The sequence below is a fragment of the Suricata suricatta genome, chromosome 3, assembly GCF_006229205.1.
Source record: "Suricata suricatta isolate VVHF042 chromosome 3, meerkat_22Aug2017_6uvM2_HiC, whole genome shotgun sequence".
Taxonomy (NCBI): Eukaryota; Metazoa; Chordata; class Mammalia; order Carnivora; family Herpestidae; genus Suricata; species Suricata suricatta.
In genome coordinates, this window is record NC_043702.1 from 150,056,136 (window position 1) to 150,127,400 (window position 71,265).

At 42.8% G+C, this 71,265-nt stretch overlaps 1 protein-coding gene, 2 non-coding genes and 1 pseudogene across 11 annotated transcripts; 2 read left to right on the top strand and 2 right to left on the bottom strand.

Annotated features, from left to right (window-relative positions):
- The first annotated feature begins 2,969 nt into the window (after window positions 1–2,969).
- On the top strand, window positions 2,970–3,042 carry TRNAK-UUU. The gene has a single exon. It is a non-coding gene; the product is annotated as a tRNA-Lys (tRNA).
- A 282-nt stretch (window positions 3,043–3,324) lies between these two features.
- On the bottom strand, window positions 3,325–3,397 carry TRNAK-UUU. The gene has a single exon. It is a non-coding gene; the product is annotated as a tRNA-Lys (tRNA).
- Window positions 3,398–10,829: 7,432 nt separating this feature from the next.
- On the top strand, window positions 10,830–48,138 carry MDM4 (MDM4 regulator of p53). Of its 9 annotated transcripts, none has more exons than XM_029935544.1 (11): window positions 10,830–10,953; window positions 25,960–26,072; window positions 27,544–27,618; window positions 32,327–32,460; window positions 33,477–33,532; window positions 37,279–37,346; window positions 38,081–38,180; window positions 40,829–40,989; window positions 42,223–42,372; window positions 44,233–44,313; window positions 46,213–48,138. In XM_029935544.1, the coding sequence occupies exons 2-11, from the start codon at window positions 25,995–25,997 to the stop codon at window positions 46,783–46,785; spliced, it is 1,476 nt and encodes a 491-aa protein (XP_029791404.1). In that variant the 5' UTR covers window positions 10,830–10,953; window positions 25,960–25,994; the 3' UTR covers window positions 46,786–48,138. The 9 variants fall into 9 exon arrangements, with proteins under 9 accessions (XP_029791404.1, XP_029791410.1, XP_029791411.1 ...); XM_029935548.1 differs by lacking the exon at window positions 10,830–10,953 and adding an exon at window positions 11,144–11,338; XM_029935546.1 differs by lacking the exon at window positions 10,830–10,953 and adding an exon at window positions 11,144–11,283.
- LOC115288322 lies at window positions 30,113–30,486 on the bottom strand (annotated as a pseudogene).
- Window positions 48,139–71,265: the final 23,127 nt, after the last annotated feature.

The window sequence follows — 71,265 nt, forward strand, 5'->3', positions numbered from 1 at the left end:
AACATCTCTGTATCAAGCGTCTCCCTGGTACCTTGAAATGGCCTCAACTCCAAAGAGGCTATTCAATGATGATGGAAGATGGGGTCTTTGCAGAACAGCTACAACCATGGCATTGGTTTGGGAAACCTTGGGAAAGCCTCTTAAAATTAAACCTTTCCTGCTGGCCCCAAATTCCACCATCACAGGGGTGCCTGTGTGGCTCAGTTGGTTAAGCACCTGACCCTTGTTTTCAGCTCAGTCGTGAGCTCACAATGGCATGGGGCTTGCTTGGGATTCTCTCTCTCCCTCTCTCTCTCTGCCTCTCCCCTCCCCTCCCCTATAAATGTATAAACATTAAAAATTTTTTTCAACATTAGAGATGGGCTTTCTGGCTCTTCGATACAATTGTATTCAACTTCCGACTATCTGTGTGCTTTCCCTGCCACGCACCACTGCGGGACTCTCAGGATGAGGAAGAAAGAGTTTACCTGGCACATAGGTGCCCCCAAGTCCGTGTGAAAACAGTTTCCTCTTCAAGGTGTCACCAGAGGACTATGTCAGGGTCCAGGTCACAGATGGTGTCACTGAGAAGGCAAGAAGGAGAGTGAATTTCAGAGACCTTTCTTGCTCCACAACTTTTCCCAGCTCTGATACAGAGCTGACAGTGATTTTCAGACAGGTGAATCTGGTGAATGGGGGTCACAGGGAGGCGGTGGGTAAAAAGTATCCCTTTAAAAATTAGTGGGGGAAACACATGAAACTCACATAACACTGTATGCTAGGTATACTAAATTAAAAGAAAAACTTAATTAGAGAAAGATAAAATAATGAGGGAAACTGTCTAAGAAATGTGGGGGTGGGAGACTACCAATATAGAATCTGTGAGATTAGACTGCCCTCTAGTGGGAGAATTAAGTTCGACAGTCTATGTAAAGTGAGAAATGGAGCAGCTCTCCAGGAAGAGATGAATGGCACCCCCGTTTGTAATGCAACTTGGGGAAAAGCGGATTCCGTTCACGCTTCCTCAGGTGGGACATTGCAGTGTTAACAAGCCAAACTTTTGATTCGACTTTCAAACTCTGCCATTGCCTCTATGATACAATTTTTCTCCTTGGCCCGAAATAAATTTGGTCAGCTGTCTCCAATCTGCCACCTTCTGTCTCTCCTCCATTCCAGCCACACGAATCTATTCCCCATTCTTCACATCCAGTTTATACTCCCCACTTTCCTTCCGGGTTCACTGTTTTCCTTCCCACTGCGTCTGGTTTACTGCTGTGGAAATAGTAGGTACTCAGCAAGCCACTTGATGGGTCAATCCTGTCCAGTCTATTGAACTTCAAACAGCTGGTTTATTATCCGGAAGGAAAGGAGAGGGTGATTAAATCTGTGTTGTGTTCTCTCGGGGCCAACATGGAATACTACGTAACAAAGCCATAGGGCAAGGAAAAACAAAACCTTCAAAGCCCCTCCATTCTTTCCTTTTTAGGGAGCCTGGACAGACACCATTTCCCTTCCTTAAAAAACATTTTAGGTATAACGTGTTTCCACATCTCATTCATAAAAACAGCAAGAAGTTTTCCTTATTTAACGCAGTGGATGCTCAAGAAATGTCTGAATGAGTAAATGACAAAGGTCTGTTGGCTCATTATAATTTACTCTGCGCACCTCTGACAGGTATTTGTTGAAATTCAACCCTGACCATGTGTTTTTCTTGCTGAATACTCAAGGGCCCTTATCCTTCTTTTATAACCACGGCCCATGCTCATCGCCTGCCACTGTGTACTTATTGCTGCATTTATTACTCTGTTAACGTGGTTTGCTGCCCTCTTTCTCCGGCTGTGAGCAGGATCTGTGTCCTACAGATCTTTGACTCCAGAGCTAGCACAGGACCTAAGTCATAATAGATGATCAATAACTATTCAATTAAATAATTCCTTCGTGTTGCATTTTGAGTCTGTTCCTCCCAATCTTATTCATTGTGGGAAAAGTAATAGTGCAGTAAAACTTCAGATTTAGAAGGTATCTTACAGGTCGTCCGATCAATTTCCCTCATTTTATAGATGTGGAAACCCTGGACTGCTCAGAATTACGCAGTTTGTTGGTCCTTGTTCTAAAAGAATCAGACAATTGTGGGAAAGAAATTCCTCCAACTGAGGTTGAGCTGTTTTGTTGTTCATTGTGCTCGGAAGCCTCAAGTTCCCAGAAACAAAAAGGAATTCCCTTATCAGTCTTTGAAATGGCATAATCCTGCACTCCCCACCCCTGTGCGTCAGGGCTGATGAAACTGACTTTGGGAAAAACGAGGCTGATCTGGAGGTTAATGTTCCTAATACTCCATGTTATTCCCACTGGTGCACACTGACAGGGCTTTAGAAAGGCCCATTTTGTGAATCTGACTTGGCAAAATCAGGGAAAGGCAAACATTCAATCAACACCTAAATTAAAAGTCTAAGCTCCTTTTCTCTCATCTTAATTTGGACCTGCCTTTCCCCCGTCACTTCTGTTTTCCTACATTAGCTCTTCTATTTGTGAATCAAATGCGTCTTTCCTTCTTTTGTGCTGAGGAACGCTTATCTAACAGCTATATCATCTGGTGAACGGAAATGTATTTTTCATTAAAGGGAAAGATACTGTCATCTGGTTCTGTAAAATAACTAGAATTAAGAGGTCTTATTGGCGAAGTGACAGATGCAAGACAGAATTGTAACAAAAAGAGGTCACAACTCTATGTCTGAAAGTTTAATGTTGCTTGCCCTTTCCCTTAAGTTGCTACCTTTTCATTTCAGAGCTTAGTGAAGACTGGCAATTGATCAAATACGAAATATGAAAGAACTTGAAGAACACGTGCCTTAAGTAAACAGAGAAGTAGAAAAATGAATGCTTATTTTTCTTTATCTTGTTAAAAAAAAGATACTTTAAGTATGGTTTACCAGAGAAGTAATTTACTGGAATTATATCAAGTAAACAGAAGAGCAGGACTTCCCAGGAGCGCCCGGATAGCTCAGTCGGTAGAGCATCAGACTTTTAATCTGAGGGTCCAGGGTTCAAGTCCCTGTTCGGGCGATCGTGACTTTTGCCCCCTCACTTCCATTACTAAATATTACCACATGAAAATCTTAGCACTAAAGGAAAGTCCTATCTCGAATTGAGTTTGTTTTTTCATTGCTTTCAGAATATGCAAGGTAAATATGTTTTCAGGAAGAAAAACCTGGCTATGCAAAATCACTCAATTTGTTGGTGAATATGGAGGTTTTTACGCGGTGGTTTCCCAGTGAGACAGTTCATGTTGTTCAGATTGTTTAAGATTGAAGGAAAGAAAAATTACGGCAAGGAGTTAAAGGTAAGCGCCCGAACAGGGACTTGAACCCTGGACCCTCAGATTAAAAGTCTGATGCTCTACCGACTGAGCTATCCGGGCTCTCACAAGGAAGTCCTCTGATTACAATGCCTTACATAAGGATAATGAACCTTGTGTAATCGATTCCTTCCACCTACCTTTTGTGAAACTGTTTTAAACCTCAGAAAGTTCAGGATTCATACGACAAAGAGAAACGGAAGACCTAAATCATGTACTTGTCACCAGCTCTATCAGCTGCTTCAGAATTGAGAGGTATTTATGTGCCCGATAACCATTATTACGTAGACTTCTTGGATTTGTAATCTCTCCGGTACCTCCAGGATTAAGAGAATGGCAAGGTACGTCACTTTTGAAGCGCTGCAGTGGCATCAGGTCTATTTTATTATTGATTGTAAGGTGGAGATCAGTTCTAAAACTGACCCGACAACAGAAAAGAAAAAAGAAAGTCTCAGGGAAGAGTATAGATATGCTCCTGGGAAGCTACTGGGTTGAACTGCGTAGTACAAAGTGGGAGAAAAGACCCTGCAGAGGGATAGTGTGATTGTCCTGTACGTCCCTTGAAGACGTCCAAGTAATTTTAAATGATGCAAACCCTGGAGGAAGTCACCAACAGTGACTCTGGGGGCAGAAGCCCTGTGAGCCAGAGATAGGAAAGCTGAACGTGCTGCGGAGAGATCTTATTGATCACGGCACTCGAGACTCTCAGCAGCATCAGTAATCTGACTACTGCCTTCTGCTATAGGGCTGGCTTTGAGAATTACCCATCAAAGGGCTTACAGTGAGACAGTAAAGAATTTCTGTTAGCTGATGTTGCTTTCCCTTAATTCCATCTGCCTAATTCTGATGCTTCAAGAGTGATTGTTCAGGCCCAGTAATTTTACTCCCCCCCGCTTTGTCCTAAAGAAATAATCAGGGATATATAAAAAGACTTGATTACAGGAGAGATCGTCATGGTATTTTAGTTGGAAAATATTGCAAGTGACAGAAATGGCTATATAAATTATCATACAGTCTTAATACATGGACTATTCTGTAGCTATTAATGATCATGTTATAGAAGAATACAACTTGGGGGAAATGCAAAATATTATTGAGTTAGGAAATATTTCAAACCAATTTTTTAAAAGGTGCGAATATGTACATTGAAAAACCGAAAGCATAAATACGTTTCTACATAAAGTCTGGGTTCCGAATCGAGGTGCACCTGTTTGAAACCTTACTGCCACTGCGTGATCTTGAGTTAGCCACTTCTCTGTGTTTCAGGACAATAGGATAATTGTGAGAATTTATAAGATAGTTTATACAAATTGTTTGGAATAGTGTCTGACAAGTAAAAAGCAATCATGAAGTCATATAAAGACTTAATGGCAAAGATGGAACAAGAACAGATTACAGAGTCTGCTCTAGCATTCAACACTATCTACACTTCGACAAGCACAACTTATTTTTAACAATTATTTTTTTTTTATCAAGGTCTAATTGACATACAACATTAGCTTCAGGTTTGCAACATAATGAGTCCATATTCATATATAATGCAAAATGTCACCACAGTGAGCCTAGTTAACATGTGTCACGACACATAGTAACACATTTTTTAATTATGAAGGCTTTCAAGAACTATTTTCTTAGCACCTTTCAAATATGCATATTTGAATGGATCAGACATATTTGAATGGATTTGAGGAAGATACAGAGAAATTTGAAAGGTGACAATATCAGGTTAATTCCAGACAAAAAGTATCACTTTATCCCCTAAGCAATGGGGGACCTATTAAAAGTTTGGCTTAGGGCACCTGGGTGGCTCAGTCAATTGAGCATCTGGCTCTTGATTTCAGCTCAGGTCATGATATCGAGGTTTATGGGTTTGAGCCCCATGTCGGGCTCTGTGTTGACAGAGCTGAACCTGTTGGGATACTCTCTCTCCCTCTCTCTCTGCCCCTCCCCTGCTCACACACTCTCTCAAATAAACAAATAAACTTAATAAAAAATTTTTTTTTAAGTTTGGCTCAGTTATGTTCCAATTTTCCACTCAAAGGAGCACACATTAGTTTCGTTTGTGCTACAATAAAAACAATAACAAGGACTACCATCAAATATTCTCTGTAAGAATCACATCGCCAGAAGTAATCATCTGCCCAGAGCTAATGGTGCAATGGTTTCTGAAATTGGCTCTGTGCAGACGGGATGCTTAGTTATCGAGTTAGGAATATCAGATTGCCTTCTCTTTCCTCAAAACCCCTTGGTTCTCCCCTACTACTTTATTGAGTAACACATGGAACTTTTTTTAGCAGCACTCAAAATCCTCCACAAGCTGGCCCTGGCCTACTTTGCTGTCAATATAATGAAAACCAAAATTGTTATTTAAAATTTCCTAGTAGCCACATTTAAAAAAAGTAAAAAGAAACAGATAAAATTAATTTTAATATCGTATTTTATTCAACCCAATATTCTAAAATATTATTATTTTGATATGTAATTAATATAAAGCCTTATTGGGGTGCCTACATGGTTCAGTCGGTTACACGTCCGACTTTGGCTCAGGTCATAATCTGACAGTTCGTGTATTCACACCCCACGTCAGCCTCTGTGCTGACAGCTCAGAATCTGGTGCCTGCTTCAGATTCTGTGTCTCCCTCTCTCTCTGCCCCTTCCCCTCTCATGTTCTGCCTCTATCTCTCTCTTAAAACTAAACATTAAAATAAAATTTAAAAATTTAAAAATATAAAACACTAATGAGATACTTTATAGTATTTTTCACTATTAAGTCTTTGAAATATGATGTGTATTTTACACTTATAGCACATCTCAATTTGGATGAGCCAAATTTCAAGCCACAGGTAGCTGGTGGGTATTAAATTAGACACTGTGGCTCAATGCCAAGCCAATCGTTTACTCAGTAACTAACACTTTGATCAAAGTCGATTCTGTTCAATTTTAAGATCATATCTCCTAATTCCTCATCTCTTTCTCTCCTCATTATTTGTGCCATATTTCTTCAAATGACTTCTCCCATTTATGCATCTTGAAATCCTATTCATTTAAAAAAATTTTCAATGTTTATTTATTTTTGAGAGAGACTGGTAGAGAGAGAGAGACACACACACAGAATCAGAAGCCAACTCCAGGCCCAGAGCCGTCAACAGAGCCTGATGTGGGGCTCAGCCCTATGAACTGTGAGATCATGACCTGAGCCAAGTCGGATGCCTAACCAGCTGAGCCACCCAGGCACTCTCCAAAGTCCTATTCATGTTTTAAGGCCCCACTCAAATGAAACCTCTTCCACAAACTTCAGTGATTGTGTTAAATAGGAAGAAAAGATTAATTCAAGAGACCTTAGACTCTCATTCAATTTTCATAGATTCAGTAACAGAGACATGTATTTATTCTTCATATTGAAAAAGTAAAGCTGGACCTCCATGTTACAACATGCACAAAAGTCAATTGCAAATGAGTTAAGGGCCTAGATGTGAAAAGGACATCTTTAGAACTTTTAGGAGAGAATATATGAGAGTATCTTTATGACCCCAAAACAGGGAAGAATCTTTAAAAAAAAAAAAAGTGAAATATAAAAAGAAAATAATGAATAAATCTGACTTCATTTAAAAAACTTCTGAAAAAAACTTCTGTTTATCAAAAGACAACATTAAAAAGGTGAAAACAAGGTATAGATTTGAAGATTGGTAATACATATAATCAAGAAGGATTAATGTCCAGATTATATAAAGAACTCCTACAAATCAAGAAGAAAAACACTAACCAATAGAAAAATGGGCAAAAGATATGGACAGGCAATTCATAGGTGAGTAACCATCATCAATAAGTACAAAAAAATGCTCAACCTTACTAATAATCATGGAAATATAAGTCAAACCACCTTGAGAAATTCTCACATCTACCCGATTGATTTTTTACTAGTCTGACAATACCAAGGATTGGCAAAGATATGGAACAACAGACTCTTATACACACTCATGAGGAATGCATATTTCTACAACCACTTTTGAGAGCACTGTGTTATGATCTGATTGCATTGACAATGTGTTTCTGACCCAATAATTCTACTCCCTGGAGTGCACAAGTATAAGAATGTTGATAGCAGCACTGTTTGTAACAGCAAATGATCAAAAACACCTTAGTATTTATCAAAGGAGGAGATGAATAAAAAATTGTGGTGCAATCATTACCGTTATAGGCTGAATTGTCCCCTCCCCCCATGAATATGTTGAAGTCCTACCCCCTGAGCACTTCAGAATGTGACTCTATTTGGAGCCAGGCTTTTTACGGAGGTGGTTAGGCTAAACTGAGGTCATGGGGTGGGCCCTAATGCGTTATGGCTGGTGTCCTTTTAAGAAGAGATTGGGGCACAGACAACTCACAGATCAAGGAGTAAGGATGAAGCAAGAAGGCAGCGATGTGCAAGCCAAGGAGCAGTATCAGAAGAATCCAAGTTGGCCAACAACTTGACCTTGTACTTCTAGCACCCAGAACTGTGAAAAAACAAATTTCTATTGTTTAAGCCATCTTGTCGGTGGTATTTTGTGAAGGCAGCTCTAGAAAAGCACACTTGCTATATAACAATTAATTCTATAATTCAATATATTACTCTACAGCACTACTCCACAATACTGAGAATTAAGTAACCATACGTGATTTAACATTGTGGAACTTCATGATGATGAGGGAAAAAATGCAAGTTGCAGTAGAATACATGGAATTTAAAAGCATAAAATTCTGAGGGAATATATACATAAATAAATCTTTAAAGTCTAAAGAAGCACATGGCAGGGGTGAATACCAAATTCAGAATAGTGGTTCCCTGTGGAGTTGAAGGAGGGAGATGGGACTGTAGAAAACTTTTTTGTAATAGGTAAAGTATCGTTCTTTAGGAAGAGTGGTGGAGGGAGCCTAGGTGGCTCAGTTGTTTGAGCGTCCAACTTTGGCTCAGGTCATGACAGCACAGAGCCTGGAGCCTGCTTTGGATTCTGTCTCCCTCTCTCTCTGCCCCTCTCCTGTTCACACTCTGTCTCTCAAAACTGAGTAAACATTAAAAAAAAAAAAAAGAAAGAAAGAAAGAAAAGCGATGGGAAAAAGGAGATTAGATTCTTCTTTATATCTTTTTGTATGTGTGAAGTAGTTCATTATAAGTTTTTAAGAAATGCTATTGATCAGTAACACTGACTTCCAATTCCTTTAGACCTACCAGGGGCTCTAAAAAAATCATCTAATTTAGCCATTTTATTTATAGACTGGGTAACTGTAGAACTGTGTACCTTTCTGGTTTCTAGAAATAACTAGACTAAACCCAGGTTTCCTGTCTCTTTATTAAATAAACAGTTTTTGAATATAGTTCTTAGAGAAGGAAGTGGGGATCACTGAGTTAGTTATGAGCTTGGGCTAATTTCATTTTCTTTTTAAGTCTATTTGGCCAGCAGAAGAAATGCTACAGTTACGGCTTATTTTCATTAGAGCAAGTCATTTGATGAAGTTTTATGAAATCCTTGGGAAAGGATAGCTAAATGTGTAGATACTGCCCACTAGTAGGTAGAATCACTTGTGGCTTAAGAACAGCATTCAAAGATGAATGATTAATCACGACTTAGCATCAACCATGGTGGGAAAAGCTGTCTTCTTAACCATGTCTTATTCAACATACTGATTAAGACTTTCAATGAAGACAAGTTAAATATGTTAATCAAAATTTTTGCAAAATGCAAAGGAAAAGAGCTAATCCTTCTCACCCTCCCAGGCATGGTTGAGCACAGCTCATCAAGCATTGCACTTACCACATTCTCTTTACCTGGACTGTCTGATTCCTCCCCTAGACGGATTCCAGGTGTTACTTGTTTTGGAATCTTCTAGGTTGGTGTTTGGCACACAGTAGATGTTCAACAAATGTTTATCTTAAACAAAATGAGTTGCATGACAGGGTCATAATTCCAAGAGTCCAGGAGACAGTAGGTAGAGACCTAAACTAACCGGACACTATTTAAAAGATACAAAACAAATTCCTGTTTGGGAATTAAAAAAAAAAAAAAAAGGCAGCACTGGGATGCCTGGGTGGCTCAGTTGGCTGGGTGTCTGAATTTGTGCATCTGACTTCGGCTCAGGTCATGTTTAGTGGGTTTGAGCCCCACATCGGGCTCTGTGCTGACAGTTCAGAGCTTGGAATCTGCTTCAGATTCTGTGTCTCCCACTCTCTCTGCTCCTCCTTAACTCTCACTCTCTCCCTTTCTCTCAAAAATAAATAAATGTAAAAAAAATTTTAAAAAGCAGCCCTAAAATTAGTTGCACAAAAAGGGAGGGGAAACAATTGAGAGTGGGTCTTCCTAAAAAGCACCTCCCCTCTAATTTTTGAGCGAGGTGGCTGCTGACTTCGAGCTCTTTCAGAGCAACTGTGAAAAAATTACTTTTTCGGCTCATTTACAGAAATCTGGATCTCCAGCTATGCCGAAGGTTACGCCAGAAATAGTGCAAGTGCAATGTGCAAATTAAGGGCGGGGACGAGACACTGCCCCATTTTATTTAGCATGGGTGTGTACCCAGTTCTGGGAGCCGCATTTTAAACCGGACAAACAGGTACTTGTTAAGAAGACTGGTGACCAGGGTGGCTTGAAGCCATGTCAAGTAAGAAATAGTTGAAGGCTGTGAAGGGATTTTTTAGCTTTCAGATAAACAAGGCACAGGGTTAGAGATGAGACATGGGAACTGTATTCAAATGACTGAACAGTATTCACACGTAAAGAATGACGCCTTGCTCTGTTCTTCCAAGTGTAGAAACGAAACTAATGGAAATGGCAAAGTAAGATACCTCAGCCCAGAAAATCCTCTAACATTTAGAATCATCCTGAAATCAATGAAATGTGGTATTTGGGAGAGATAACACCATTTTGGCACCGGCGGAGTTGGAAGTCAGCCAACCTGAGAGGTTTGTTGCAGGCGCTTTTATATTGGGACATTTGACTCGATGACCTAGTTGTCTGATCCAAAGAAGCTCCACTTTGTTCTTTGCAACTCTTTCAGCATTTATCACATACCTTGTAGTTATTCGTGTATATTCTAGTTCTATTCCCCCCCGCCCCCCCTCCCCCCATTAGGGACAACACTAACATGCGGTTTGCCCTCTCCAGCCACCACCTTTGGGGAGTAAGAAAGAATACGTCAACTTTGAAAAACGGAGGGAATGCTGTGTTTTGTAAGAGTGTAAGGCTGCCTCTGACTATGTTATTACGTTTCTGCCATCCTCGACTTTTGAGGTTCTAGGGCACATGTGTAAATACCATCAGACTCTGCGAGTTCCTCAAACTTTTTCTCTTGAAACCTCACAACTCAAGTCTTACAAGTCCTGCGACTCTCTCCCCTGACTGAGTGCTACTCTATGGTAGGGAGAACGCAGTCTTTCTACCTCTCTAGCCCTCCGGCGGAGCCTCTATGGTTCCCGGAGGCCTCACCGGAAGCCCTGGTGGGAGACGGCGCTTCAGGAGGCCGGAAGTTGCGCCCTCTCTACTCGCCGTTTCAAAATGCTGCTGAGGCCTTACGGCCTGTGACTGACGCCCCCTCCCCCCCCATCCCCACCCCGGTCTCGGCGGGGGAGCGACTCATGGAGCGGCCGTAAGGTGTGGCTCTTAGGTTTTGGCGGTCGGGACCCGGGCGGCTGGGGGCCGGGAGGCGGGGAGCGGGCGGCGGTGCGCCCAGTTTGGCGGGCCTCGGAGCCGGGGTAGCGGGCGGGTGGAGCTTGAGGCGTGGGTGGCGGCGCGGGCGGAAGAAGGGCTGGTGGGGGAAGGGTTGTGCGCTGAGGCCCCGCGGAAGGTAAAAATGGAGGTGGAGTGACGTGCTGGCTGCAATTCTGCCGGCTGGTTTACGACTCTAGAAATCGAAATTGTCAGTAGATGATGTTTAACTGGACGCAACCCTGGAGAAATGCTGAGGCCCTTTGGAGGCAAGAGGTGGGCACCGACGGAGGCGGGAAGCATGACACTAAAGGTGTCTCAAGAATGTAAGGTAGTAACTTTCAGGGGCTGCGCACCATCTGTGTCGGATGCACTTGAGTGCTTGTTTGAAGAAGGCTCGTTTTGGGGCCCCCCCGAGACCCGCCCAAGCAGAACATCCGGAGATGGGGTTCCGGAGTGTATATTTGAATCGGCGCATCTCCCAACTGAATTTTGTACAACGTGAAGTTTGAAAAACGCTGTTTTAAAGCGACACCCGGAGAAGATGCTATTGCTCTTCCCCGTCATCAGGAAAGCTCATGGGTTGGTGAGGAAGGCCCCCTCCACGCCGAACAAGTAGCTGTCACATCTCCTTGGTACCTTTTGTGTTAAGTATTACGACGTCTTGGTTTAGGTTTTGTCTCCTCCCTCCTCCCTTCTTGATACGGAAATGTAATTGCATTGAAAAGTGTCTTATTTCGCAGTATTTGGTTTTACAGCACTGGGTAGGATCACACGTTTTCGTTGTTTTTAATACAAAATAAATATGTGCCTGAAGTTTAAAAAAATGCACACAGTAACAGAAGTGTGTGCAGTTTAACTGTTCAACAGCTGTCACGGGGTCTCTCCTCAGGCTGGCTACGGTAAACTGCTTGATGTTAACATCCTTCCTGATTTTTTTTTTTTTTTACGGTACTGACAGTTTTAAATAACAGGGGGAGCATTTTGTAGGTCTTGTGTATGCACCTTAAGTTTTTAAGGTGATAGCAGGGACAGCTTCCATCAAATACACATGTACGACCTTTTAAATATTTGCATAGTATTGCATTATAGAGTTGTACAACAATTTTGTTAGCTGGTTCCTCATTGATGGAGGTTGAGGTGGTTGCTGGCAGTTGTTTGTTTTGCAAACTATGCGGGAGTATACTCTTGCTACACACTTGACCTTTGTAGGTGCCTAGCAGACTTTGTAAGAACTAAACATCTGGATAGTACAGTAGTGTTTTTTTAAAGTTGTTTTTATTACTCTCAAGTATGTTGTTGAAAGAGAATCAGACAGTAGTGTTTGGTAGAGGCCCTCAGGGCTTTAAAGAAGTAAGAATGCTTATTTCTGCCAACTTCTGACAAGAAGTTTTTAATTTAGTCTTAAAATCACAGTTGTCTTCAAAGGTAGACATTTGAAGATGAGGCGTGGGAGTCTTCTGGACTACACGCAGGGTAAAAACCAGCCTTTCATCATCATTGAGAGATGAGTGCAACTGTTCCTGGTCTCTGTGGCGTCAGTCCAGTAGCGGGCACAAATAAAAACCTAAGTGTGAGGTGGGAAGTGGCAACAGGTGCTCTGGTGTCATCTGCTTCCCTTGGGGAATCGAAAGGCCTTGACCGAGGAAGTGATTTTTGACCTAGGTAGAAGAATAGGAATTTCAAGAATAGAAAATAGATCACAGAAGAGGAGAAACGACAAGTGGCAAGGCAGTGGATTTCCAACTTTTTAAACAATGATGCCCAGTTAAAAAAAAAAAAGTTTTATATTGTGACCCAGCACACACATAGCAGGGGTAATGAATGGTTGAGCTCTGGCTCTGCAGTTAGAGTGCTTGGACTCTGAGACCATGCTTTTCATCTAGTTATTATCCCCGCTGCCTCCGTTTCCTCTTCTGAAATGAGGACAGTAATACATCTACGTAATAGGATTTCTGTATGGATTAAATAAGTTATTGCAAAAGAGTGCCCGATACAAAGGTGCTTAGCTGTGTGGTGTTGGCTTTTTTCAATAACAGAAGCAGTTTCCACAAAACAAAACTTAACCTTTGTTTTTCCTTTTACTTTCTATTCTGCTCTGTTATTAATGGAGGGGAGGGGCTAAGATCAGCTGGGGTACAACTTGTAGTTTGGAAAACTCAGTACTAAACGTATCTGGGAGGTGAGTGGTAAAAGGGCTTAACGAATTCAAGAAACTGAGTTCATCATTCATCATGGTAGGTATTGAGTGGTGGAAGTGGAAACTTGGGAGTGGAAGCCAAGGCGGAATGGAGAGAGTAAGTTGGAGACAGATCCTGTAAGCTTAATGTACTCCCCAGTGAGGGGAGTGAGTTTCTGGAAATGAAAATGCCTTGTGAGTCAGCTCTATAAACCCACGTGAGATAGTCCTTCACTCTTGAGATCCGCTGAAAAACCAGGATATTTTGGCCTGCCCTGGAGTATTCCTAGTTCTGCTGGGTTGTGGAATAAAGTGGTGAGATTGACTTCCTTTTCAATAAACACATCTCTCTTAAGGAAGAGTCCTTTTGGTTTTTTTTTATTAACTATTTTTTTTAACTTGAAACATAGTTAAGACACAACGTTGGCGTTGCTTTTAGGCGTACCGTGCAGTGATTTGACAACTCTGCGTTACGTTGTGCTCCCTACAATTGCAGCTACCATATGTCACCATACAACGCTAGTATAATACCATTGACTGTGTTCCCTATGTTGTACCCTTTATCCTGGTGACTTATTCATTCCAGAACCGGAAGCCAGTGTTACTCACGCCCCTTCACCCATTTTGTCCATCCTTCCACCACCTCCCTTCTGGCAACCATCACTTTGTTGCAGTGAGAGTTTTTTTGAGAGCAAAAAGAGAAAACTGCAAGAAGGACTTTCTTCCCTTGTTTAGAAGTAGGCAAATCATTTTCAGCTTTTTATCCTCATCCCTCAGGTTTATCATTAGCTGTAAAGAAACAAATTTACAGAGAGCCAAAGCAGTACCAGTTAGTGATGTAGATTCTTTCTTTTTTTGTAACGAGTATTTCCTAAGATCACTCGTTTTTTCAAGATGCAGGAGATAAACAATGTTTGTGATCTCTTTCCATTGGTGTATACCATTCAGTAAAGTAAAGCCTAATGTTCTAATTCAATATTTTTTCTATTCTCAACGTTTTAATGAAATATTTTTAAAAAATATTCTTGAGGGAGAGCTAGAGTGAGTGGGGGAGGGGCAGAGAGAGATGAGAATCCCAAGCAGGCTCTGAACAGCCCTATGCAAGGCTTCATCCCACAAACGGTGAGAGCATCACCAGAGCCAAAATCAAGAGGCAGATGCTTAACTGAGCTACCCAGGCGCCCCATTAATGAAATTAAAAAAAATTTTTTAATGTTTGTTTATTTTTTGAGACAGAGCACAAGCGGGGAAGGGGCAAGAGAACGGGAGACACAGGCTCCAGGTTCTAAGCTGTGAGCACAGAGCATGACGGGCTTGAGAAGTTGGATGCTTAACTGACTGAGTCACCCAGGTGTCTCCTTTAGTGAGATATTTTAATTTAATTCTGAGAGACCGAGACAACACAGGCAGGGGAGGGTCAGAGAGAGAGGAAGATACAGAATCCGAAACAGGCTCCAGGCTCTGAGCTAGCTGTCAGCACAGAGCCCGATGCGGGGCTCAAACCCGTGGGGCTCAAACCCACGAGCCGTGAGATCGTGCCCTGAGCCGAAGCCAGACATTTAACCGACTGAGCCACCCAGGTGCCCCTAATGAGATATTTTAAAGCATATCACAAATGTGTTGTTTTACCTTTAAATATTTTAGGATATATTTCTTAGTAGGTCAGGATTTGAAAAAAAAATTACCAATAATAGTTTCTTAAGTGATGTACATAATTCAAAATTTTATGATTGTTTAAGGAAAAATGGCATTTTGTAGATGATTTGTTTGCATTAGGACTTGAATGGACAAGGTCCACACTCTTATGTTAGGTTTATGTTTTTAAGTTTCTATAATGGTCTCCACATTTAACTATATCTCCCTACCTGAGATCCTGTAGAAATTTTTATGTTCTGGGTTTGGGTAATTATTTCTTTACCCTCCAGTTTTCCTACAAACAGGTAGTTAGTAGTTAGATCTAGAAGCTTGTTTCGTTGTTTTTTTGTCAGGAATACTTCATAGGTGGTAGGATGTTCTGTGTCCTTCCTATAGCTTCACATCAGGAAGTACATGATGTGTGGATGACGCTGTTCCAGAGATTTTTGTCAGTGGTCAAGGGCTCTCCGCCTTCTCCATGTGCTTTAAAGTTCCCCCTCCCCCAGTCTTTTACTTTAATGGGCTAGCATCTATTAATGATTGTTGAGGTGATGTTTAACCTGAGACTAGAAGGTCTAGGGTGAGTTAGTGTTGTCCAGAACTCACAGTGCTCCAAATGAAGGAACAAGAGGTGCAAAGGCCCGGAAGCAGGAAGTAAATGAGAAAGTAAAAAATCAGCGTGGTGAGGTGCAGGGAGCGTGGAGAAGAACATGAGGTACGAGAGGAAAGACTGGGGCAGGTTCTATATTTCCCTTAGAGCAGTAGCAAGCCAGAGAGTAGGGCCTGGCACTGCAAGATTGGGTTCGTTTGTTTAATTTTGTTTGTTTTTTAATCTTTTTTCCTGTAGCATGGAGTTTGGTTTGAAGGACGTTAGAGAGATCAGTTAAGAGTCTATTTCAGTGATGCATGCGAAAAATAACACTTTTTGTTTTGGGGAAATGGACATGGAGATGAAAAGAAGGGGTGGTCTTACAAGATTCAGAAGTTAAAATTGACCAGGTTTGATGATGTGATAACAGGAAGAAGGAGACAAAATGACTTCTAACTTTCTGGTTTGAGCAACTGAATGTCACTACTAACTGGTAACATAGTGGAAAAAGGATAAGCTTTAGACTTAGGTGAGTTATTTGACTTCTTTAAGGCTGACTTTTATCTTGTAAGGAGCAGGTAACAGTATATAACCCTGCTGTAATCAGAAGAGATTCCAAGGGGTGCCTGGGTGGCTCAATCGGTTAAGTGTCTGACTTTGGCCTAGGTCATGATCTTGCCATTCCTGCGTTGGAGCCCCATGTCAGGCTGTGCACTGATAGCTCAGAGGCTGGAGCCTGTTTAGGATTCTATGTCTTCCCCCTCCCCTCCACTTGCACTCTGTCTCTGTCTCTCTCTCAAAGATAAACTTAATAAAAACATAAAAAAAGATTCATTTCAAGTGGGAAAGGGAGAAGATCTTGCTTTGGATTCAAAGCTTGTCACCTGACTTAATTTCTCACATATGTCCTTGAACAGTGCCTTTGCCCATGTTTTCTCTCCTATTCTTTCCGCTTTCTGCCATTTAAAAATCCTTCCACTCCTGTCTCCATTCCCTCTCAGTCCTCCTCTGCCTTGCAATCAAAAGTAATATGTCCTGCTTTTAACTTCCATGACCCTTAAGCAGTGTCTTTTTACATTTTTTTAATGTTTATTTTTTGAGAGAGCAAGTGACCAGGGTAAGGGCAGAGAGAGAGGAAGGCACAGAATCTGAAGCAGGCTCCAGGCTCTGAGCTGACAGCTCCACACAGGGTTCGACATTGAGATCATGACCTGAGCTGACATTGTATGCTAAACTGACTGGGCCACCCAGGTGCCCAAAGGCAGTGTCTTTTTCTGGGCGTTTAAAGCAAAGTAAGAGGGGTGCCTGGGTGGCTTAGTCGGTTAAGCCTCCAACTTCGGCTCAGGTCAGATCTCACGTTCGTGGGTTCGAGCCCCGCGTCAGGCTCTGTGCTGACAGCTCAGAGCCTGGAGCCTGCTTCCGGTTCTGTGTCTCCTTCTCTGTCTGCCCCTCCCCCTCTCATGCTCTGTCTCTCTCTGTATCAAAAATAAATAAAACATTAAAAAAAAAAGCAAAGTAAGAAAACCTTACTGAAGTTTAAATTCTTCATACCTGTCAAGTGGTTAATTCTTGTTCCTACCAAGATGCTGAACTAGCATGACTTCTGGCTCCCTCCCAAAATCATCCCCACAGGAACTGTAATAGGAAAATGCTGTGAGAAGGAAGTGAGTGATGGGGCTGTTTTGAGCTTGTATGTGTGCCTAGGTGGGACGGTGTTTCATCTGGGACGGGAGTCAGCCGGGCGCGGCGGTAAGGGCGCAAAACCACGGGGGAAGGGCCCTGGCGGAGCACTGCTCTAGCCTGGCCCTGCCTCATTCCCTGGAGCGCCCGTTCTCTGTGTCGTGGCTCAGAGCTCTAGTCCGCCTTTCCCCAAGAGGGGATTAGGGCGTTTCAGGAGCATATACTTGTGAGAAGTTGATGAAAAACAGGAGACAACTGACCTAAGTCACTTCTCTGTCCCTTACTTTCTTAATCCTTAGGTCTCCCAAATCCTATACTAAAACTGCTTCTCCTTGGGGAACAGAAGAGTCTTTGATCTGGGTAGTGATTGTATGGGGTGGAGAGTGATTGTGGTTTCCTAGTGTTTGGGACTTTCTACTTTAGCTGTTGTTCTTCTTTTAAAGATTTTATTTTTAAGTAGTCTGTACACCCAACATGGGGTTCAAATTTATAACTCCTAGATCAAGAGCTGCGTGTTCTTCCAACTGAGGCAGCCAGGCGCCTCTAGTATTTATTTTCTACCTTACTCCAGCTTACTGCAGCTATTGTGGGTTGGAATCTGGTCTTGCCCCATATTCTTTGCCTGTCAGGGTATTTGCTGTCCTCTAGGGAAAAATTAACAAAGACAGTTGAAAAGCACAGGTATTTCATGAGAATAATGTTTAAGTTTCATTGAAACAAATAATAGAACAGATGGGCCAAGAGTTTAAAGCTAGACTGAGAATTATTCTAAAAGAAAGAGGGAAGATCATAACTTGGAACAAGGATAAGCAGGGGCTAAGAGAACCAAGTGGAAATAGAGTTGAAAAATGCAGTGGTTCAAATAACAGAATGGATACAATTAATAAATTAGGGCTCCTGATTGAGAAAATCTCCCAGAACAAAAGAAGGGAAGGACAGAAAGAAAATGTAAAAGAAAAACTAAAAGGTAAGGAAAATTGGTGTAGAGATACTCATATCTAAGTAATAGAGATTTTTTTATTGTTTTTTAATTTAATTCTTTTTTTTTACATTTTTTATGCTTTTATTTATTTATTTATTTAAAAAAATTTTTTTAATGTTTTATTTATTTTTGATACAGAGAGAGACAGGGCATGAGATGGGGAGGGGCAGAGAGAGAAGGAGACAGAACTGGAAGCAGGCTCCAGGCTCTGAGCTAGCTGTCAGAACAGAGCCTGACGCGGGGCTCAAACCCACGAACCGTGAGATCTGACCTGAGCCGAAGCCGGATGCTTAACCGACTGAGCCACTCAGGCGCCCCTAATTTAATTCTTTTAAGATTTTATTTTTTTATTAAAAAAATTTTTTTTTAATGTTTGTTAATTTTTGAGAGAGCACAAGTCCGGGGAGGGGCAGAGAGAGGGAGACAGAGAATCTGAAGCAGACTCCAGGTGCTGAGCTGTTAGCACAGAGCCCAACATAGGACTAGAACTCATGGATGATGAGATCATGACCTGAGCCAAAGTTGGACCCTTAACCGACTGAGCCACCCAGGTGCCCCTAAAGATTTTATTTTTAAGTAATATACCTAACATGGAGCTTGAACTTAACAACCTTGATATCAAGAGTTGCATGCTCCACTGACTGAGCCATCCAAACACTTCTAAATAATAGGAATCTTAAAAAAAAAAATGAAAAGGAGGGGGTATCTGGCTGGCTCAGCAGTGGAGCGTTTGACTCTAGATCTTGGGTCTCCCATCCAAGTACTAACCAGGCCCAACCCTGCTTAGCTTCCAAGATCAGACGAGATTGGGCACGTTCAGAGTGGTATGGCTGTAGACAGACTCTAGATCTTGGGGTTGTGAGTTCAAGCCTCCCATTGCATATGGAGCCTACTTAAAAAAAAAAGAAAGGGGGGAGGGAGGACATGCTTGAAGAAATAATGGGAAAATAGTTTTCTTTGAGAATTAAAAAAAAAAGATGGATGTTCTCAGAGGGAAAGTTTCCTTAGAATGCTGAAGATGAGAGATCAGGAAAATTTGCTTCTAGGATCATTGTAATAAAATTTAAAAGTGACAAAGCAAAAGAAGCCTCAGAGATAACAGATTACTACGAGGAACAAAAATGGAATTGAAACCAGTTTTGAACAGCATTACTAAATACAGGAAAACAAAAAGGCATTTGCAGAGTTTTATTTAAAAAATTTTTTTAATGCTTTATTTATTTTTGAGAGTGAGACAGCGTGAGCAGGCGAGGGTCAGAGAGAGAGACACACACAAAATCTGAAGACAGGCTCCAGGCTCTGAGCTAGCTGTCAGCACAGAGTCTGACACAGGGGCTCAAACCCACGAACTGTGAGATCATGACCTGAGCTGAAATCAGATGCTCAACCGACTGAGCCACCCAGGTGCCCCTGTTTGCAGAGTTTTAAAGAGAAACTTAGAATCTTATACCCAACCACATTCATTTCAGTAGGAGGGGAAGGACACAGATATTCTCAGGGTTCTGAGATCTCAGAAGCCTTGCCGAACAAAGACCCATATTGAACACTGTTTTGAATGAAGTACTGAGATGCAAATCTAGGAAATGTTACAAGAGACACATGAAGTAAAGGTGATTCTAGTTCCTTGATATTTATTGTAAGGGCTAAGGCCAAAACAAAAAAAAAAAAAAAGAAAAATACATCTATCCCAGAATTTAAAGTCCAGGTGATACCATGCTAAAGTTCTTATCTCACTAGCAGGGAGATGGAGAGAATTTTTAAGAAAGGTAACATATTGAAAAGAAGCATAGGAAGAGTAGAACAAACAAATGCTAAGTCAAGGTGATAGGAACAGGTCCATATATATTAATTACAGTGAATGGACTAAATTTACTAATTAAAGGTAAAAACTGACACATTGGATTGACTCACACCCCCATCCCCTGCCAGTCCAGATATATGCATTTTACAAGGTCATTTAAAAATTAAGAGAGAAAGACTGAGAAAATACAGACTTGGAAATACTAAAAGAAAACTGGCACGATCTTAACTAATGTTAGGTAAAATATACTTTAGGACAATGTCTTAATTGGGATGGAAAGTATCACTACATAATGATAATCACTATATAATGGCAATAATATGACAGTTCACCAGGAATATATACAGCAATTTAAAGCATGCATGCCTCTGATTAAAAGTCCTTAAAATAGATGATGCAAAATTGGTAGAACTGCACTGGGATAAATGGACAAATCCACCACTATAGTAGATTTCGTTACAGCTCTCTTAATTGTATGCCGAGCTGACAAATTAGTAGATACGTAAGATTGTAAAAAGTCAGCAGGCTTAACCTAACGAACATAGAGCTTTGCAAGCATATATTATAGAATTGATCACCAACTAGACCAAGTGAAAGCCTTAAAAATTTCAAAGAAGTGGGGTGCCTGGGAGGTTTAGTCGGTTTGAGTGTCCCGACTTTGGCTTAGCTTATGATCACAGAGTTTGTGAGTTTGAGCCCTGTGTCGGGCTCTGCTCTGACAGTTCAGAGCTTGGAATCTGCTTTGGATTCTGCCTCCCTTTCTCTGCCTCTCCCTTGCTTGTGCTCTGTGTCTCTCTCAAAAATAAATTAAAAATTTTTTTCAAGGAATAAGTTGTACAGAGAGGATGATATCACCCCACAGTGCTTTTAAGTGAGGAGTTAATCACAAAAACCTAAATTTGGAAAAAACACTATGCATAGGCATAGCTATAAAGCTCATGGATTTACAAAATTATGGAAATGTAAAAATATAGGTGAGTGATAATGAAAACTATATGGCAAAATGTATGGACTGAATTAAAAAATAGTGCTAGAGTGGATGGGGGAAGGAATTTTAGCCTTAAATATTCAAATGATAAGAGAAAGGGTAAGAAATCAGGAAATGACCAACAAATTTTTAAAAAGTAGAAGAGGTAATAAAAAGTATAATGTCATGAATATAAGGAAAATACATTTGTATACAGATAAAAAGAGAATGCCATCAGTTATATGCCAAAAATTTTGAAAGCTTAGACAAATGGAAGAAGAAATAACAAGCCTGAATACTTTAATATTTATTAAAATAAAATAGTGGGGGATGCCTTGGTGGCTCAGCTGATTGAGCTTCCAACTTTTGATTTCGGCTCAGGTCATGAATCCAGGGTTGTGAGATCGAGTCTCTCCTTGGGCTCTGGGGCTGAGCGTGGAGCCTGCTTAAGACTTAACTCTGCGGCCACACCGCCCCCGCCCCCCAGCGTGTGTGTGCATGCGCTCTCCCAAGCGCAGTGGTTAAAAATCTTCCCACAGAGAAAACACTGAGTTTTGTGTTTCAGAGGTGAATTCTACCAGTCTTTCAAGGACTAGAGCATCTCAATTTTGTAGAATTTTTTTCCCTGGCAATAGAAAACTAGGGACTATTCAACAATTTATTCTAGTAGACTTGCTAGCCCTGAGATCCAGCCAGACAGAAAAATGACAATGGAAAGTTGCAGACCCATTTTACTCCCTAATATATACTTTACAACCTAAACAAAATAGCAAATCAGTATCAGCACTGTACAGAAAATAATACCCCCAAACCAAGTGTGGTTTATCTCAGGTGTGTAAGGATTTATTTTGTTCTTAATTTTTTTTTAATGTTTAGTTTTCGAGAGAGAGAGAGAGAAAGAGAGAGAGTCTGAGTGCAAGCACGGGAGGGACAGAGAGGGGGAGACAGAATCTGAAGCAGGCTCCAGGCTCTTAGCTGTTAGAGCAGAGCCCAATGTGGGGCTCGAACTCATGAACTATGAGATCATGACCTGAGCTGAAGTCAGGAAGTAAACTGACTGAGCCACCCAGGCACCCTGTAAGAATTTAATATTAGAAAATCCATAAATGAGATTCAAGAGTCACCACATTAATAGATTTAAAAAATTATCATTTGGATACAGATACGGAAAGAATATTTTATAAATCACTTTTCCATGATATACTTTTACTTAATGAGGAAGGAAAGGAACTCTTCTAAACTGATAAAGAGTAGCCGTTAAAGAACAATAAACATGATATAGGGAAACATTAGAAGTACTTCCTTTAAAATCAGAGACAAAGATGTCCATTATCATTAATGTGTGTTTAACATTGTATTAACAGTCCTGAGCAGTAAAGCAAGACAGGAAATTAGGAGCACAAGAATTGGAAAGGGGGGAGTAAGATTTTATTATCTTCAGATGATATAATCATTTACGTAGAAAACAGAAGCATGTACAAATTATTAGAAATAATTATGTAAAAAGATAATTATGTAAACTTAGTGTGTAAATTTTATCCAAGTGACTGGATAAAAGATTAATGAAAGTCATTTGTATTTCTGTATATATGCAAAAACCACTAAATATAATGAAAGAGAAGACATCACAGTAGTATCAGAAAATCTGCTTTAGAAATTATTTTAACACAAATGTATTAGAGTTTTAAAGGGAAAATTATAAAATTTTACTAAATGAAAATAATAGAAAAATATATGATGTTAATGATTAGAAAACAATTTGATCTGTATATTAAAGGTAATTTCATTCAGAAGCCCAACAGGGATTTTCATGGAACTTGATAAGATGGTACTAATCACATGTACATGATTCCATATGACTTGGAAGAGTTAAGGGGCCAGGGATGCAAACTGGTGCAACCACTGTGGCATAGAGAATGGAGGTTCCTGAAAAAGTTAAAAATAGAATTACCCTATGGTCCGGTAATTTCACTACTGAGTTATTTACCCCTAAAATACAAAAACATTAATTCAAAGGGATACATGCTCCCCTATGTTTATTGCAGCATTATCTACAATTGCCAAATTATGGAGGCAGCCCAGGTGTCCATTGATAGACAACTGGATAGAGAAGATTAATATATATACACACACTATATAGGAATATTACTCAGCTATAAAGAAGGGAAATCTTGCCCTTTGTAACAACCTGGATGGAGGTAGAGAGTATAACGCTAAGTGAAATAAGTCAGATAAAGTCAAATACCATGTGATTTCACTAATGTGGAATTTATGAAACAAAACAAGCGTAGGGAAAAAGAGGCAAACTAAAGAAACAGACTTTTGTAGAGAAACTGTAAAACTGATGGTTACCAGAGTAGAGGTGGGCAAAATAGGCGAGGGAGATTAAGAGTACACTTACCATGATGAGCCCTGAGTAATGTTTAGAATTGTTGAATCACTGTATTGTACACCTGAAACTAATAGAACACTGTATATTAACTATACTGGAATTAACACTGAAAACTTAGAGGGCCAAGAATATCTGATCACTTCTAAGAAAGAACAGGGAGGGGGTGGGGTGGGGAAAAATAAAAACAGAGAGAAGACTTGATTAACTAGATAGTCAGACTCAAGATAGGAATTAAGACAATGTTAAATAAGCATTAGAAAGATTGGCCAGGGGGAATGTGAAGGATGGGGATTGATAAATGGAATAGAATAGAGAATTCATAAACATACACACATGTAAGGAAATTCTGTATATTGAGCTCTAATGGGCAAAAAATTACTGTGTAGGGACTTCAGAACTCTTGTGAGTTGAAATCTTGACTCTAGCAGATCACTAAATTGTGTTACCTTGGGCAGGTAACATCTCTGCTTCTCTTGCCTTATATGTAAAACAAAGGCAATAGTATTACATACATCATAGGATTATTTCAGTATTAAGTGGGTTAATACATATGTCTGGTATAGAGGAAGCTCTGTGTGAGTCTTTACCATTTGTTTTGATTATCTAAACAACTTAGAGAGTTAAAACAACAGCCGTTTTATTTATTTATTATGATTCTGTGGGCTGAGTTGAATAGTTCTTCACTTGTCTTGTCTGCAGCTGTAGTCAGGTGACCGCTGGTGCCAGAATGTCTTATGATATGTGGTGCTTTGGAGGGAATGGCTGGAAGTCTGGGCTCAATTGGACAACTGATCCTTCTCCACTTGGCCCTTTTGTGTGGTCTCTATTAGAGTAGTCAGAGTTTAGGGGCCTCCAAAAGCACAAGAAATGAAGCTGCCAGGCTGGAACTGGCACATTATTAAGTTTGTTGTATTCTTTTGATTAACAGCCACTGGGAGATGTGGTTCATTGGGGACCATTTTTGGAAACCATCCACTGTTACTAATTTTTTCTTTTAAGATTTTATTTTTAAGGTCGTGTAGACCCAACATGGGGCTCGAACTTAAAACCAGAAGATCAAAAGTTGGGTGCTTCTCTGAGCCAGCCAGCCAGCAGCACCCCTCCCCCCACCATCCACACTGTTTTACTGATATTTGTATCCATCATGTTGCTCTACAGTGTATCTAATTGTCAGTTTAGGCACCAGGGATTTATTAATGTACAAATAAATACAAAAACATGCTCCTTGAATGTTGTACATGATAAGCACTTAAAATGTATAGTGACAAGGACAGTAAAGAAAAATCAGGCAGGGAAGGAGATAGGGAATACTGGGTGTTGGGAGTTGCGGTTTTAAAAATGGAAGGCTTCCCTGGTAAACTGACATTTGAGCAGACGAAAGAAGGAGATTAGGAGCTAGTGGGGCAAGGGTGGAAGCAAGAAAACAGGAGGGTAGTGCAGTTGAGAGGTAGGTCATTTGGATTAGTGCAGTAATAATGAAGTGGTGAGAAATGGTTTGATTTTGGATATACTTTTAAGACACAGCTTTAGAATTTATTTATGACTGGGTGTGGCATGTGAAAGAAAAAGGAATCAAGGATGGCCTCAAGGTCATTGACCTGAGCAACTGGAAGGATAGAGTTGCCTTTTGCCGAGATGGAGAAGGCTACAGGACTGGCGGGTTTGGGGGAGATCAGGATTGGTGTTTTATGTATAAGGTTTGAAATGCTAATTAAAAGCTAACTGCTTTAAAAGTGTAAATTATGCTTCTATCCTACCTGATTTCCCATTCTGTAGCAAGGGAAGCAGATGGGGGGGTGGAATTTATATTTTATTTCAGTTAGTAAGTGTTCTCAGAAGATTGAGGAATCTTGTTGGTTTTAGCTAGACTATTTGTCCATTTTCCCAGGCCCCTTTCACCCTTTCCTTGATATTGCTTGGTACTCATAAGTGTCACTGATCGTTTATCACCTTTTTTTTATTAAAAAAGGACCTGAAGATAAACAAGTTTATTTAAAAGTTTATTTTCCCTCTTACAGCTTTTTTTTCCTTTTTTTAAGGAGAGATGGTAGAAAGTGACAATTTTAACTAAGCCTTACTCTTTTTCCTCAATTCATGCTGTTTCTTTCCGTGATATGTATCCACCTTGGCTTGGTGGTTGTGCTCTTTGGGTTTGGCACATGTTAAAAGCTGCTTTAACTGATGCTGAGTATTTTGACTCTCACTCTCTCCAGTGGTTCCTTGCCAAGACATGTTTCAACATGTTGCAAAGGTTTTTCTTGATGTGCTCTTGGAGTCTTAAATCTATCTTGGGAATTCCCCCAGCTCTACAACTGTTGTCTTCCGGGGGGCGCTCTTGAGCACTTTTCAAAGAGAGGAGGAGTTACTGAAACACTGATATCCGTTGGAGAGGTAATGATTGTAAATTTGACTTTCAGCTAAAACAGTTTACTCATTATCATCACTGTGGGGGTTGGAGCATGCCTAAACCTGTTTGTTTCAGGCTTTACCTAAGAGAAGCAGAGGTGCTTCTTACTCTTAATTAAGCTCTTCAGTTGTTTGCAGTATCTGAACTTAGAAAGTGATGGGAAGGGTATCAGGAACCTCATTATGGATATATTGCATTTGTGTAGGACGCTCTGATACATGTGTCTTTTTTTCCTTCTGCTGGCTGCTATTTTGTAAATCTTAAAAGAGAAAATTTTCTACTTTAGAAGAGATTTCTTAATGGGTTTTTTTTCCTTTTAGATTTATCAACAGTCTGCAATTTCTTCCCTGCCAAAATGACATCATTTTCCACCTCTGCCCAGTGTTCAACTTCTGACAGTGCTTGCAGGATCTCTGCAGAACAGACCAATCAGGTAAATCATATTTAGCCATTTTTAGTTTTCTTTAAACTTCTAAAAATTGAGTTGGGGCATGTAGGTGACTTTACTGACTGAAGGATTTTATGTAGAGCAGAAAGGGTTATTTTTTAAAAATGTCATCTTAGGGAAACTAGTGTGTTCAAAATTTGAATGGATTATTGATTAGGTAAATATATCGAGGTTACAGATTGTTCAAAATATGGTACATTTTGCAAACTATTGTGTTTTAGGGTATGGGTGGCTAGTGGGGAATTTGGGGCCAAGCTTTATGTTTGCTTTCTATTTTTCTCACTTCATTTTAACTGGCTTGTTTTCTTTGAAAATCAATTTTAAATTGTAAATATTGCAAATGTCGTCTTATAAAATATTCAGTTTTATAATGTATTTATCTATAAAGTATTTATCTGTAGGGACTTCTTGACCATCTCTTCCCTTCTTCCCCCAAAGTCCCTTCCCTCTAAGATAACACTGTTGGTTTGTCTTGTTCCAGATCTTTTCCTCTAACATATAAACATACATAATTTTGTTTTGTATTTTTATAAACATTGCGCAGTATATGATATTATGTACCTCAGTGTATGATAAAGGTGGAATTTGGCTTTGATGGGGTAAGATGTGGCTTATGTAATAAATGGTTTTGATGTAATTGTCCATCTCTGGAAGGAAACAAATGAAGACCTCAAACTTTGTACAAAAATAAATTCCAGGTGGATAAAGATTTAAATGTAAAAAGTGAGATAATATTAGAAGAAACTTTAGGAAATGCTTGTGAAACTTTAGGATGATAGAGGCTTTCAATAAAACAAAACCAAAGAGGTTTTAGGAGGAAGAGAGAGACAAATTTGACCATAAAAGTTCTAAGATAAAATTGTGTGGCTAAAGACAGACTCCACAGTCAGCAAAGAGATGTCACACTCACTCTCCCGTGTATGTGTGGACCACATCTTGTGTATGTGTTCACCTGTCCGTTTGGGGCTGTTGTGAATGATGCTGTGAACCCTGGTGTCCAGACACTTGTTTGAGTCCTGCTCTCAGTTCTCGGTGCATATCTAGGAGTGGCCCTGCTGGGTTGTATGGTAATTTGGGGTTTAACTTTTTGAGGAACTGCCACACTCTTTTCCACAGCAGCTGAACCACTTTACATTTCCACCAGCAGCGCACAGCGGTTCTAGTTTGCCACATCCTTGCCAATACTTTGTTTTCCCTTTTTTCTTTTTATTATGGCCATCCTAGTAGGTGTGAATGTCCTGTCCTCTGAAAATGTGCTTTTTTTCAGGAAGGTAACTAGTAGTAGTCTGATTATCTGCAGTTATTTTATGTATTGGAAGATTGTATGTTACTAGATGTTAAGTATCTACCAGGGTTTGTAAAAAAGAAAATATTTCAGGAGGTTCTTTTGTTCCCTAGGGTTTCAGAAATCAATCTAATTGAAATGTAAATAGCAGGTTTATTTTGTTTCTATCAGGTACGACCAAAACTGCCACTTTTGAAGATTTTGCAGGCAGCAGGTGCACAAGGTGAAATGTTCACTGTTAAAGAGGTAAGCCATCAAAGAAAATTCTCAGTTGTAAGAACAACTGAGTAGAAGAAGTTGATAATATATAGTTGTGAAATCAGGCCCAAGAAAGCAAATTCTACTCCTGAGGTGCTAGAGAGGCAACTTTTTCTTTATTTTAAAGATCATGAAGCTAAATTGAATTTCATATTTCCTTTAAATTTCATTTTGAAGTGTGTTGTCAGCCAAACCTAAAATTAACCATGAATTCATTGATCTTAGAGTTAAAATGCAAAGCGAGTACAAGATTAAAAAAATGACAATGTCTATGATTTATAGGATATACTGCCAGGCAGAAATTAAATGCAGTAGTTTTTCATTATAAATGTGTCAAATACTCTTCTGAGCACTGTGAATTATTTTAAACACTTAATGCATTTAGATAACTTATTTAGCATCTAAAGGCTTTTTCTATTTATAACAAAACCAAATTGAATTCCTTAAGTGGAAAAAACTCCCTATTAAAATGTTAATCTCTTTGAACTGCTTACTTTTAGTAGGGTAAACACCTGACCTTTTCTAGTTGAAGGAAACAGAATTATCAAGCTTTTTTTGACTTCTGAAAACTTAAGACTTATTAGCAACATGGCATTCCTGAGCTGTTACAGTTTTCTGTCTTTCTTTTTTAAAAATTTTTTAATGTTTATTTCTTTTTGAGACGGGAGAAGAGAGAGAGAGAGAAAGAAAGACAGAGCTCAGGCAGGGGAAGGGCAGAGAGAGGGAGACACAGAATCTGAAGCTGGCTCCAGGCTCTGAGCTGTCAGCACAGAGCCCAACGCCGTGGCACTTAAACTCGTGAGCTGTGAGATCATGACCAAAGCCCAGCTGATGGAGTCACCCAGGCGCCCCTCCTGAGCTGTCAGGAAACAAATTAGAAGCATTTTTTTCCCTAGAATACACCTATTTCCTTTATCATTTTAAAATTAAGTGCATCATTTTAGATTATATCTCTAGAATTCTAAGTAAGACTTTTTTAACCCAAACTGTTACTAAAGTATGGATTTTTATGTCAATAAAGTTATAATGAATTATGTTGTCTCCTTTAATAACATGGCAGACTTTGCCTGGGTTAAGAAGAAATTAAGTACATATTGTTCAGAGAATGTTTTCCTGGGGAAAAAGATGTACAGGGTCAGTTTACATGAAGCTCTCTATTATGACTCTTGACCCTATCTGGTACATGAAGAATTTTCTAATATATTATTTTATTATTTATTACTTTTTTAGAGAGAGAGAGAGCATGAGCGGGAAGAGAGGGGCAGAGGGAGAAGGAGGAATGACAGAGAGAGAGAGAGAGAGAGAGAGAGAGAGAATCTTGAGGTTAGGGTGGAGCCCCACATGGGGCTCAGTTCTACTATCGTGGGGTCATGACCTGAGCCAAAATTAAGAATCAGACGCTCAGCCGACTGAGCCACGCAGGCGCCCCCCAGTTCTTTAGTTTTTAAAATTTTATTATTACTATTTTAAAGTTGATCTATTTTGAGTGGGGGGGAGGAGTGGAGGGAGAGGAAAATAGAGAGAATCCTAAGCTGACTCCTCACCCTCAGTGGGAGCTCAGTGTGGGTCTTGAATTCATGAACTAGGAGAACCTGAGCTGAAGTCAGATGCTTAATCAACTGAGCCACCAGGTGCCCCTACTTGTTTATTTTTAAATATTGTTTCTCAGTATGTGTGCATTGAGGCAATGTGGTATAGTGAGAGTAGTAATCATGTACACATTTATTATTTTTAAATTTTATTTTATTTTAAAAAATGTTTGTTTATTTTGAGAGAGAGAAAGAGATCATGAGTGGGGAAGGGGCAGAGAGATCTTCCCTAGTAGGCTCTGCATTGATGGCGTGGAGCCTGATACAGGGCTTGAACCCACAAATCATGAGATCATGACCTGAGCCGAAATCAACAGTCAGATGCATAACTGACTGCGCCACCCAGGCGTGCCCCAGAAATTTGCTTGTTAAAAAAAAACGCCAGTGCTGGCATTGTCCAGAAAAAGGTAACAGCTTATTTATAATTATTAGAAAGTTGAACTGCTGAGACATGTTCACTAAAACATTTTGACTTGCATTAATGCTTTAGGTCCTCACATATTAAAAATTCACACACAAATGAAAATGGAGAAGTTGCCAGTATCTCGTTTCTGTCCCCTACTTTTCCACTTGCTATCATATACTTGTAGGTACCTTTTGACCCCATGGAAAAAAATTTTTTTGAAGAATGAAATATTTTTGATCATAGCAGATTTTAAAAATTTATTTTAATGTTTATTTCGTTTTGAGAGTGAGAGAGAGCACAAGTTGGGGCAGAGAGAGAGAGAGAGAGAGAGAGGGAGACATAGAATCCGAAGCAGACTCCAGGCTCTGAGCTGTCAGCACGAGGCTGATGTGGGGCTCGAACCTACAGACTGTGAGATCATGACCTGAGCCGAAGTCGGTCTCTCAACCCAACTGAGCCCCCCAGGTGCCCCCATCATAGTGGGTTCTTAAGCACATTCTCCGTGTGTGCGGTGTGCTAGCTGGATGTCTTTTGGCATAATTATTACACGTTTGGCACTGATAGCACACAGGTTAGTGTCTTCAAAAAGGCCCACCTCGAGGCCTCCTAGCCTCTTGCAGAGCACAGGTGGCCGCGCTCTGGAAACACTGATCTGTTTTGAAGTCCTGAGCAATTTCTTGCACCAGGTGCCGGAAAGGAAGTTTGGGAATCACAAGTTCTGTGGAGTTTCACAGAGTGCTACGGTACCAGGGCTGTAATGATGAGGTCTCTTCACCCCTCCAGTAGTGGGCGCACTCTTGCTCTAGGAGCTTCTGTAGTCAGTGGCTTCCTACCACCAGGCGATTCAGGAGCACTCTGCTTTTTTTTTTTTTTTTTAACTTTTATGTTTTTTATTTATTTTTGAGAGAGAGACAGACAGCACGAGCAGGGAGGGGTCAGAGAGAGAGGGAGACACAGAGTCCTAAGCAGGCTCCAGGCTCTGAGCTAGCTGTCAGCACAGAACCCGACGCGGGGCTCGAACCCACGGACCGTGAGATCATGACCTGAGCTGAAGCTGGACACTCAACCGACTGAGCCACCCAGAGGCGCCCCAGGAGCACTCTGCTTTGCACAAGCCATTGTAGAGAGAATTTCTTAACCACCCCCCCGCCCCTCCGCCGCTCCTTCAGGGAGCTGGAGCTGGCATTGGTGGTATGGCAGGAGCTGTCAGTGTTTAATTATGTACTCGTGGGGTAGTGTTTAGAAGATCTTATTTTGCATACTTACAGTGGATTTATTTTTTGCAAGTTGAACAGAAATAAATATAAAACTTTCTTCTTTTTCTTCCAATAGGTGCTCTTCCTCATTTTATTTCCCCCTAGATATTTGATTAGGTATCACAGCACCATTAACACTGGGACGAAATGTTTGGGATAGAGGGGAACCTAAGAGCATTTTGGTACCAATAATGGGAACAGTGGAAAAATCTTCTATGTAGATATCTAATAATTCCTGAGAAGTTGGGGCCTAAAGATAAAAGTAGCTGCTTTGGTCTGTTGTCTGTTTGTGACAACAAAATTCTTATTGTCATTAAGTGAATTTAATTATTAAGCAGTTTAAAACAAATTTATCTAGAGAAAACATTATGAAAAAAGTAGATAAAAGTTTTGAATCATGAACTTGTCTGAGTTCCTTCCATTTTTGTGAACTCTGAAATAAGCCAGATAGACTAAACTTTTATTTGATAAACACTAGATCCTATGTTTATGCACTATGGCTTCCTAACCTTTGTACTTCATTTGTTAAAAAGAATTAAATGAACACGCAGCAAAAACCTCCTCTTATAGTTATGGGACCCTGGACTTGGAAAATATTTTATGACCCAGGCACATTTAATGTTTATTACTTCTAATAATACAACAGATCTCTTTATCTGGACTGGTGAGAATTTTTTTTTTAAGGGGAAGGAGTCCCTGGGTGACTCAGTCGGTTGGTTGGGTGTCCAGCTCTTGGTCATGATCTCAGGTTCATCAGTTTGGGCTCCCCCGTCGGGCTCCAAGCTGCTGGTGTGGAGCCTGCTTAGGATTCTCATTCTCTCTCTTTCTCTTCCTCCCTCCCTCTCTCTCTCTCTCCCTCCCTCCCTCCCTCTCTCTCTCTCTTTGTCTCCCTCTCCCTTTCCATCTTATTCTCTCTCAAAATAAAAAAGAAAAGCATTTTTAAGGGAATACTAGGAAAATTCACTTTTTCTCATTGTCAGGCCAGTACATTTCTAAAAAGTAAGAGTCTGGGAGCACCTGGGTGGCTCAGTTAAGTATCTGACTCTGGATTTTGGCTCAGGTCATGACAATTTGGTTCGTGAGATCGAGTCCCGTGTTGGGGTTTTGTGGAGCTGACAGTGTGGAGCCTGCTTGGGATTCTCTCTCCCCCCCCTCTCTCCACCCCTCCCCTGCTCATGCACACACACAAAATGTTCTCTCTCTCTCTCAAAAATAAACTTAAAAAAAAAATTAAGAGTCTGTTAATGCCCAGCATGATAGTAAGTGGATGAACCTAGTAGTTGAGGACAACTGTCTTGTTGTGAGACTCCTTGCTCAAGCACAGTAGTCACGTTCTTAATCTTTTCTCTTTCTCTAGCAAACGAACTTACCTTATCTTCTCAGACTTAATTTGTGTTTTTTTGGAGCGGCTGCCCAGACCTCTTCTGCTTTGTACCACCACGCAGGTCATGCACTATCTCGGCCAGTATATAATGGTGAAGCAGCTTTACGACCAGCGGGAGCAGCATATGGTGTACTGCGGGGGAGATCTTCTGGGAGAGCTGCTGGGGCGTCAGAGCTTCTCCGTCAAAGATCCGAGGTGAGGGGCGTGAGGGTGCTTATGTCTAACCACCCAGTCACCATAGGTTATTAATGGTTATCTTTTTTTTTTCAGTCAACCACTATGTAAGGGCCTCTGTATGTCAGGTAGCCTGCAAAGCACTGAGAACACGTTAGTGAGCAGCGCAGTCCCCGCTTCTGGGGAGCTCAGGGTAGTGAGACAGTAGGTGCCCTTCCCCATCTTACTCAGACTCTCACACCAGCACATGGTAAAATTATACTGTGGGTAAGTGTTACAGAGAGGAGGTGCATGAAGCTGTGTCGGGGTGGGACTTAGGGTCTTAGGAGTCGAGGAAAGGTTCCTTGAGGACGTGGTTTGAACTGAGACCTGAAAGAGAACTAAGGAGTGAGGGGCCCTGAAGGAGAGCTTCTGGCAGGTTGAACGTCGTGTGCAAAGGCCTGGGTGGGAGGAGCTTCACGTGACTCGGTGAGGATTTTGTGAAGCAGCTGTAGAGAGAGGAAGAGTGAGCTGGTGAGAGAAACCCACTATTGCTGGGCAGCTCGAGTTGATGAAGGGCTTCAGAAGAATCACAGTAGAGGTCTCTGACTTTCTCCAGCTGCGTGGGGCGTAGACGGCTGTTATAGAGTCAAAAGCTAATTAGTAATTGGGAAGCCAGTATTTTCTTTGGATAGCTTTGTGATTACTGTTTCTTCTGAGCTCATTTTAAGACTCTCTTCTACTCCTTCCCCAGTTAAAATTGTAAAACTTAATTCCTAGAAGGAAGGAATGATCTCTAAAGGAAATCTTGTATTAACTGTTAGCTAATTAAATAAAATGTAAATGAATTAGTTTTTTAATGGGGGCAAAGTAACAAAAGTGCTTTGGCATTAACATTTTTGACATTTAAATGATTACAAACAAATCTCTTCTGGGGGAAAAAGTCTGCCTTTTTGTGTGTTATAGAGAAAGTTGGAAGACCGTATGTCAGATCGACACACGACATTTTAATTGGAAAGCCGTGGGGTGATTAATTTTTTGTTTTGTCTCTCTGACAGTCCTCTCTATGACATGCTAAGAAAGAATCTGGTCACTTTAGCCACTGCTACTACAGGTATGCCACATCGTATTTCTTCAGCACGTGTCAGCTTTGAGCTCAAGGGGGGAAGTGGTGGGAAAACAAGGATCAGGGTGGAAATGAAATGCTGTGTTGGCATGATGGGAGGGATACCTGTTACACAGAATGTTATTAGTATGTCAATTTTTTATGGTGAAAAATTTCAAATATACTGAAAAATTTGCCACATTTGCTTCACCTGGATATACTTTAAAAAAATTTTTTTTTCATCTGGAAATACTTTTAAAATCTCTAAAAGATAAGGGCCTTTTTCCTTTAAACATAACTACGGTGCCATTCTTATACCCAACATACTTAATAATAATGAAATAAATAACAACTCCAGAATACTGTCCAGTAGCCAGTGTACGTACAGTTACCTCAAGTTATCTCAGAAATGTATCGGTCTGGTTCAGATCAGAATCCAGACAGAGTCCATACATTGCAGTTGGTTGAAATGCCCCCAAGTATTTTCATAAAACAGTCCTTTTATTTTTATGTCATTTATTTGTTTAAGAAATGGATCATTTGTCCTGTAGAATTTCCACATTCTAGACGGTTGCAGATTGTATCCTTGTGATGTTGTTAAATGTGTTTCTCTATTTCTTCTATTTTCAGTAAACCTAGTAATGCTTGAATAGTTTCAAGTTTAAGTTTTTACTGAGGTTTCGTAGGTGGTGCTTTGTATATCTGCTGCTTCGCATCCGACATTGGGTTCCGTGGGCTCACGTGGTGTTAACGCTGATCCCTGTGTTAGAAAGGTCCCCAAGAGCCTTTCACCTAATGGGTGTAGCTTTCTGCTGTATAAACGCCAACTTGCCTAACCCTTTGCTTGATTCTCTATCTTTTAAATACTGCCCTTTGAATTTAACTTATTAGGTATGTGCAGGAAACTGGCTGCTCTGGGGTCTGGCGTATGGTGTGTTAGAGATAAGTGGGTCAGCTGTACCTAACTGAGATGTACCCTGATTTCTTACTCATTGCCAAATAATGACATTTTTTTTTCTCCATTCCTATGTGAAGCCCCTTTGTGAGCTTCAAATTAGATTTTAGGTAACATTGACATTTGAAGAAAGCCCAAGTTTGTAATTCTTTTATTTGTTTATTTATAATTTTTTAAAAATGCTTATTTATTCTTGAGACCGAGAGAGACATAGTGTGAGTGGGAGAAGGGCAGAGAGAGAAGGAGACACAGAATCAGAAGCAGGCTTCAGGCTCTGAGCTGTCAGCACAGAGCCTGATACGGGGTTTGACCTCACGGACTGTGAGATCATGACCTGAGCCGAAGTTGGATGCTTAACTGACTGAGCCACCCAAGCACCGCTGTAATTCTTTTGGATTGTTTATCATTTAGTAGTTCCCTGAAATAAATACTGTTGTTGAAAAGAATCTGTTCCTAACAAAGATTTATGATTTAAAGTGAGAGTACAGAAATCATTAAAATGTGATTTTGAACTTACATTGAATTTTGGAATCTGTTGACTTCATTGAGCAATTTGCCCACTTCACCCAGCTGTAAATTTCTGTTTCAAGGAAAGGCCTTGCAAATAATATTGTGCTTTATTGAAATTCAGTCACTTGTGAAATAGTAAGGCTTTCCTGGGATATTCACTCAGACTTGAAATACACAGAGGATTTTATATTTGCTGATCTCTTTCAGTGGAATTTGTTTTCTGATTGATCTGTTCTCTGAGTATCTAGAGTGGGTGTGAGTCTCACGTTTTCTCTTTCTTGCACTTCATCTGCAGCATTTAATATGCTGTGTATTAAAATGAGCATTTCTGTAACAGACATTTCAATTGATCCTCACAACAACCCTTTGAGGAAGGTCTGGAGATGAAGAAACTGAGGGTTTTTTGTTTTGTTTTGTTCTTGTTGTTTTTTTTTTTTTTTAAAGAATGGACGATTTGTCCAATTTGTCAGTTGTCACTGACAGTTGGTAGGACAGATGTGTCTGATGAACCAGTTCTTGTTCTTTCATTGTGCCACACATTGGTGTCCTCATAGGATTTGCCCCAGTTAAGTTTTCTTAACACATTTTTCTCTCTGAATGTTAAATCTTTAAGACATTTTGTTTGTTCTTAAACGTGTCAACCTTGAAATAATTTCAGTTACAAAAAGTTAGCAAAAGTATTATAAAGTGTTTCAGATATTCTTTACCCAGATTCCTCAGATGATAACATCTTAAATAACCCTTGTATAATGTTTGGAACCAGAAAATAGCCCCAGAGTAATTTTGATTGAGTGTCTGCTCTGACTTGCACGTGCGTTTGTGCTTGTGGCTGGTCATCTCTGTTGATCCTCCATAAATTGGGTTCTATGTGTTCTATTTAAAAGGGAAAATGAGAAAAGTGTTTTCTATGGATACCTTTGCAAGTGAGTTAATAAACCTTTTGTTTTGATGGTTGTAAACGTGGCATTAAAGTAAAGGTGGTTCATTATGAATCATTTCTCCAAATCTCCACATTTTACTCCACCAGTAAAATGAAGTACAACAAACTTCGTGCTTATTTTAAAATTCCTTTGTACTTTGTAGTTTTCCCAGATAATTTTCTTTTTGCCTCTAAATGTTTTAGCCTAAGTAAGGTAGTAAGGTTTTAGAACTACAAATGACAGTAATCAGACAGCTTTATTAAAGAAATGCTTCATCTCCATTGTCTGTTAGTTGATCTTTGAAAACCACTGTGGTCAGAAAGTGCTGTCTCAAACTTCTCAATTTCCCCATTTACTGATAAAAATGTTTGGAGAAATAATACTCTTTATAATTATAATTTTGAAATTGTTTGCTTTGTGCAAAACAGTTGAATTATCAGACCATTGTAGGATCTATGTTCCTCTCTCTGGCAGTCTTTAGTACATGGGGACGAGGTTTTCCCTAAGTGTCTTCTCTCGACCTGATAGTAGCTAATGACCCCAGCCCTTGCTGGACTTATTTGGGAACACTTCAGTTACATATAGCCTTACATAATGAGCGTTCTAGGTTATTCCGTTCTCCACAGCTTGTTGTTTTCCTGTAGCTGTGTTTTCATCTTCTGTTCTGCTTGAAAATTTTCCGAATCCTTGAAATACATTTCTCAGACTGTCTCTTAGGTTGCTGTTTTCTTTGCTTTTTATTTTTGAGAAAAACTTTATCTGTTTCCTCTTCCTTCTTAGGAAATGTTTTATAGTAACCAGAGAAAATAAAACTTGTTAATTAAAAAAAACTCTATATTCAGGTGAAGGGGATTTAAACTTTAAAGTCATCATTGACACTTTAGAATGTAAATTTACATGAGGTGTACGAAGCAAGTGGGGAAAATTCTAGATTTCCAGATTTCATTTTCCCTGTATAACTTTAACAGTTGAAAACAAAAAAGCCAAACTTCTTGTTGTTGTTTACAAGTTAGGCAGATTTGCTAATAAATAACTTTGGGAAGATGTGGTAAAATACTCTCCAATACTTCTTGGTTGGAATCACTCTCATATTAAAATTTGAAAGCTTGCTATGTACATTTTTTAGTTATGTTTCCTTTTCTCCCAGATTACATTTTGGTAGTATATCTTGAATATAGCCTGTCTTGGTCTTTGCCAATTTTATCAGTTTTGATTTTTCCCTTTTGGATGAGAGCCTTATCCAGCCAACAAGGAGAAGTACATCGTTAGGGACTAAACCTGGCTCCAGGGTTGTTTGCTGAGGTCCTTTTTATGTGGAAAGAATGGTTATTACCAGGGAAGGTTTTCCTTTTGTTTTACTTGCTATCCAGATGCTGCTCAGACTCTCGCTCTCGCACAGGATCACAGTATGGATATTCCAAGTCAAGACCAACAGAAGGTAAAATCACCACACGGTGACTTCTTTTGTTGTACAGAGTGGCCCCTTCTCTGTACCTATGGATCTTGGACTCCCAAGACCTTTCCCTGAATGTAGTGAGAATTTAATAAGAAAGGTTCTTGGGAGTTCACAGACCAGGGACAGAGTGAACCTTCTCTGTTCTGCCCATAACAGAGTTCCAGTCTCTGAATCTTTCTTTGGGATGTAGCACTTCTGATCTTCAGTTCCTCCAGTTGCATTTTCTTTGGGGTTTGTGTGTGCCTGTGTGTGTGGTGGTGTATGTTCATAGGTGTTTGAGAAAACTGCTTTATTCGATTTTAACAGGCTTGTTGCAATTAAGTTCATGTCAGGCCGTTCTTAAAGCTCCCCCAGACTGGGAGAATTTTATGATCATCTTGGTATATATGCTGAGGGTTTCACATGTTTTCTGAACTATGCCTAATTTTGCAGTCTAGAAGCCTTATAGCGATAGCCTGTTTTTAACAGTAGGTTTTGGCCTTTTGTGCAGAGATTTTTTTCCCCCCAGGTTTGGGGTTCTCCTACTTCTGCTCATAGCGGGTTGAGGAGAGGTGTTTGTTGCCTTTATTTGATGACTGTTGTGAACCCCAGAGATCTCTTGTCTTGTGCGTAACCCATTGTGCCGCGCACTAACTGGCGAGCCAGAATGGAACTGCTACATCCCCTGGTCTCAGTCATTTTTGCTGCACTAATGCACATCTTTCCCTTCTTTCCAGCAAAGTTCAGAAGAAAGTCCCAGTTCCAGGAAAAGAACGGAAGAAGGGAATATTCCTACACCGCCTACCTCACAACATAAATGCAGAAATTCTAGGGAAGGTAAGTTGTTTTTTTTTTTTCCAGTTTGTTATTCTGTTTATTAATGTGCACATTGAGTTCTAGCTCTTCAGTCAGAATCACAGTTATATTTACCTGATTGTGCTATCACTGAGCTCACGTTTCTTTTTTTCTTTTAATATTTTATTGTCAGATTGGTTTCCATACAACACCCAGTGCTCTTCCCCACAAGGGCCCTCCTCCATCGCCATCACCTCTTTCCCCCCTCCTTCCCCTTCAACCTGTTCATTTTCAGCATTCAGTAGTCTCTCAGGTTTTGCGTCCCTCTCTCTCCCCAACTCCCTTTCCCTCTTCCCCTCCCCCTGGTCCTCCATTAGGTTTCTCCTGGTCTCCTGTTAGACCTCTGAGTGCAAACATATGGTATCTGTCCTTCTCTGCCTGACTTAGTTCGCTTAGCATGACACTCTCGAGGTCCATCCACTTGGCGACAAATGGCCAGATTTCATTCTTTCTCATTGCCATGTAGTACTGCATTGTATATAGAGAGAGAAGGTAAGTTTTGAGTTAAGGCTGTACACACTTATTTTTTTTCTTTTCATTTTTTTCTTTCTTTTGTTGATGACTCTTAGAAATGACATTTATTCATATTAAGCACTGGCTATAATTGAGACCATTATATAAACAACTCAAAAAATAATGTACTTTCTTTGCATATGAAGTAGGAGAGGCATATGTCATACTTCTGTTTCTCATTCTTTTCTGAAAACTTTTTCTTTACCCTAGTGACCGTTACTAACTTTGAAGTTAATCCCAAGTGCTCTTTTAGCAACCCGTGATTACTGTGCTGGAGCAAACCCCTTCCTCTGGCTAGTGGGCGAACAGAAGACAGCCACACATTTATCAGTTTGCCGCCTGGCAAATCAGCTGCCTTGGCCTTTTAAATCTTGACATACCTGTATATATTCAGTCTGGTTAGAATTTTTATTTGCTTGAGGCAAAGGCTAATTTTCATAAGAGTTTTGAAGTTTGCAAAGATGATGTTATACTTAGTATGTTAGAGCTGAGACTGAGATACCGGAAGCCTAGGAGTCCCTTTGCCCTTGGATGGCGGTCCTCAGATCTTTGCCATCCATACTGGATATGCTATGGTCAAGTGAAGTGAGTTAATTGATACTTTGGAAGTTTCCCCCATGCCCTGGTTTATAAAACATCTACTAAAAGTTTTTCTACAAAGGTGTACAAAATCATAAATTACTCCCGAGGTGCTTTATGGTCTGATCGTTTCTAGTCTTCGGTACCTGGCTCACACTTGGAGCAGTGGCCAGTTAGACCTCTAGCAACCTCTCAGAGAGGGATGCTGCTGAAATTATTTTGATTGTTTAAAGTTGAGTCAGTTTATCATGCAACTGAATTTTGGGCTACCTGTTTACCTTGGGAGCTTATTCTGTTCTGAATGGTATTAAATGTGTATTTTTTTTTTTGTAATTGCAGGTCCTTGCTTATTTGCTACTCAGAAAGCTATTTGAAATATAAAAATAGCCAATTCAAGAGATTATATGTAGTTTGTGATGTAAATGTTGAGAATAAAAAGCTTCGTGTCTTCAGGAGAGTGTGTACGTAGAAAGGACATACTTTTTATGTATGGAAAGTATATTTCTGTTCTCTTTACAAGAAGTTAGAGAGCTTGAATAGATGAGAATAAAATTAATATGGAGCCGTCTCAGGACTTTGATAATTCTAGTAATGAGTAAGTAAAAAACTGACCTTTCCCCTGAACTTAATGGGCAGGGATCAGTATGATTTGTAAGTAGATAAGTAACATTTTGTTCTGACAGGGATCTATTTATTACAGAAGTTGCCAAGCACGTGTATCTCAGCACATTTAAACACTTTTGGTTGCCATTGGCTTGCCTGGTGCCTTGGGAAGAGGTAGAGGAGAGTGAGAAAGTAGGAAAAGAAGAAAGTACAACACAAAAAGATTGGATAATGGGAAAGAAAAGAAGTTCTTTTGGTGGCAGCAGACTTATGTTAGTAACCACCTTGAATGTCATTTGAATATACAACATGAGATCTTGTACTTGGCATATGTGGGACCTTCTTATGTTTTGGATTTGTAGTATTTCTTCATTTTAGATATTTCCAGAAGAGCCCATTGATTTAGAAGGACATAAGTGTATATTTGCTCGGATAACCTAGAGTTCAGCATTTTATGATGGTTGTTACCTGTCAAAACGTGAGTTAGTGAGAAACATCCCTGAGTATGTGGTAACAGTGAGACTGCCGTGCCCACCTTGTGAGTGCCCATTCCGGCCTGGACTGCCGTGCTTCTCTCTCAGGCTGGGCCACCATCCCACCACCATTTGCCGTTCAATGGATTGACCCATTATCAGGCATCATGTACTAGAGCGAGTAATTCTTTAGGTATTGCTGTGGTAAGAACGTTTAACAATTGAAGAAGCACTGTTGTTGTATGGAGGCTTTCAGAGTTTAGATTTCTTGATAAGTGGTCATCTCCCTGTGTCATTACTTGCCAATGAATGAAGCCTAAATAGGAGGTTTGGCTCTGCCACTTTTGTACTGTGTATAGACATTTCTTTTTCTCTGTCTTATAAGGAGATTGTAAGGGTTACAAAGTGAGTTGTGATTCTTAGTGTTGTGTATTTACCATTCTTTCCAATTTACCGCTGTAGGTGAAGACTTAATAAAAAACTTAACCCAAGGTGAGACCTCTAAGCTGGACCTTGGGTTTGAGGAGTGGGATGTAGCCGGGCTGCCGTGGTGGTTTTTAGGAAACCTGAGAAACAACTATACACCTAGAAGCAATGGCTCGACTGATTTACAGACAAATCAGGTAAATGTCACCTTTGAAGAGGAACTTTTTGTTTTCTTTTGAAAGAGTAACATTCTTGGTTACTCTTGACCACACATTGCATTCTGTAAGAATGCTCACTGCTACAACTTTAAGTACCATCCGTGTACGTCTGATCATCAAATCTGTATCTGTTGCCCCGACCTCTTCTCTGAATGCCCACTTCTATATTTAGCTACCTACTCAACATCTTCACTTGGATGATCTGATATTTAACATGTTCAAACCAGAGCTCTTGATTTTTTGTTTTAACTTCTATTTTTTCCCCAAATATTCCTATCCAGCCTTTCCTTTTTCACAAGTCTACCTTCTATTCAGTTATTCTACCCAAATCGAATAGGATACCATTGATATCTTTCCCTATCATATGCCACATTCACTTTATCAGCTCTTTATCCAAAACGTATCCAAAATCTAACCCCTTTTATTCCTTCAGTGTCATATCCTAATGCAAGCCATAGTTATTCTCTTCCTTTATCTTATATTATTCTCCATTACACTTCTCACTTTGTAAAACTGTTACTCTTTTGTTTAGTATCTCTTGTCTGTTTACCTCTACTGAAATCTAAGTCCAGGGCTTTCACATTACTCACCACTCTATTCTGTTACCTAGTACCTAGAACAGTATCTGACACATAAAAGGTGTTCAGTGAGTATTTGCTCAGTAAATGAATAGGTATATTATAGTGGGAAAATAATAAGTTTTCTCAGGAATATTGTAGAAAAGCATGTCATAAAATATCCATAGATGAATACAGAAAGAAATTATATTTAAAGTTGAGGAGATTTGAGTTACTATCAGTATTCCTCATATTTTAATAAACATTATTGACTATCAAAGGAATAATGTACCACAGTTAATAGAATGTCTTCTAGGATCTCAGAGTGCCACCTTTGGAAAGAAATCGAGGGAGTGGATTCTATTTAGTTGAGCAGCTATGCCTCTTTAACTTTTAAGATCTTCAGTACCATTTCTCATGTGTTATACTTGAGTTACTGTTAATGTAGAAAATTCTTTGCCAGTCTCCTTTATATCCATTCATGAGTTTATTCATAGTAGATACCAGTTAGCTCCCTGTTGCATGAGTAGATATCCGTTGAAGAAAGGCAAGGTGTTCCTTGAAGATGTGTAAGGACATTGGGTTTGGGATTCATTTTTATTGGTTCCACATCACAGATAAGCCTGCCTCTGACTACAGAACTTTTTTCTACTAGGATATAGGTACTGCCGTTGTTTCAGACACCACAGATGATTTGTGGTTTTTGAATGAGTCTGTATCAGAGCAGTTCGGTGTGGGAATCAAGGTTGAAGCCGCAGATAGTGAACAAACAAGTGAAGAAGTAGGGAAAGTAAGAGACAAAAAGGTATGTTTGGAAACATTTTGCCTTGTTTGTATCTATGTGCACATCGCATAATCTGTTCAGATCTGGTGTCCTGACCCTTTTACACAACAGATGACTCACATAATCCCCGTTCCCCGCCTTAATTTCTTTCTTTCTTTTTTTTAAGTTTATTTATTTTGAGAGAGCACGAGGGAGGGGTTGTGATTCTTAGTGTTGTGTACATATTTACCATGCTGTCCATGCTGTCCGCCTAGAGCCTGATGCGGCGCTCCATTCCATGAACTCCAGCATCATGACCTGAGCCGAGACCAAGATTCCAGTGTTTAACCGACTGAGCTTTTTACTCATTACTGTTTAATGTTTTCTGACATCCAGTTTTAAGATTCACATTAAGTTAACCAACGCTGTCTTAAAAATAGGATAGGACTGCGTGGGTGAAGCTCTTTCTCCTTTAGAAGCATAAGCTGCCCTTCCCTCCTTGTCTAATCTCTCACTATGGAGTTTTTTCTTCTGGAGACCTTCCTTTGCTAGCAGTGTGAAGTTCTAAATGGCCACAGCAGCCTGTAGGGAAAGAAATTCTTGTTTTATAGACATTTTAGTGTTTACATAACCCTTTATATCTGAATGGAAATAGATGAGTTCTTCCTGTGTATTTTAGATTTTAAATAAGGGGAAAGAATAGAGAACTCCAAATACACATGGTGTGAACATATCAAAATGAAGCATGTGCTCAAATCTCAAAAGAAATTGGACAGCAGATCAGTGTCTGACATTAACAAGATTCTCAGTAACTATCCATTAAATAAATGTAAGCAAAACACACACTTAAATAGGGTACTTTTTTTAAGTTTAAGGGATTTTTATAGTAATTTGGGTTCCTGAAGGATATCCTGGTGTGTTTGTAGGCAGAGAGATACTTGGGCCCTGCTAGCCTAGCTGTATATGGGGAGCATTAGAAGGGACTGTGAGTGGCTCGAAGGAAGACAGAGGGGACATTTGGAAACCTCCACGGAGAGAGATGGGACTTAGGATACTTGAACTTGCATGAGAAAGTTGCTGTACTGAGTTCCCTAATTGAATCATAATTGGTTTTATTCCGTTTACTAGATCACAAAATAGGGTGTTTGTTTTTAGAATTTTAAATTCCAAATTTTAAAATTTAGAAGACACTTCCCACATTTTTGACTTTCTGTTTCCTGGTCCATGGGGAACCAGAGTATCACTAAACTAGGTCTGCTTTTGAATATGAAAAGTAGGGGCACCTGGGTGGCTCAGTTGGTTAAGCGTCTGACTTCGGCTCAGGTCATGATCTCGCGGTTCGTGGGTTTGAGCTCTGTGTCGGGTTCTGTGCTGACATCTCAGAGCCTGGAACCTGTTTTGGTTTCTGTGTCTCCCTCTCTCTCTGCCCCTGCCCTGCTTGTGCTTTGTCTCTCTCTGTCTCAAAAATAAACTATTAACAAAAAAAAGTAAAACTTTGAAATACTTCATTTTCATTCTTGAGGTCTCAGTCCCTTATTTTATATAGTGCTCTTCACTTCCATTTTCTCATGTAATCCTGAATGCCTGCCTAGATTCCCAACATAAAAAATATTCATGTTTAAGGATTTGTAGCTTTTCTGCTCAGATACTGTTTATTTTCATTAAAGTCATACATTTGGGCACCCTCTTCTATTTGATGAACTTTCTGGGTACTTGTCAATCATTTCTTCTACTAAAGTTCCGGCTGGGTACATCTAGAATGATTTAAGCTATTTTCTTTCTAAGTGCTAATGGTGGAGGCAGAATGTAGTTTTAAATTGAAGTTCTGTCTTTTTTGCTCTCAGGTTATAACCTCCTCTAAACTAGGTAAACCTCACTAATGAGATATCTTTGCCCTCATAGGTGATTGAAGTGGGGAAAAATGATGACCTAGAGGACTCCAAGTCCCTAAGTGACGATACAGATGTAGAAGTTACCTCTGAGGTAGGAGCATCTAGTAAAAGCTGTTCTGCACCCATGCCTCCTGGTGTGCGTGCTCCGGCACTGCACTTGTGTTGAAGGCCTTTCCCCCGTTTCTGTCTCCCTTTCCTTGGCATTAACTCATGCTGGCTTTATATTTTGTTAGAGGTTTTAATTGGGATTTAGAGAAAGAAATGCCTGTATGTATGCCTTTCTCCCTGCTACGAAATTCTTTGGACCTGATACAGTGGACACACAGTTATTTAAAATTGTCCTGCACTACTTTCCCGAGTAAACGCCTCTCTGTAATCCTAGATAGCTCTATCTATAAGCTGTCTACAATTCTTTGTCAAGTATAAAGATTATATTTTCAGTGCTTTCTTAAAAACAGACAAATGGAAAATGGCTTAATTTCCACATAGGTTTATATTAATGGAAGACTAGTAGATGAAAATGTAGTATTAAGCTGTAAAGGTAATATGTATGGATTTGTCACCAAATGACAACTCAGGTTTAGACTCAAATGTGTACCTTTTCTCTTTTCATACTAGTTCCATTTTTCTTTCAGCACTTCCCTCGGCTAACTCACTGTGGGAAGAAGGGTGGCGGGGGAAGGCGAGGAGGAGGGGAGTTTACAGTTTGCTGCTTGGGGATAGAAAAGTTGTGTGTGGTCTCTGGTTGATTCTCCCCTGTTGCCCTGCCACTGTTGCCCATTATGGTAATTCATCGCAAATTATCTGTCTGTGTGTATAGCTGAGTGATAAAGTGGAATATATTGGTCCATTAAGGGTTCTTGACCATAATATAAGTAGCAGAGATAAGTGTTTCCATCTAAATCAGACTTCTGTGGCTACTAGGGCCCAGAAAACCTATTAAGTAAATAGACTATTTTATCCAATCAAAGACACCATTGAATTTAATAAGCCCTATTATTTTATGTACTACTAAAAAAGAAACAGTGATGCCAATTAAACTGTGACACACCATCAGTTATGAATTCCAGATCTTTACGAAGCCCCTCTGAGCGTCTGTGTAGCATTTCAGATGAGATCTGAGGATCTCGAGCTGGCAAAACTGTTGCGAGTCTCTCTGAAGACCACCCAGTTTAACAAATGGTCGTGTCCCTGCCTCTTGGCCCATGAAATTGAGTTATGACTTCTACATTTGAAATGTGTGGCCTTTGTTCTTAAAGTAATCAAGTCCGCCTGTGTCCAGTCATTGATCCTGTCAGAGCCAGGCAGTTAGCGCACTAAATACTCCAGACTTGTTCCAGGCAGCTACCTTTGCAGTAAGCAAGGCATTTAAAATTCATTGAATTCTAGTATCTCCTAATTTGGATATGGAGAAGTTTACAGACATGCAAGGACAAGAACGTTCATTTTTCAGAGGGTATGGTTTAGGCGTACATTTAGCTAATCCTGAGAGCAGTGAGAGACCATGAGTAAATTTAGTAGTTTTCAAGTCTCATTTTAATTTTAGCTTCCTTTTTGCCAAATTTTAAATTTCCTAATTAGTGGGAAAGAATGAAAGTATTCTCTTTTCTTCATTTTTTAGCCTCTTGCTCAGTAAGATAGTAAGTTATACAGAGAAATGAACTGAAAAGAAGGCAGCAGGGAAAAGCAAGCAATGAAAATCCCATCCAGATGAGATAGAATGCCAAAGCAATGAAGTTAACTTTCTTAAAGCTAGTTATATCAAATCTTGACTTGAAAATGGCAGTCATGTCACTATCATTGTAAAACTTCTCAAGACTTTCTTACACGTGGCTGTGGAATTTGTTCATATGCAAGGCTAGACCACTGATGGGGAATGTCCACACTTTCACTAGATTAGTGAGATGGTGAGCTGGGGCCTACCCTCCCTCTTTCTCCACTTCGTGTTTCACACAGAGTGCGTGTTAATCGGCTGCACTTGTCTTTGTAGGATGAGTGGCAGTGTACTGAGTGCAAGAAATTTAACTCTCCAAGCAAGAGGTACTGTTTCCGTTGCTGGGCCTTGAGGAAGGATTGGTATTCAGATTGCTCTAAGTTAACCCATTCTCTCTCCACGTCTGACATCACTGCCATACCTGAAAAGAAGGAAAGTGAAGGAATCGATGTCCCTGATTGCCGAAGAACCGTATCCGCTCCAGTCGTACGACCTAAAGATGTGTATACAAAGGAGGAAAACCCTAAACTTTTTGATCCCTGCAACTCAGTGGACTTCTTGGATTTGGCCCACAGTTCGGAAAGCCAGGAAACCATATCAAGCATGGGAGAACAAGCAGATCACCTTTTTGAACAGAGAACAGAAACAGAAAACATGGAGGATTGCCAGAATCTCTTGAAGCCATGTAGTCTGTGTGAAAAAAGACCACGAGATGGAAATATTATTCATGGGAGGACAGGCCATCTTGTCACTTGTTTTCACTGTGCCAGGAGACTGAAGAAGGCCGGGGCTTCGTGCCCTATTTGCAAGAAAGAGATTCAGTTGGTTATTAAGGTTTTTATAGCGTAGCTGACTCAGTGAATTGCAGAAGATATTAACAGGGCTAAGTCATGTTTCAAAATGTCAGTATTGAGCATCTCTACTCAGTATAACCCAAAGCATGTTTATTTATTTAGGTCAACATCTGTGTTCCCCAACAGTTTTGCTTCTAAACTTACGTAGAATTTGAGAATGAGTTCTTTAGAACTAGATTGCCAATTCGGGAGACACCGTTAACATGAAAAGATAGGTAAACTGCTCACTTTGTTCTCTCTTTAAAAATGAGGATCTGGGAGAGAGCAGCTGCCAGTACTAACAAAAATACATTAATTCGCTCACTTACCAAATTACTTGAAGATTTACTATTTCTTTAGTTACTTTTATTCCTGGTTTTGTTTTGTTTTCCCCTGTTAGGGAATGTTATTAGGCATTAAGATCCAGTGCGGCTATTAGAAAAATATTAAAGCTAACAATGAACAAAACAAATAATAAATTTGATTAATCAGGTTATGTAATGCTATAGATTGTTGCAGTCAGGCTGCACAATTCAGATAAGCTGAAAGAAAAGTCTTGAAAAACAAGCTTTCTTCCATGTCTGTCTAGAACAATGGTATTGAACATTTTTGCTAATATACTTGTAAAAGAATTTTGAAAAAGTATATATAACCTTTTGCACATTTTACACCACGAGGTGGCAGACAGAATGTCCCCTTCTGGTGCGTTGCTGCGGCATCCGAGTAGCCAGCCTAAAACAGGCAGTGGAACGTTCCTGTCCGCTTGGAAAGCTCCCTTGCTCCTCTTTCCAAGCAGTTCTCCCTCCATTTCCTGGCTCTCATTCTAGGTTAGCTGTCCTTTTGCACATGTTTGATGTAACATGTACAGTTTAAAAATACCTTTAAGTACTTACAAAGGATACCCTATCCAATATATTTATATGTGCCTTAAAAATATTTTTCTTAAAGCCTTGAAGCTGTAGATTAGTTGATTAAAGTTCTAGGAAAAGTCCTGTCATATGTAGCAAAGTTGTTCTCATTTTAAAACTCATCAGCCAAATCTGATTTCACTTTCAGTCAGCAAATGTTTGACTTTATTTTTAAAAATAAATGCACGAACACAGTTCTGGCATAACCTTATGGTTTAAGGTAGATGAGGCACAGAAATTTTAACCTAAGCTCCCTTTTGCTTTACTCTGTCCTCATTATCCTCTGAGAATCTTCTAGAGGTTTTTTGTTGTTCTTTTATTTGATGCCTCCAGAGGTTTTTTTACATTCTGAGGCAATGGTCCATAGTAAGATTCTAGATGGGTGAGAGGCAGGCTTTCTTTTGGAAATAGGGAGTATGGCAGTTGTGAAAAGGATAATAAAGAAAAACAGTAGATCTGAAGAAGCATGTTAATCTTAGCAGAGTACTGAAGATCTTTAAGTTCATGTCCTTATACCTTTCCCTGTCTGCTTTCTCCATGGAAAAATCTTGAAGTATGCCCCGGGTATGTATATGAGATTTTGGAGACCAGGGCCTTGGAATTTTTTTTTAAATGTAATTGCTTTTTTTTTTTTTTTTAATATTTATTTATTTTTGAGGGACAGAGAGCCAACAGAGAATGACCAGGGGAGGGGTAGAGAGAGAGAGGGAGACACAAAATCTGAAGCAGGCTCCAGGCCCTGAGCTGTCAGCACAGAGCCCGATGCAGGGCTTGAACCCACGAACCGTGAGATCATGGCCTGAGCTGAAGTCAGATGCTTAACCGACTGAACCACATAGGCGCCTGAATTTTTTTTTTTAATCTATTTATTTTGAGAGAGACAGAGACAGTGTGAGCAGAGGGGCGGCAGGGGGCGAGGAGACACAGAATCCGAAGCAGGCTCCAGGCTTTAAGCTGTCAGCACAGAGCCCTTCGCAGGGCTTGAACCCACAAACCACAAGATCATGCATGACCTGAGGTGAAGTCAGACGCTTAACTGACTGAGCCACCTAGGCTCCCTGACCAGGGCCCTAGAATTAACAAATTTACTGATCCAAAAAATCACCTGGGTTGCTTGTTAAAACAGCCCAACTTAAAAAAAAAAAAAAAAAAAAGCCAACTCAAGCCCCTCCCCATCCCTTGTCCTGGGGTTTCCATTTGAACATGTGTTCCTGGAAGCTGATTCAAATGGTCCACAGACCACCCTTTGGGAAGCTCTGCCCTAGAAGGAAGGGCTTTTCCAGTTATATGAAGTAGAATGAGCAAGATCACTTTTACAGCATATTTAATTTTCTGAGGGGGAGTTTTGTTAACAGTTCTAGAACTTTAAATTAGAATGCACTCATATACTCAGCCCCTGTTATTTTGCACTTGAGGCTAAATTTAAGGTTAGATGATTGTTGAAAGTCACAGCTAGTGATGCAACTATTACTAGAATCTAAGTGACTTGTAGTAAATCTCAAAACCATACTCACTTCTCATTATTTGTTAAATATTTAAAGGGTGCGGCTTGTCGAATTTAGACAATTTAGCTCATCATCTTAAAATATTGCAGAAAAGGACTCGCAGCCAAAATGTGCCTTTAGAGAGAATAACAACTTTTAACACTTTCTCCCCAAAGAGAAAAGCCCATAAATGTCAGGCTTTCTTATATAATCAGATAACTTACTCCTCCCACAGGGAGGACAGGTAAAGGTGCAGAAGAACCTGATCCATTTTCTCCAGTATTGCTTCTTGGGGAAGGATGTTCAAGTCCCTGGCGCTCTCTAGGCATCAGGGACAAGAGTTTTTCTTCTAGAAGTAGAATGAGTCCTTTGAGCTCAGTGTTTTGTTAAACTATGGTAAATGCTCCACCACTTCTGCAATTTAAATGACTTTCCCCTGTTTTCTCTCAAGTACTACACTCTTCATAATAATTTGATAGCCCTCAGTTTTGTTTGATTTTTGCCAGTTAAGGGCTTTTGCAGATGGTAACTCGAGGGACAGGGAGAGTCAGGGATCTGCACTTGTACCCTCTGACTCCTCTTATATAAGGTTAAGGGTTTTTGGGTTTTTTTTTTTTTTTTTAGAAAACCAGAAAAAATTGAAAAATTTTGCATTTGTAAATATATGATACCAATTTTGGTACATCCTTGCCTAGCACAGGATCCTCTTACGCTACTCAGCTTTCCCTCTCCCCCTTGCTCACCTGGGTTTTCTACTGTCCCTGTTACCACTAACTACTTTGCTTAGCCGACCCCAGGGCTGCTTCTTTGAGCCTCGAGTGGTAGGACAGCCTAGGCTCGGGTCTCCCGAGTCTCCGGCCAGAGCCCCAGCCCGGACCGCAGCTCTTACAGAGAAGCCAGGGTGTCTGCAGGGGGAGGTGGCTGGCATCTCTCGGTAGCTTCTCTGAAACCCAGGATGCCGCTTCCCCTGCAGCTTGTTTCCATCATCCCGGACCCCTGTCCTATGCAGTCACCCCTGGGAGTGCGGGTAGCAAGTAGGTCTCGTCATTTCTTGGGGGAGAATGGGTGAAGGGTCCTACAAAGGACTACATAGCGCTGTCAGAGCAGTTCATTACCTGCAGGAAACTTTAAACCATCTTGGTTTGTTTTTGGTTTTGTTCTTTTGTTTTTAAATGCTACTGCGGTACAGGTATATTTTACTCACTGTCACTAAAGCAAGACATACTTTGTCTGTGAAGTCTTTGTAGTTTTACTCCTGTCAGGTAAACTCCTAATTTCCAAACACTACTATTTATCTTTTTAGTTTTATTTAGTGTGGACAGTGTGCCCTGGTGTTCTGGAAACAGGGCCAGTGTCTATCTCTCTTGCAGCAGCCTGATTTGTCTCCTTTTCTCCCTCTTCACTCCCAGATGCTTGAGTGGAAATCTTGATTAGAGCAGGGGCCAGTGGCGTTTACTCTTCTGCATCGTGGCATAGATTTGTAAGCAATGAAATCATCCCACATCAGCACCAACCTTCTTTCTTTCTTCCTTTCTTTTAGTTTTTAAAATAATTTCTATGCCATCATGGGGCTTGAACTTATGACCAACATCAAGTTGCGTGCTCTACTGACTGAGCCCAGCCAGCTGTCCCGGCACCAAATTTCTTTTTTTCAATTATCATTTAATATTCATGATCAGGTTATCCTGGACAGAAAATTCAGAGCAAAAATGGCAAATCCTTAGAAACAATGAATTTTTAGGTTACAGCTAAAAATGCCTCCTGTGTCATTAACTCTCTGTACTTGCACTGTACTTATAATACTTGTGCTTTTGTATTAAATACTTTTATCAGACTTTATAAAAATCTTAAGGCCAATGTATATTGCCATCTTTTCACAGTTCATCTATGGACTATCATAGGTTCGCAATCCTAGGCTTAAACAACGGATCAGCATCTAGTCAAGCCAGCCTTCCGACTGCCATGAACTTTTCTAATGTAATATGGGATCACTGCCAGGCATTTGAAATATGCAGCTGTGTTTTAATAATAATTTATGTATATCTAGATGTGTATAATGCTTCAGGGATATTATTTCATTTGTTAGAACTTATTTTTAATGGTCAGGATCGTTTGTAACTTTTTTTTAAAATGTCAACTCAATGCAATATTGGCTCCTTTGAAAAGTCATTAATGACACATGGGTGAATGCTAGATCTCGGGGTCTCCAGAAATATTGTTATCTCTCGATTTTCTTTAGAAAGGAGGAAACTTGTTAACCAGTTATTGTCCCCCCCGCCCCACAGAGAGTTACGTGAACTTCTGAACTATATGCCTTTAGATACTGTGAATCTGTTGTTTTCCTTTTAGCCAGATCTCGGCATAAACTTACTCGGAGTCCTAAAGAAGAATTTATTTTGACGGTTCTCGTCACTCGTGGGTGTGTGTGTGTACATAGACTGTCAAGGCTGCTAATGCCTTTGCTGAAAATGGCTCTAAAATAGGAACTAGCTGTGTAGGGTCTGCACTTCAAGAATAAAGAACCTGTAAGCTCTCCCCTGTGCCAAAAGCAAAATGTGCAATGTTTACAAATGTCTGTAAGTTTGCACGCTGAGGTTACTTTGCTGGAATTGCCCAGAAGGTGACTAGTGGAGTTGCAGCTTAGCGTATGAGGAGAGATGCTGAGGATCTGTCTAAAGCTGAGCTGAGGTAGTGGTTCAAGTGACTCCCCGGGGACAGTTTTTCCAGACTGCTCTGAGATCCTTTCTGTGGGACAGAGCTTTCCTCAGGTCACCGTTGCTACATTCTTCCTCTCTAGGAGCCACCGGGTCTCTTCTCTCCTGCGGGAGATTGCCCCCTGAGCATTTTGAGATCTTTTGACAGAATGAACATGCCATCCCAAGTAATGCCATTATTGGTGCGTGCGGCCTTGTTAAAGAAAATAAAATCTTAAAAAACACTTGGGTTTACTGTACCTCTATCAGAGCCCATTTCAGTCAAAATGTTACAGAGAAGTATATTTGCAGAAAGAAGTAGCTGATATTTCTTGGTACCTTACCTGAAATCCAAGAGATTGCTTCTCCTGCAGATTGTTTTCCTTTATCCAGGACCTTTATTTGATACTTTCTGGGAGCATAGCACAGCAAGTAAGAGTCCTCATATCTTGGGGTAGAACATGGCAAGGATGTTAAAAAGAGTTAAATAGTGCTGTCAGAGTAATTCCGGTCTCAGAATAGTTGCTGTAATTTGGCAAATGCTTTCTTGAAAGTTGATATCACTAGAACACTGACCGTTTATCAGAACACCTAATGTCTTATCCTAAGGCTTTTTCTTTCTTTTTTTAATTAGTAGCTACCTTGATGTCCTTGATGTCCCCTTCCTTCTTCCCTTACTGTTGCTCTTTTTTCCTCCCAGTTCAAAGAGATCTACTTCTGGATATTGTTTTTATACCAAAGGCCTTCTGTATCGCTCCCTAGGTGGTTATAACTTCAGTATCTTTAGATAAGAATCCAGTCAGTCTGAGGGAGTCTTTCTGTTGGAGAGTTAGGTGGCGGATTCTAGCAATAAGGAGGGGACGCTGTGATGTGACGGCAGTGCTATCTGATAAAAACCAGCTTGCAGTCGAGGCTTCCTTTGTGTATGTGAGGGAGCCCGTGAGAGAGCCCAGGGAGGGTAATTAGTGCCCCTGCGGTCTCAGCACTGAGAACCTGAGGCCAGCCTTCCCTTTTCCTGCGGGAGAACTTCCCCCCCTTTAGTTTGCCTTGTTTTTTCACTTCCTTTTAAAATAATCAAAATGTCTTCTTTTGTTTTTTTTTTTTTTTTCCTCTCCTCCTTTTAGAAATAATAGAAAATGTTTAAAAGGGGAGTGAAATGCTTCTGGCCTTCTCGGCACTTGGCAAGGTAGAAGTTGGAAGCGGCCTCCGATTAGAACTCTGTCCTTAGTCTCTAGCTAGGCATTGCTAAGAGCCTTTTGGATAGGGAGAAGGAGTGAGATCATTCCACCATCTGTGGTCCTGGTCTTGACCTTCTTAAGCCTCGGTTTTTCCCATCTGTAAAGTAAATACTCATACTCCCCCTTTTCTACCTCATAATTTGTTATGGAGATAAAGGATGTGCGAGCAGCCTAACCTATAAATTGCTTTAAATGAGATGTTAAGAACTGTTATACCGAGCTCTGGGGTATGTGTTCAGAACACCTCACGTTCTGGAGGCTGAGCGAGCACAAGCTCCTCTCCGTGCCTGCCTAGCAGAGCCTTGTGCTTCCTTCTAACTGCCTCTAGCCCATCTTGCCTTTCCTTGCTATGAAGCTCTTGACTAGAAAAGTCTCTCTCTAGGATCTGAGACAGGTGTGTGTAAATTTGGAGAGTAGGTACAACTGCCCTGCTACGGTCTCGAGCTACAAAAGGCTTCCACGTGCACTTGAGTAGATGGCCTCAGTGCACTGCCAGTACTTAGAAAGCACACGGTTTTCCAGGTAACACCTCCTCAGGTAGCGTAGCCGACAGCAGCACAGCCAATGTGCTTGCATCGCGTGGAAGACAAAACAGCTCTAACTGAATGGCGGCCTGCTTACTAAACGGGGAGAGGAGACATTTCACGTGTTCTCATCTAGTCCTTTTAAGCACCAATAATAGCTCTGTATCTTTTTGGCTTTTGCACTATGTTAATGCTTTTAATCCCTGTTGATCTCAGTTGTGCCTTTTTGTGTATTAAATACTTTTTCATTTTGCCATTCTGTGGTGTTGTTATTGGGGAAGTTTGTACAGAACAGAATCTCACTTTCTGTTTTTATGTGCAGTCTTTTGTTTGATTTGGGGACGGAGAGAATAGAATTTGCTGTAGAAGGTGCTGTGCCTAATCATCGATGACTCTGGTATTTTCCACCCGTCACCTATTTCATTTTTAGATTTCCAGTCCTTCAGTTTCTTTCAGAAACCTTAAAATTCTCTTGAGTATTTTTTAACATTTGAGTTAATTACGCTGAGTGGAATTTCCCCAACCATACCCCTTGAGCATTAGAGAATGCATCTTGCCCGCACGTCTGGGGTGATTTAAGGCAAGCCTCTTTCTAGGCACCAGTCTACCTCACTCTTCTGAGCCCATGATTATATCACTTTGTCCGTCTTATTTGCTACTGGGGAGATTTCAGATGGCCAGGTGACAGATATGCCCCTCCCGGGTTGACAGGTGCGAGGTGCAGGCTCTATTGTGTATTTTGAATTGGGGCCAGTTCAAGGGGTCGTGAGGGTTTGTCACAAAGGACACATTAACCACTTCCATGCCTAACATTTGCTGACATTTTTTAAATTTGGGGGGATTATAGCCCTTGAAAAGCTAATGAAACTTCTGAGATCTCTTATAAAAAAGCATAACATTTTACCTTCACCTTCAGTAGCTTCATTGAAGCCACGAGTCTGTGGCCCTCAGGTTCTGCGAGGGGTCTCCGGAAGACTGGTCCACAAAGCCTGCTAGCCCATGTTCTTGGAAGGTCATGTCTTTCCAGCCGAGACGGTTGAGGTGAGTGAAACTCCAGTCAGTTGTCCTGAGCTCATGGCCACCGCAGAGCAGACACGGATTGGTGTGTGCTGCACAACTTTTAGGGGGACACTTCATAGGCTGTCTTACCTGGAGATACGTAGTACGCACCTGCACGAGGGGCCCCTGGGGGTGTGGCGTGGTGATGCCGGAAATACTGGGGAGAGCATTTAAAAAAATGAAAACACAAAAGCAACCGGAGCATTAGAGCCAAGGACGAAGCCAGATTCTGTGTCCACGCAACCCTTTCCACATTTTGTGACCTCTTTAAGGTACTTTGTAATGATTCCAACTGCATAAAATGTTTGGTTTCCTGGATTTTGCATCCTGCTTGCCTTAGGTGCTGTGAATTAATCATTGTCGAATGTAGTCTGGGGTTCGAGTAAGGCGAACTGAAACTAGTCATTGTCATTAGCAGGCAAATGCTTATTTGGTGCTTGTTTGCTAGAATTTTTTTTAGTTTATTTTTTTGAGATAGAGAACACAAGTTGGGGAGGGGCAGAGAGAAGGAGAGACCGAATCCAAAGCCGGCTCTTGTGCCACCAGTGCAGAACCCGCTGTGGGGCTCCAAACTCATGAACTGTGAGATCATGGCCTGAGCTGAGCTCGAGAGCCAAGTACTTGACTGACTGAGCCTCCCAGCTGCCCCATGTTGGCTAGACTTTGCACAAATCCACCCTTTAAAGGCTTCACAAAAATTAGTGCTATTAGAAAGACTACAGATCATTACAGGTTTGGGGAATGCAGGGATAATCTGACTACATACATACCTTTCCAACCTGAACTCACATGATTAGTGTTTTCTTTTTGCTTTGTTTCCTCTTCAAAATAAAGCATAGGAGTTAAATTCGGTCACTAAATACTTAACCTGATGTTAATCTGAGCCGGATCCTGCTTGGCATTGGGAATAGCACAGCGAATTAGGAGGCTCCCTCAGTTGCCTGCCGTCTGGCGCAGGCGGTGGCGGTGGCGGTAGCGGTAGCGGTAGGGATGGTGGGCAGTTTGCACACAGGCCAGGAAGCCACAGTGAAGGAACTGCCTTCGGGGCTACATGCCTGAATTAGGCAGTGTGATGCGGGAAGTGCCGAGAGAGGGCCCTGGGGTATGCTGTGGGTGTGCTATGGCAAGCCAGGTGGAACCTTATCCTGAAGACAGTGGAGAGCCATTTAAGGCTTTTAATCAGGAGTGTGACACCTCATTTGCATTTTGGGGAGGCTCTGGGTACATTGGAGAATAGACTGGAGTGCCGTCTAGAAGCAGGGATGACAGGTTGTGGGCAGAACCTGGGCTGGAAACAATGATCCTGGAGTGATGGCAGTGGGCCTGGCAAGAGTCGGAGTAGACAGCACTTACTGACCCTTTAGTAGGTGTTGACTGGGCATTTGCTAGTCCGTGGAGGTATTTAAGGCTTAGAGGAAGTAAGCGACCTATCCGAAGGAATTGAGTGGTGCAGAATCAGTGGCTATAACTCTTGTGTCTGAGACAGAAGCCCAAAAGAAGAAGTACAAGGATTGGAGGGAAACCGGGCGGAAGGGACGCACTTCCCAAATGAGTGAGTGGGGGTGTGAGGGAAAGGGAGGAGTCAGGGATGGCTTGGGTGGTTGGTGGGTGACGGTGCCATTCACAGAGATCAAGAAAATGGTAAAAGGGTAGGTTTGTGGTGGTAGGTGGTGGTGGTGGTGAGGTGGGAAGAAGTGAGCTTTGGATGTGTTGACTTTGTGCATATGAGAAATCCAAGGGAGATGGAGACACCTGGGCTGAAAAGATTAAGCACCTGTCACGTATCTTGTACTTCGTAGGGGCCGGGGATGCTGTGCTCAAGATGAGGAGCATGGTCCTCTGTCTCGCAGCCTCGGGAAACTGCTTGGTAACACAGAGGATCAGTGTGGCGCGTGTTCTGTTGGGAGCACTCGTGCTGCTGTGGCAAATACAGAAGAGCGGCCCGATCTAGTCGAGGGTTCAGGAACAGCCTCCCTGAGGAGCCGGAAGCTGAAAGCTCAGGGAAGGATGGTGGTTGGGAGACGGGGGAGCATTGAGTTAAGAGCAAACATGCAAGGGACTTTCGGTGAGGAGCTCATGGTGTCTGAAGACTGGAGAGTTCAGAGTGGTTGAAAGCAGGAAGGAGAGAGTGGAGTCCCGTGGAGGAGGTGGGTGGGGAAGGGTGTGAAGAGATTGGAGGAAGTCGAAGCAGGAAGTCTGGGGAGGAGGAGAGAACAGACCTGGGGGACTTGCTGGGGGATTGCCCGACACTAGATGATCTCTGGAGCAGGGCACCTTCGCCTCAGCACTACTGACGTTTGGGGCTGGGAGATTTCTCTTGTGGGGAGCAGTGTCCTGCACATTGTGGCCTGTCTGGCCGCTATTCGCTTGATGCCAGGAGCACCCCTTCCCCAAGAAAAGCTGTCTGCAGACACTGCCACATGTCACTACGGAGAGGCTCACCCCTGGCTGAGAACAGTGAGCCCAGCTGCCAGTGCTTCGGGAGAACAACCGCACACCTTGCAGACTGGCGTTAGGACACATTCCCGTCCCCAGCCTGGGCTCTCAGGTTGACCCGGTTCTCCCATTCGCCTCACAGTGGGGTGATGCTTCTAACCTAGAAGATAGGAAGGAGAAGGTGAAGACCAGTTATTTAACTTCTCTGAGTCTCAGCTTCATCATGGGATAATAGATGTGATGTCAGCACCTATGAAGTGTTCAATAGATGTTATCTATCATCATTATTTCTGGGAGAGGGCTGCCGGAAATGGGCAGCCTGAACAGAGTTGAAAGATGGTGTCGTCAGAGTGGACTGAGAGCAGAGACAGGCGGCTGTGCTCTGAGATAGACTGATGTTCTCCCCACCCCCATGTTTATTTTTCAGAGAGGTGGGGTGGGGAGAGAAGCATAGAGAGAGAGAAGACATAGACTCTGAAGCAGGCTCCAGACTCCAAGCTGTCAGCACAGAGCCTGACACAGGGCTCGAACTCATGAACTGTGAGATCATGCCCTGAACTGAAGTCAGATGCTTAACCTACAAAGCCACCCAGGCTTGAAGGCTTGAAGTTCTACTCAAGACTTCAAGGATTGTGGTAGATGATGTCATGAAAACATCTGTCACTTCTCTCTGCCACGCTCCAGAGAGGGTAGTGCACTGTGCCCCAGTGGCACCAGGCTTACCCATGAACTGTCAGTGGGAATGAAGTTGCACTGCTTCTGGACAGAGGTTCAGAGGACACTGAGGGTCAGTCAGTGCTCCTTCCCTCAGCGTGAGGCTTGCGCACTTCAGGACAAAGGCTGCCCTGTAGTCTGGCTCCAGGATGGTCGAGAACAGGGAGCAGAGCTGCAGCTCTCCTGCAGTGGGCAGAGAAATGAGACTTGGGGCGGTGTTACCACACTAACCTAGTCTGAGCGAGCTGGCACAAAGGTGGAGCAATCCCAGGCGTGGGTCCCAGGCGTGGCACAGAGTGAGTGGTTCGAACATCAGGGAAGAGGGAGTTTTTGATGTTGAGTTGGTCAATGAGGGAGGGTCCTGTGAGGCTGGAGAGGTTGGATGGGTTATTCCTGTGGCATTGATATCACCCAGAATTTTGGCAGGATTGTAGGACCCCAAAATCTATAATGACCAAGCAAAAGATCTGGAAGGTAAACAGATGACACAGTAAAGTGGTGTGTGTGTGTGTGTGTGTGTGTGTGTGTGTGTGTGTGTGTAGGTCTCAAAAGAACAGAGATTTCTATGTGGAGGGGTAGTAGTCTGGATGCAGTCAGAGGGGCGGCCCACCTCCGATACTGAAGGTACATGAAGTATGGAGAAATGACTGCCAGGATTCTTTGGGGGAAAGCCAGGTATATCTAACCATCTATATATTTACCTATTTTTGAGAGAAACAGAGAGCGTGAGCTGGGAAGGGGTAGAGAGAGAGGGAGACACAGAATCCGAAGCAGGTTCCAGGCTCAGCACAGAGCCTGATGCAGGGCTTGAACTCCCGAAGTGTGAGATCATGACCTGAGCTGAAGTTGGCCTTAACCAACTGAGCCACCCAGGTGCCCCCAAAAGCCAGGTGTCTTTTAAGGCTTAAAGAAGCGGAGGAAAGGGAAGGTGTATGGATGCAGGCAGGGGGGTGTTTGCCTTGCAACAGTCCATAGAGTCGTCGGTCATAACGTGCTCGGGGTCAGGAGGTGGCTGCGCTGGACCCCCTCTCCAGAGAGAGGACACACACACATGTGGAATCTTACATGCACACCCCAGGAGGTTTTGACTAGTTTAAGCTATAACTGATGAACACATTTGGTTCCATCTTGCCTCCTCGCGCTCTGGGACTCTTTCCCTGTCATCATTAACCTTTAAAAGAGTCACAGGTGGGAAATAAACCATGCATTTGAATAAAGTTAAAGAAATGTGAAGCTTCCTGGGCCCTAAGTTGGGAAATTTTAACTCAAAAACCCCAGCTTTTACTGCTTTATACTGCTCGAACCTGGGTAAAGCTGCTATCTAAATATGGGATGCATTTTGGCAAAAATTGCATCCACTTTCTTCTTTCTGTGTGTGTGTGTGTGTGTGTGTGTGTGTGTGAAACACCTGTAACCATCAGGAATTATGGAATGCTTGGCACTGAATCAGAATTGCCAGTAAGCTACTTCCTGGGTGACCTTAGGCAGTTCACTTAACGTCTCTAAGCCTCAGCTCACTGATCTGGAAAACAGCATGATGGACAAATGAGGTAACGCATGTGAGGTGCTTGGTACCTGAGATTTCCTTCCACTTGCTTGCATCAGAGCTGGGGCGGCAGCTTCTTCAAATACAATCACCCAATCAAATCTCTGGCCTCTAACCTCCAAGAGACATAACCTGCATAGTCCACCAGGGGGCACCAGTAACCTGGAAATCTGAGACGAAGTTTCCTTTGCCCTTAATTGAATCTGCCTGAGGATAACCTCCTAGGTTCAAGTCTTTATTTAAATTGTCTTACTCCCGGTGCTTGAAGGAATCATTTGCAAGATTCCTCTAAAATGCAGAAGGGAAATCTAAAGTAAGAAGTTTAAGTAAATGGTACTCTTACCCTACCATCAGCCATCAAGAGAATTCTATTAACATTTTTTAGTTTTGTCCATTTCTACCCTCCATTCTCTGTCTCTTCAGACTATCTGTAACCTAGTTACAAATTATTCTCTCAGTAATAAGCTATTGCCGTTCCTTTCTTCCTGGTTTATTCTGACGAACTGACTGCTGTTTTTCCCTTTGATGTGCAGCCTCTCTCCTGCTCATGGCCAGCCTTCCTTCCAGCAGTGGGGGTTGGGGTGGGATCTAGTTCTGAGCCTCTGCCTTACTGCTGAGCCTCAGAAGCCATTTCCCTGAATCCCTTTGAGGTGAGAGTCTAGTGATGGATAGGTACCCACCACAAGAGGCTGTGTTCTGGGGGAAAAAGGCCCTTTCTCCATCCAAGGAGGGGAACAACTAGTAAAAGCTGAGGCCCCAGTCACTGGAGCCTCTCTCAAAATGTCATGGATTTCAGGGGAGCAGTGATATGCAGGGTACACACTGCTTACTTTTTTTTTTTTTTTTTAATTTCAGAGAGAGAGAGCAGGGAAGGACAGAGGGAGAGAGAGCGAGAGAATCTTAAGCAGGTTCCATGCTCAGCACAGAGCCTGAGGCAGGGTTCAGTCCCATGACCTACGGATCATGACCTGAGCTGAAATTCAGTTAGTCACTTAACCGACTGAACCACCTGGGTGCCCCTACACTGCTTACCTGTCATCTTTGTTCTCTAATCTGATGGAAGAGGAAATACAGCCTCGGGTCAGCTCCCGACTTCATACCTAGGAATGCTGGCCCAGACAAGAAAAGCCGGAGAGAATGTCAAAAGGGCATGTCATGGTGCATCGTGTTAAGAACACAGAACCATAGACTATTTGGGGTGGGTGGAAAGGACTCCGGGTCTAATGCAACCCCTCATCATTGGGAGAGCAGAAGCCACAGGACCAGAGTCACGTGGTTGGTTACCGGCAGACTTGCTCTCCTCACAGGACTAGAGCTTAGCTCTGTGGGCAGAAACACTAGCTCCTGCGTCACCATCCCCTTTTCTTCTTCTACTTGTTATTTTAGAGAGTGAGAGTGGAGGAGAGAGGCAGAGGGAGAGAGAGTGAACCCTGGGATCATGACCTGAGCTGAAATCAAGAGTTGGATGCCCAGTGTACTGAGCCACCTGGCGCCCTGACCTGCATCCCCTTGTCTAAATGGGTTGTCACGGCTGACATTTGCTGTGTGCTTCATGCTGTGTCATCTGTTCATTTGGTTTTACGTCATGTGATCTCCACAACCACCCATGAGAGAAGTGGGGTGCTGGGTGAATGGAGTGTGCTACCCCCCACAGAAGCACAGAGAAGCTAAATGAATGACCGGGAAGACTTCGCCAGGGTTCCATTTCAATCAGCCTTTGAAATATTCCGCAAGGACAAGATTTGTTTTGTTTCGTTTAGCTTTATGGACTCTCCCTTGCACAGCAGGGTATTTAGCATCTCTCGTCCCCAAGCCCTGACGTTAAAGTATTAATTATACCTTACAGAAACCCCAGAAGGTACAGTACAGGTGGCCCTGCCACTTGTTAGAACCACTGATTTATGTGCATGGTCACAGGGAAAAGGAGGATTAAACAAAATCTAGTTATCCTTATGTTAACGAAGGTCACTAGATGAAGATAACAGAAGGAGAGGAAGGAGATCCCTGGGGGTGAGCAGAACTGTGTAAGGGAAGAGGCTAAATTACAAAGGAAGGGAAGGACTTAGACAGAGGTGATGTTTGTTCTGGTCACTGCTAAAACCTGTGGGGCCGGGCCCTCTGGAGAGCCGGGCCTACACAAAGGGTGTTTTCATGTGGTAGCATGGGATCACTGTTCCCAGCCTTTCTAATATTTCCAGAGAACCCACCAGGCCGGATTTTTAAAGGAAATCTTCTATTGTAGATACTGGACTTAAAAGCAGTTTTAACACTCGGTTGGCCAATGAATGGCTCAGTCGGTTAAGCATCTGACTGTTGATTTCACTCAGGTCATGATCTCACAGTGGTGAGATTGAGCCCTGCGTCCTGCTCCGTGCTACTGGGGAGCCTGCTTGGGGCTCGGTCTCTCTCTCTTTCAATAAATAAACATTAAAAAAAAAAAAAAGACATTAGGTGGGCCAAGAAAAAAAATTCCTGCAAGTGAATTTGGATAGTCTATGACTTGTGAGTCAGGTCATCTTTGAGAAGCCCTTCCTATCTGAGGTGCCACAGTGCACGTCCACCGTGCTGGTGACAGAAGAGATGCAGCTTTCCTCCCCGCGCCAGCTGCAGACAGCAGGGCAGGCTGGGCAGAGGACGAGTGGGCCTTCCAGGGGCCTGGGACACACAGAGCTGAAGCAAGGATTCCTGTGCAATCTTTGGTCCCTTCTGGATCTGAGATCCTGGGGTCCTGGGGTTGTGATTAGTCCAAGGCAGAGCTGGGAACCCTCTAGAGCCTGGCCAGCTCAGGCCCTGAGGTGTAGGAATGGGGAAGAGCTGTCGCTGGAGTCCCCGCTCCCTCGAGGCCCTTCATCTTGGTTCTCAGCACCTGCAGTTTACAAATGCAGGCTGATCTCACTGTTTCTCAGCCAGTGGGTCCCTGACACCAACCGCAGAGCTAAACAGCCAATTTTCCAGCCCAGCTGTTCTGCTACACTGACTTTAAGCTTAAATGCACTTTTCTTTAAAAACCATCGGGAGCTGTCTCCTTCCCTCTGCTCATTTTCTTCCCCGTTAATCCAGCAGAAAGCAGGTACTCCGGATAGCGTACTTAACACTTAGAGTGCTGGTGCCCTGGATCCTCCATCGGACTCCACCCACCTTCCCCTTCAGGGCCGTGATGGGGCGTCCATCGTGTTGATAACACAATTTCCGAGGCCGGTGCCTGTGCCCTTCTGCTCTTTGGAAGGGGTCTTGCTCTCTGGTCGGGCAGCCTGTGCCTTTAACAGCCAGGCCTTTGCTGCTTTCTGGCTTGCAGCAGAGGTCGTCTAATGTGAGGGAGGCAGCAGGGCTTTGGCAACCAAACTCCTAATGTGGGGGAGTTGGAAAGCCAGGCTGCAAAGGTTACTCTCTAACATGCTGGGAAATCTCTTCCCATGCTCCAGATCTAATCCGGCTTTGGCTTCCGTAACCCCTCTCCTCTTCGGCTTTGCTTACATCCCTACATCCGGGCACTGCGGCGGGCTCTCAGGAAGGGAGGTGGTCCCCAGCCCTGCTCCTCGCCCTTGCTGCCCACGTGCCAGCAGAGACCAGGTTTTAATGAGCCTCACTCAGAATCTTCGGTGCTATAGACAGGAAGGAGGGTTTCGGTGAAGGCTTTTGACAAGCCTTGGAGCCCAATACATGGAATGTATCTGAAGACCCAGCCCAGAGAAGGCCCTGGCTCTCCTTTCTCAATCTCCCTCTGGCATCAGTCCATAAGTCTCATTTTCTTCTCCCTTCTTTCTTCAGCCTCACATCTGGAGGCCTCATCCACGTTAGCTGCTCCTCCTCCACCAGGACCAAGGGAACTCGGATCGGCCGGGGGACCTGGGAGCCGGTGCTTGGCACAGCCCTTTGCCATTTTACCTGTAACACAAAATTTCAAAATTGTGAACGGGATTGGGGTTTCTAGATTTTAGGCTATCACAGATGAATAAGATGCAGTATAACAAAACACAAGAACAAAAACCCTGTTTTTATAAGATGCATCTGTATTTATAAGATGGAGACTTGACCTAGAATTTCCAGCCTTTATTTCCTCAAATGAGTACACTTAAAAAGCAACAGCTAGTACTACTATCCATGACCACCGTGTTTTCATAAAGGAAAGGAGGTTTGAGTGCCACACATGTATGAAGGATGTGATCTCCAATGAAGGATGGCCCTTTGAAGAACATCCTAGAACTTTATGGGGAAAGTGACCTCATTCTTGTTTTTCTAAAGTCATCCCAGATGTGACGTAATTGTCACGGACTTCCTCCGCCCTCAGAAGGGACTGGCATTGGATAGCGTTCCCTTTCCACTGTCTGTGCCCATCTCTGACTTTTCTGCTCCCTCATGAAAGAAGGGTGATTGGCATGTTAGGAAAAGTTGTGAGAGACTTTGAACTGGGCAGAAAAGATTATTATTGGCTGTCCCGTCTGGTTCCCTCTGGATTATCTTTGTCTTCCTTTGTCTTTGAGTAAAACTGTAGAAGACTGATAAGAATGCAAATGCTTTCACCCACAGAAATACAAATGGTATCCAGCGGAAATGCCACCAATCATTGCCCTGCAAATATTGATAAGTTTGCGTCTATTTGGTGAATGAAGTGCGGTTTCCCGATGGCTTTTGTATGTGTCTGTTCTGGATTCTCTGAGCATCTATGACATCTTACTAATTCCCTCATTAATTGCTGAGTGACATGAAATCATTGACATGTGTTACTTTTATATTTACACCAGGGTCTTGATTTGACCTTTAGAACAACTGTCCATCCTCAGTAATACCGCTGAGAGATGTTGTGGGAGGGGAACAAGGTCAATGGTAAGCGTGCCCCTTGCCTTCCACAGCTGGGACAATCCTTGCTTCCTGCTGGTTTCAGAGCCCCAGGGTGCTCTGTGGTTTCACAAGCAAAATAAACAAACAAAATCTTCTCATTAAGCTTTTCATATTACAGCATTAGTGACCTTGATGTCCCCAGGACTTTCACGTGTCAGGAAAGGACCTGGGAAGGGGGAGGAAACAGTGCTTACCCCAAGGCTCGGCTGTAACAGAGCACTCCCGGGGAATGCAGTGCCCGTGTGCTGTGGGTATGTGGAGCCAGGTGCCTTTAAAATACCTGTCCTACTGGGGTTCACCTGCTGAGGATGGTCGGATTTCCCTTCCCTCACCCTTTTTCTAGTGTTGGAGGCACCAGCCTTACCAGGCTAAGGAGGGTAGTTTCAACCTTGTAACCAGGATCGTAAAATATATATGTCTTAAATCTTCTCCTGACATCTGTATGGTGGGTGTATTTATTCCTGTTCTTGATGATGAGCTAGGACAGGTTAAATGTCTTGCCCAAGGTTGTACATCCAGGAGGTTGTGCCAGGATTTAAATCTAGGGTCTGAATCTAGAGCTGTGGATTTGAGCCATGAACAGTCTTTCTGGTCAACATTCTTTTCCCTCCCAGTGTGCATGGGTGGCTCAGCCAGTTAAGTGTCCAACTTTGGCTCAGGTCATGATGTCACGGTTCATGGGTTCTGGCCTTCCATCAGGCTCTGTGCTGACAATGCGGAGCCTGGAGCCTGCTCCGAATTCCGAGTCTCCTCTCTGCCTCTCCTCCACTCGTGTCTCTCAAAAATAAATAAATGTTAAAAAAAAAAAAGGCTCTTTTCCCTCCCCCAACCCCATCACCACTGCTAAAATCCTGTGTTTCACATGGGCCAAGGCATTGCTTCTATTAAAATGGAAATGACCCAGAAGGCAGAGCACACTTGCAATGAAAATAATGTAAGAAACAAATTGATCCAGGGGTTCGGGCGCAGCCAGAGAGGAGCAGGGGCAGGTGAGGGGGAGCTCCCTCGGGCAGGGCCTCTGTGCTCAGTGGGGATTGAAAGGGGGTAGATTTGACAGGAGAAAGAAGAAGCCAGGTAGGGTCAGACAAGTAGGCTGGTGGGAGAGCAGTGAGCACTTAATCCCTCTCTCCTTGCACCCGGATAACTGGGGGAGATACAGGGCACTGGAAGAGAAGCACTCAGGCCTCAGGAGCTGAGGAAGGCCAGACCCAGTACGCGGCTTCTTGAAGGCTAACCAGCCAAAGCTGCTCCTCTGCACTGGCCTGGAAGAGTCCATGACCCGGGCCAGGTGTGGCAGGGCATGTGGCTGCTGGGATGATCCTTGATGCTATGGGTCAAGGACAGTGAGTTAGACCAGTACAGCATCTCTGCCAAGCTGGAACCCAGGAGGCCTGGGCACATGGAGTCAGGTAAGTGGGCGTCTTGGTGATGGATGGGAGTTGCTCAGCAAGTTCGACCTTTCCCTCCGCGGAGTCTAGCCGGACGGACCCCATGGCTCCGGGGCCCCTTGTCATCCACTGATTGCCTTGTGATTAATGCATAAGTCACTTATTCCCACCTCTGGTCCCTGCTCTATGCTCCCCAGCTCCCGTGGTGGACCCTGCTGCACTTAGGCAATTTACTCAGAAATGATTGTCCCCAGAATCTCTCTGCACGCTTGGTGTGCAGGTAGTGACCAGAGTCTGTGTGTGACTCCCCTGCAGAATGCACAACCAAGGACAGACAGAGCAATCACAGCGTTAAGGAAGAGAGTTAAAATATCTGCAGCAAGTAAAGCAGGGCCCAGCAGAGGCCAGGACCTATCCTGCAGGCATCGCCCCTTCCCTGCACGTTTTTGGGCTCAGCAAGAAAGCCATGAGTTTCCACGTGGCGGTCAGCCGCTGGGGCTGCCTGTGGGGCCCCGTGAAGTTCCACAAAGGACAGGCAGCCTAACCCCGGTTTGTCTGGGAACCAGAGAACTGCGGAGGGAGGAGGGGGGGCCCACCCTCCAGTCCCAGCACCAAGCCACGTAGACCCCCCACCAAACATACGTTGTCCTAAATGGACAACCCACTTCTTTTCAAAAGGTGTTTTCACATTGGCCTGGGGGCCCACGCAGGTAAAGTGCGTTTAATGCTGATTCGGCTGCATGGACTTTATAACTTACCAGAGCAGGCAAGGCAGAATCACATGCTGTTAACAGTCATTCATTCAGTAAATATTTACTGATTCGAAGACAGGAGACAGGGCTGGTCTGTGTTAGGTCACTGTGAAGAACCGCATGGTTTTCATGCATGCGCTGCTCACTTGTTCATGCTGCAGCAGAACATATGTCCCCTGCCCCCCTTCCTCAACAGGGAAGGTAAAATGTTTTTGTTCAAGTCAAGAAAGCTTTGTAAGGTAAAGGATGGAGGATAAAGGCTCTATTTACAAAATAAGGCCAGGAAAATTTGTGAATTCCTTGCAGGGGCCAAATGGGAGCTTTGGAAAGAGATTAATCTTTTGGCCAAAGGTGTATTTGAGTCAAGACTTTAGGAGGAAGCCAGGTGCTGTGAGGATGGGCAGGCTGCAGTCAGAGCCCCGGGGGTGGGGGTGGGGGTGGGGCGGCCGGCCCCAAGTTCAGCCCTGGCCTCTGCAGAGCCGGCAGGGGCCCCTTTCTGGTACAGCACCAAGGACAAGGGCATCCAAGGAGTCCCATGTGCTTACTCCCTCATTCCCTAACTCTCCCTACTTGCTCCCTCCACACCCTTCTCCCACTGAACTCCCCCTCCCACATTGAGGGTTGATGCCCCGACTCTCAGATGTGGCCTGGAGGACCTGCACAAGGGGATGCTTCCGGGTTGTGGAACCAGCGTGGCTAGTGGGCTGAATGAGCAAGCCTACCTCCCTTTGGAAAGGAGCCCTGGGCAGCTGGTCATGGCAGTGATAATGGCCTGTGCTTGCAAAGTATGTTTTTCTAATCAGATATTTGCTGATATTAGCTCAATAACAACAACCCTGTAAAATAGGCCAGTCATGACTCGATCTGACAAATGAATAAGCTGGGGTGCAGACAAGTGACTTGCTGGGTGCCACAGCTCAGTGGGTGAGTGGCTTAGCTAGCAAATGGTGACAGAGATTCAAATCTGGGCAATTTGCCTCTAAAGTCCACCTCCTTAACAGCTATCTATTCTGCCCTCCTAGATGAACATTCTCTTCTGTTAGACTGCTTTGGATGCGAGTGACAGGAACCCAACCCAAGGGCACTCCGGGTGGAGCAGCAGTGGTGAAGGCTCGGGGCCCAAGAGAGAAGGCGTGTGGTCAGCAAGGGCTGTAAGTTACTGGGAGCGGAGATAGAGAGAAGTCACAGCAAGGATCCTCGGCTGAGTCAGGCGCGGAGAGGCAGGGGCCTTGCTGCAACAACCTGGAGCTGAGGACACTGGTCATCTGGTCCCTGAGGCTGGTGGGGCGGAGGTACACCAGGGAATCAAGCATGGTCTTGAACCTGGGCTCTCCTTGGCCTGCGTTCCTCGTCCACTCTTCTACTTCTGACTCTTCTCTTTCCTCATCTACTTTTTATAGTTTTCTAAATATTTTTCTGCTTCCAGCTCCCTTGGGGAGCCAGAACTCCAAGGAAGAAGATTTGATCTGATTCAGCTCTTTGCGGAGGGCAGTCTCTGGTACAGATTAAGCATGTAGCTGGACATCCATCCCCATCTATGTCCTGTTTTTTTTAACTAAAGATTCAGCAGTTCCTGGCTGGTCCAGTCGGTAGAGCTTGCTACTCGTAATCTTGGGGTTGTGAGTTCGAGCCCCGTGTTGGGCATAGAGATTACTCAAAAACGAAACAACACAAAAAGATTCAGTAGGAGGGGTGCTGTGCCCAGGGCCGAGGGAGTGGATCCATGGGTCAAAGTCTCCTTTCTTTAGGGAGTGTGGTTTTGATTTATCTTTTTCCCCTTTGCCACTCCCACCCCTACCAGTTTTACAATTTGAGTTTTCTCTGACCCTCCACAGTGAACTGACTTAGAAGACAGAGCCCCTCTCCTGCACAGCTAGCCAGCCACCATATTGAATGTGGCTTCGGGGATTGGAGGGACAAGGTAGCCTGGGGGCCTGGCCAAACCTCTATCAGACACTGAGTGAGTGGCTTCCTCCCCCTGCTCCTGCATGTGAACTTGCACAAGCCAGTGAAACTTCCCAGGCTTCAGCAGCCTTAAGTGTCAGGCAAGGTGGTCTGTGACCTCCCAACCTCATACACAGGGAGTGACCACAGGACAGATGGAACTGATAGGAGACCCAGTGAATAGAGGCCCAAGTCGTCTCCCCCCGAGACGCCCAGGTCAGAGGGCTTACTTCCCCCCTAGCAGCGGATTCAGCTACAAGTAGCTTCTGGCTGTTTATCTTGGCATCTGTTAGGCCCCTGTGGTTGGAGCATGGGGTGCAGGAGAGGGGACACTGGAGAGGATACAGTGGCAGAGATGGTTGGGGAGGGGTAGAAGCTCTGGGTCACCCCACTTGGTGGATATGGGCAAAGCTGCTACGAATATAGCCTCTTCCCCGTCTCTAGCCAGCTGCTGCGCTGACAGCCAGGGGCAGGTGGATGAGGGGCAGATCTGTTTGGGAAGCAGGAGGCAGAGGGGAGGGGGCAGGGCAGAGAGCAGTGCTACCAGTCAGATATCCTGTGTCCTGTGTCCTATGAAAGGCAAGGAGGTCCTGGTTTGAGATTTGGCCTTAACTCCCTCTCTTGAATGCCGGGCAGCTCCTGAGACTCAGGAAGAAGGGGTCTTGGAGACCTCAGGGACAATTTCTTTATTCCACAGTGAAGAAAAACAGACCAGGAGGGGGAGAAGGTCATGTTCAAGTCTCAGAGCTTGTGGATTGCAGAGCTGAGAGCTAATCTAGTCACCGAGGGTTTCAGACATTTCTGATCATCTCCCAGAAGTGTCTCCCCCAATCCTAACATACATGAATAAGACAGGGCGGCTCTGGGTGTGACTTCCAAAGGCAGGGGCCTTCAGCCCTCGACATCAAGCCTATTTATTAGATGGTAACGCTATGCAGCAGAGGCAAAAGTAGAGTAGGTCTGGGCTCCGCCACTGGTTCCTGATAGGACTTTGGCCAAATCTTTTCCCTTCTCTAGACCTGGTTTCCTCATCTGGGATAATTATTCCTGCCCTTTGGTGCTTCACGGGTTCAGAGGCCAAAATGGGACCATTCGCTCATTTCAGACATCTGCAACTTGATTACAGACTAATTCTTAACCCAGCCTGATGGGAGAGATTCTGAAACGTACCTGTAAAATTTAGGAGGTCTGGGCCTCACTAGTCCGCATCATTTTTCTGGGAACCCAGGCAGGTCTGAAGATGCAAGGGTGGGCTGTCTGAGTGACACGAGGCTGGGACTGTCCACCCCTGTCCGAGAAGCATGCAGGTGCGTGGATCCCAGAGGTGAAAGGAGTTTACATTTATTGAGAGGTTTTTTTTTTTTTATGTTCCATGTTCTCTGTATGTGTTATTTCATTTAAATGTCACCACCACGTCACTCACTACCACTGATCTTATTTTATACATGAGGAAACTGAGGCATGGATAAAGTAATATGTCAAGTGTAGGCTCCTTCTGTTCAGCTTCTCTACCCTCTGCCTCTGCGGGCCAGAGGGGGCGCTGCGGAGGCCCCGGAGCAAGGGCGCCCCCTGGTGGGGAAGGGGGCTGCAGTGTCCAGCCCAGGCTTTGCCAAGGCCCTTGACGCGGCAGCTAGCAAACCGCCCCCACCTTTAGGAAGCTTTTCCAAGCCCCCAGGGGAGCGGTTTCCGCCAGCACTTCTACAGCCCCTTGCCTGGGCCTCTCTAATAGCCTCTCTTTGTGTTAGAATGTTTATGTTCTTGTAGTTTGCAGGAAGTAAAGCTATACTAGGGCTTCTTCCTCATTACCCTGCAAAGCCCTCGGGGACAAGGACTTTGGCATGCATCGCCCACAGCACATAGTAGAGGCCCTGCAAAGAATAGTAGGTGATCAATGAATATTTGTGGCATGAACACTTAATAGAGATCATTCCGAAGACGTCAAAAGTGATTTCATATACACGATCTTATCTACCCTTCCATTCACACTGGATGTGCTTACAGGGAGCCTGCCTACATGTCACTAGAGGCCCGGGTGCAAAGACAAAATAGACACCTGTCTGCACAGGGAGCTCATAGTTGTGGGGAGGAGGTGGGGTGGGCAAAGGCAAGAGCCTAAGAAAGGGACAAAACAAAATAAAAAGTGGAAACACAGACCATGGCAGGATGTGCAGCTCAGAGTCAGCACAGGTGCAGGCGAAGCCCAGAGGAGGTCAGGGCTTCCCTGACCTGGGTCAGGGAAGGCAGCAGGGCAGGGAAAGCAGGGCGGGGCTTTGCGGCCAGGCAGGAGTGCGGCAGCCAAGAGGAGGGGGTGGGGGAGGGGGGCTTGAGACTGGGGCAGCCTTTGAGGAGCCCCCGTTGGGGGGCTGTACACTTTTAGGAGTTTGGTATGCAGCTGTCTGGAGGGGAAACGGAGTTTTGAGCATGTAGGTTGGAAGAAGGAAGAATGGAAACAAACTCCTTTTATTTGAACCTGAAGTGCTTGGCATTTCTCAAATCCCCTCCACATCTACGATCTCAAGGTAGCCGACAGTCAGTAGCGGCTGCACACTGAGCACCCCCCTGCACCCGGCTGCTTCTCGGGCGCCTGTGTGTGCATCTGCCTGAGCTCAGGCCACAACCCTGAAAGTCGGTCTGTCATCACCTCCTCTGTGTGGAAGGGGACACGGCAGCCCTGACAGGACTGGCTTCTGCAGGAGGGGAGGAGTGGATCTTGTCATTCTCATGCCGCAGTGGAGGACGTGGAAGCTCAGGGGGTGACCGGATATGTGTCTGGTCTTGTGACTAGAACTCAGGCCTGTTGGCTCCCAGCCCAGCGCTTTCCCCCAGAAGTTTCTCTGTCCCTGCAGATCATATCACGATGTCTGAACTAAAGCAAACAGCCAGACTATGAGTGGAAATCAGCTGGGGCTACCCTGCTGTTTCTCCACCGATGAGCTTCTGCCTCTGCCACTGAGGGGCGCTGCCGAAAGCA

Coding starts and splice junctions, on each gene's coding strand:
- MDM4 (XM_029935544.1), top strand. CDS start 25,995: ATGACATCATTTTCCACCTCTGCCCAGTGTTCAACTTCTGACAGTGCT. Junction 37,347..38,080: donor CAAGTCAAGACCAACAGAAG/GTAAAATCACCA, acceptor CCTTCTTTCCAG/CAAAGTTCAGAAGAAAGTCC. Junction 38,181..40,828: donor ATGCAGAAATTCTAGGGAAG/GTAAGTTGTTTT, acceptor TTACCGCTGTAG/GTGAAGACTTAATAAAAAAC.